At 30.7% G+C, this 64,357-nt stretch overlaps 5 protein-coding genes, 2 long non-coding RNA genes and 1 other non-coding gene across 10 annotated transcripts; 3 read left to right on the top strand and 5 right to left on the bottom strand.

Annotated features, from left to right (window-relative positions):
• Positions 1–10,212: 10,212 nt before the first annotated feature.
• On the top strand, positions 10,213–11,908 carry LOC149496126 (uncharacterized). The gene is made up of 4 exons (XR_016320983.1): positions 10,213–10,346; positions 10,711–10,832; positions 11,460–11,519; positions 11,660–11,908. It is a non-coding gene; the product is annotated as an uncharacterized LOC149496126 (long non-coding RNA).
• Positions 11,909–12,763: 855 nt separating this feature from the next.
• On the bottom strand, positions 12,764–14,342 carry LOC149496125 (UPF0481 protein At3g47200-like). Its single transcript, XM_089721282.1, has one exon. It carries the CDS (start codon positions 14,340–14,342, stop codon positions 13,065–13,067), a length of 1,278 nt encoding a protein of 425 aa, XP_089577408.1. The 3' UTR covers positions 12,764–13,064.
• Positions 14,343–24,613: 10,271 nt separating this feature from the next.
• On the top strand, positions 24,614–24,685 carry TRNAR-ACG (transfer RNA arginine (anticodon ACG)). Its single transcript has one exon. It is a non-coding gene; the product is annotated as a tRNA-Arg (tRNA).
• Positions 24,686–26,304: 1,619 nt separating this feature from the next.
• Positions 26,305–28,586, top strand: LOC105635953 (uncharacterized). Its single transcript, XM_089722161.1, has 2 exons — positions 26,305–26,535; positions 26,981–28,586. The coding sequence occupies exons 1-2, from the start codon at positions 26,507–26,509 to the stop codon at positions 28,539–28,541; spliced, it is 1,590 nt and encodes a 529-aa protein (XP_089578287.1). The 5' UTR covers positions 26,305–26,506; the 3' UTR covers positions 28,542–28,586.
• A 3,871-nt stretch (positions 28,587–32,457) lies between these two features.
• On the bottom strand, positions 32,458–34,224 carry LOC105635954 (cytochrome P450 CYP94D108). Of its 2 annotated transcripts, none has more exons than XM_037641080.2 (2): positions 33,749–34,224; positions 32,458–33,532 (listed from the first exon to the last, which is right to left on the bottom strand). In XM_037641080.2, the coding sequence occupies exons 1-2, from the start codon at positions 34,149–34,151 to the stop codon at positions 32,556–32,558; spliced, it is 1,380 nt and encodes a 459-aa protein (XP_037497008.1). In that variant the 5' UTR covers positions 34,152–34,224; the 3' UTR covers positions 32,458–32,555. The 2 variants fall into 2 exon arrangements, with proteins under 2 accessions (XP_037497008.1, XP_012074489.1); XM_012219099.4 differs by having other exon boundaries at positions 33,761–34,224.
• A 4,450-nt stretch (positions 34,225–38,674) lies between these two features.
• Positions 38,675–45,184, bottom strand: LOC149496123 (reactive oxygen species modulator-like protein). 2 transcript variants are annotated; one of them, XM_089721771.1, is made up of 3 exons: positions 44,987–45,184; positions 40,766–40,803; positions 38,675–39,035 (listed from the first exon to the last, which is right to left on the bottom strand). In XM_089721771.1, exons 1-3 carry the CDS (start codon positions 45,057–45,059, stop codon positions 38,922–38,924), a joined length of 225 nt encoding a protein of 74 aa, XP_089577897.1. In that variant the 5' UTR covers positions 45,060–45,184; the 3' UTR covers positions 38,675–38,921. The 2 variants fall into 2 exon arrangements, with proteins under 2 accessions (XP_089577897.1, XP_089577896.1); XM_089721770.1 differs by lacking the exon at positions 44,987–45,184 and adding an exon at positions 41,748–41,888.
• On the bottom strand, positions 42,033–43,586 carry EMB2739 (embryo defective 2739; the record flags this gene model as incomplete). The annotated part of the gene is made up of 1 exon (XM_089721769.1): positions 42,033–43,586. A coding segment is annotated over one exon (1,554 nt), but the record flags the coding sequence as incomplete, so codon positions are not given.
• Positions 45,185–47,960: 2,776 nt separating the features above from the next.
• LOC149496122 (uncharacterized) lies at positions 47,961–63,862 on the bottom strand. Its single transcript, XR_016320819.1, has 5 exons — positions 63,731–63,862; positions 62,915–62,980; positions 62,003–62,061; positions 49,133–49,198; positions 47,961–48,279 (listed from the first exon to the last, which is right to left on the bottom strand). It is a non-coding gene; the product is annotated as an uncharacterized LOC149496122 (long non-coding RNA).
• Between the last annotated feature and the right edge of the window lie 495 nt (positions 63,863–64,357).

Genomic DNA, 64,357 nt, shown 5'->3' with positions numbered 1-64,357 from the left:
TTTTCAACCCAAGTCTACTGGCTCGCTAGGTAGGCCCACGAAAGGGAGCAAAGGTGCTCCCTCTCGAGTATTTAAAAGGATTCGGAAAATGAATCTTTGCAATCTCATTTCACCCATCAAAAGGTAAAATAATTCATAATATAAAAGAGAAGAGATAACACAATAAAATCTCATTATAATGCTCCGTTTGTTTCTGTAAAACAATTTGCAGGAAAATAACTTGCTAAAAAATATTTTTCATGAAAAATATTTTTCTTGGAAAATATTTTTCAAATAACTTATTTTTCATTCTTTAGTTGAAATACTGAGAATTAGTTAAAAATATTAAAGTTTTTATCTCATAAGATCATAAAAATATTATTAATAGTAGAAATTTTATAATTTATAAATTTTATTGTTAAACATGAGAATATATATATATATATGAAAGTACCGGTGGCCGTTGGTGGTGGTAGCTAGTGGTGGTCGTCAGTGGTAGATGGTAACTGATGGTAGTGACTACGATATTTAATAATTAAAAAAATATGGATATATAAGGTTTTTTAATGTCTAGAAAATGCATTACTCTCTCGAAAATGGAAAGTTATTTTTCTTAAAAAATGACTTAATTTTCTTTTGACCAGGAAAAAATAATCATTGACTTATTTTTTTGAACGCCCCAAACAACGAAAAATTGTAAAAAATATTTTCCTGCTAATTATTTTACAGAAACAAACGGAGCCTAAAAATATAAAAAACACTCAAGAACTATCAATCAGGATAAATCTGAGAGATTAAATAAAATATTGGTTCCAAGTCTATTAGTTATTATAAATAAATAAACTAAATAAATATCAATTATGAATACTCTGGATTATCATAAGTTTTGATTGATTTAAAATATATACTAAATTATTTTTTTTTTCTTTAAAAAAAAAAAAAGGAAATTTTGTCATTTTCTCAACGGCATTAACTAGGTCTTCGAGTCTTTGCGGGTAGAATAAGTTGATGTAGGATTTTAAATTTTTCATTAGACAAGTAAGAGTCTTGGTATTTACAATAACTTCTATAACTCCTCTATTATTTGGACTGACTGTGAAGTGAATTTGGATAGGTATTTCTTGTTTCTTTTCACAATGATACATTAATTGTTCTATCTACGGAGATTCCTCAAGGTATTTTTTATTTATTTTTTATATATTTGGTTTAAATTTATAAAACATAATAAAAAGATACTAAATAATTAATTTTTTTGACAAAAAAAAATTATATATTTTAACAAACAAAGAGAATTTTTTTTGTTAGGATTTAGGTTCGATTTGTTTTCAAAAAATAATTAATTTGTGTTTGAAAAATATTTTTCAAAAAAAAATATTGCTTGAAAAATATTTCCATATAATTCATTTTCTATCGTTTGGTTATAATATTGCTAGTTAAAAAATATTGAAGTTTTTAACTTATAAAACCATAAATATATTTATAATTATAGAAATTTTGTATCTTAAAATTTTATTGTTAATGTACAATAAAATGTGCAATAAATGATAAATCGTCATAGTTGCTAGTGACAGACATGGCTACTTATAGTGGTTGGTGGTTGATAGTCACCGGTGACTGGTTGTCACGACCCGTTTCCGTGGGCCGGACCGGCACTAGGACCCAGATAAGCTTAAGGCTTCCGAGGCCCGTAATAAGCCTGAAACACAAAAAAATTTACTATCTCAATATAATATTAAACATTCAGCCCATGTTTATAGGAAAATAAATCTCAAGATTTTATTAAATCTCGGCCCAAATTTATCAGCTACAACATTCCACAGTTTGGGCCCAATTAACAATACACCACATTTTTAATATGGGCTCACATAATTATATTGTCTATGTTAATACATGACTAATTGTATACAAATTCTACAACTGCGGAGTCACTAACTAATAGATATACATAGATTTTTATACATCTAGATACATAACAAAATATTTATTGGTCTAGGAAAATTTTCTTTCTAGCTCTACGACGAAGGAACATAGCTTAACCGAATTAAAGAGAAACTTACTTCCTGAAAAATTAAACAAAATATGTGAGCTTTCTAAGGAATAACTATTATTGCACAACACACACATTCACACAAATGTGTAAATATATATCAATCTAGCCATCCGACTAGTTATATGCTCACGCAGCCAGTCACACAAATGGTATGTCACCAGCACTCACAAACAATATCACCTTCAAATAATCACATCACGTGGAAATTAGTCAGTGGAGTCACCGAACCCCGGATGAGCCGTCCTCCCACATGGCTCATCCTCTCACAAGTTCACCAGGGAGCCGATCCCCCATACTGGCCGACCGGTCTAATCCTCACTTGACCAGCCCTCTCATTGTTTTTCTATCCTCTCTTTTCTTTTTCATACCAACAGGAGGCAACCCGGTGGTCTCCATCCAATCTAGATCATCAAGCGCTCACAACAGGAGGCCACCCTGCGGGCTGCGATCAAATCTAGACTGTCTGGTGCGCAACGACGAGAAGCCAACCCGTGGTTAACGGTAACGGTAACGGTAGGTGCACACGGGGGCGCCGATCTCCCATTTACCTGGCTAACAGAAACAGAATCGGGATCCATATAACAGAATCAGAATATAACAGAAATCAGAATCAGGATCCGTATAACAGAAACAGTCTGACAAACCCATGGTGACCCACTTCATCCCAATTCCACACAAGCAAAGCACAGCAATACCACAACACAATTAATCAAACATTGCAATCTAATGCAGACATATTAATTAATTAAACATCGTAATGTAATGCACAATTAAACATCCAAAATCAATGCAAATAAATAAATAAATAAATAGTATTAACGATAAACAACAATAATAAAATAAATAACAATATTAACAATAATAATGGAAATAAATAAATAAATATGTAAATAATTAAATGAATAATAAAGATAATAAATAAATAATTAGAGCACTCTATTTATTATGCATTAGGTTATAGAATTAATCTAAATAAACTTTTTAATTATGTTATTAATTAAAACTAGTTTAAGTTCTAACGAAATTTCGGCAGCACCTCCCCTCTAATTTGGACTATCCACCTGTTTCGATAACACAGTATTATTATATTTATCAATCAATACACACAACCCATCCGTCGGGCAATCGATCAAATCAAATACCCATCCGCCTCCAATAATATATCACTAATCAACCATAATTTACAAATTAAAATACCTTCAACTAATCTAGGAATGTTATCAATAATTCTTTGCTTAAGTTATATAAAATATCATTAAACATTTATTAAAGTTCTAGACTAACTATTAAGAACTGACATTTCAATTAAATTACAATTTAATAAATACTTCTACTAGATAACCCAGCTCGAAACTTAAATATATAACTAAAGCTTCATAAATTTCTCTGTCTTGACATAAAGATACCACTTCTAGATATAGCTAAAGAGTTTTACAATTGATTTGTTAAATTTGCAAGAATATTGCTATCAAGCAGTAACCAACACTAACCAACATAAGAGTATTGAAAATATAAATATATATACATACATCTGTTTCCATACCAATTATTTAAAATGGTACAAAGTACCTGAAATAGCTACTGCGCCCAAGAAAAATATATTTTTCCTTAAACTTGAGCTCATATCGCATTAAGAACTTGGTTTATGACTTCGCATATTCATCTCAAATACTATAATTCAAGAAATCAACTAAATAATTACTGCTAGCTCAAGGAATTCAAGATTTCCTATTTAGTACCCATAATATATCCCCTGGTTTTGCACATTTTTTTTTTTATAAAAATTCATTTTATAACTCATTCAAATTGGAAACAATTCAATTCCTCCTTCCTAGGATATCGAGAACTTGACCATATAGCTAACTAGTTATTTTTAACCTAAAGAATGCTTAATTCTTCACAAGGATTTATAATAAACGCAATAATCTAACCATCCCAATATAGGAATCATTTATATACCGATTTCAAGAGCAAAAATTCAAAATTTCTATTCACATTCACCTAAACAGTAGCTAAATTTATAAATTCCTGTAATAGATCAAGTACTAGCGATAATGTTGCTGTCACAATCATGCTATATCTATTCTTAACTAAAATTCCCTTGTTCATGCTAAACTTATCCATTAACTTAGCTAATAATTTAAACTAAATTAGAGAATCAAATTTTTCCTAAAAAAATGTATGACAGTAGGAGCTAGGGTCTAGATTTATGCAATAGTTTTATTCACAATTCAAAACCTCCATCTTTGATCAAGGAATTCATAAATTAAACTGATGAATGTTGGGGATTGACTTACTCAGCTGGAAAATGTCGGAAACTTGAAGGTGAAAGCAGATGACGTCTCGAGTGAAACGGAATCGCGACTCGCTCATGATTCCCATGCTTCGCCAGAATCGGAGACGAAGAAAGAGAGGGAGAAGCTCGTCGTCGATGAAGGGGAGGACTGGAACCGTTCGGGGTGACAAGGTCGCCGGAAAGTCAGTGGAGGGAGGAAGAAGAGAGGAGGGTCGCGTGCGCTTGCCCAGGGAAGGAAAAGAAAAGAGGGGAAAAAAAAAAGAAAAAGGAAAGAAAGAAAGTATGTCAGTTTTCTAGATCATTCCGGTTCGATTCGAACCGATTTGATCTGATTCAATGATTTGGCTCAATTTGCTTGGTTTTTGAGTTTTTCGCTTGGTTTTTGAAAAATCAAATTGGTTTACGGGTCCAGTTTAGCAATAATAAAATACTAGCTGGTATAATCTCATTGGTTGAAATAAAAAATTTAGTTTTTAAATGAAAATTCTACGAAATTAAATTTTCGGGTCGTTTCACTGGTGGTGGCGACTAAAATGTATATTCACCGGGTCATAATAAGTTTATTACTTTCTGAAAAATATTTTCCTCTCTTGAAAATGGAAATTCATTTTCCTTGAAAATGTTTTAGTTTCCTTTGACTAGGAAAATATTTTTCATTCACTGATTTTCATAAGTACCCCAAACATCAAAAAATCAAAAAGAAATTTTGATGACAAGTTATTTTCCAAAATAAACAGAGCCTGATATTCACAATATTTTATATTAATTGGATTTTCCACCGAGTATTCTCATATGTTTTGGATATGAGACTAATATGAGGTTTGTGGTTACTATATCCTATAAGTGCCTTTTCCACTATTGAACTCTTGATTTTTCAAAAGTCATCCGCTAAATTTAAGCATATCTTACCACTTAAGTTGCTCTTTATGAATTTTTTTTCAATCTTTTAAATTATAAATTGAAACTAAATATGAAAAGATAATACCAATGAAGGAAAAATTAATGATAATCTAAATTGGCCAATTAGAAATATCAATATTTTTTTATCTAAAGAAACATTTTAAATGTCTCAAAAAAATTTGACAGTAAGTCTGATCAAATTTGGTAACAAAAGAAGTTAAATATATTTATACTCTGATTTTTTAGTCTTAATGTGCCTTATTTTGATATCACCTTGGAGCACTTTTTCTCTTAATTATGTGATGATAACATGCCTCTACATGCGTCGTTTTTACATGAAATACAGGATTCTCAAGTAGTTGGATTGCAGATTGATTATTATAATATATCTGTACTACAAAATATCTAGATTGAAGTAGAGCTTTCAATAATAATATCAACCTTGAATATCCTTGACTTGCCATTATCACTGCTCAATATTTTGCTTCTATACTAAAAAGTCTGCAATAAGAAACTACTCTTAAACCTATACTAAACGCATATTCTATAGTAGAGTGTCTTGTATCATAATATAATCGGCATCACAATGATCAACTACATCACATGATATATTTTTCACATACCTTAAACTCTTTGTGCCCCTTCTAATAAGTGAGTCTTCTTAAGATTCTAATAAATTGACTAACCATTATGACTACATATGATATATCAGGTCGAGTTATGGTGAGATAAATCAAACCTCCAACCAGCTTCCTATACATTATGGCAACTTTGAGATCATTGCCTTGAGCTGAGCATATCCTTGCGTTAACTTCCATCAAATAGTTATGGTCTTGCATTCAAGCATTTCAAACTTTTAGGAGATCTATTGCATACTTGTGTCCGGATAAATAAGCGTTCCTTAATTAATGGACTTAATCTGTTATCCAAGAAAATGCTTAATTCACTAAGTTCCTTCATTTGTGATGGCACTTCATTTGATGAATCTCTTGTACCTCATCCCTTATGAGGATGATACTATGGACATAAATAAGTATGATTGAAAGAGTGTGTGTGTGTGTATGTATGTATATATATCCATGCAGAACAACATTCTTAATATCCATTTGCAATAACGTCCATGAATTACTAGTTGCAAATGCTAACAAAACATGTATAGTGGTAATGTTAGCCGTTGGATTGAAAGTCTCATCAATATTTAATCCATACTATTGGGAAAATCAATAAGCTCTTGAATAAGCTTTATATCTTTTAATTGATCATAACTATAGTCTTCATTTTGTACACTCATTTACATGAAATACGTTGTATGTTTTAGGATTTGGTACTAGCTTCCACGTTCGTTTCCTTCAATATGATTGAAACTCTTATAACTTTTCTCTATTCAACTTTTGGACCACTTTGTCAAAGTTTATTGATTCATTTTCTTCAACAAGAATAACATTGGCAAATCTTGGATTTACTTTTAATATTCTTTTTCAAGCCTTAATTCTTGTTGTGTTTCATATTTATCATCAATCTCTTATTGACTTAGTCATAAATCTTTAGTGGTTCTTTAATACATTCCAGTTTGCCATAGACTTGCATCTCTTTTATGATGCTTCATTTTCTTCTTAGTCAATTGACACCATGTCTTCACGATATGAATTCGCCACCTTTCAAAACTAGCTTTTGTTATGACTTTTCATCTTTTTTTTTTGTTTTAAGTCTTGAAGAGCTACTTCTTATGGAGGCCACAAAGAAGATGCTTCATCATGCATATACGATATTCCTTGATGTATATCATAGACAGTCTATGGTTACAACATTTTCATACTTTTCTTTGACTATTATAACTCACAAAGATACACCTTATTGCTTTCTTATTAAACTTCCTACATAACTCTCCTGGTACTAACATGTAGCAAATACTACCAAAGACTTGGAAGTGACTTACAATGAATTTCATATAATATAATATTTGAAAATGTGATATATAATTGGGTCTTGCTTGAGGCAATCAATTGATAGCGCGAGCTACTATTCTCATACACTCAGCCAAAACTTCTGGACATGATAACATATAAAAATATTTATATATTTATTAGTCATTTATATTTTAACAGCAACATTTATTAAAATTTCCAGTCAACCAACATTTATTAGCTAACAATCATCAATCAGGACCATCACAAACTACCTGCTATCATAAACAGTTAAATCAATAAATCTGAATTGTGAAATTGGCAATACTCATTATTATCATATAAATTTTGATTGATTTAATATTAATGCTGTATTGCAATTTTTTAAAAATAAAGAATAAATTGCCATTTTTCAATGACTTTGATTAACTAGATTTGTGAATAGTTACTTGTTGATTAAGTAGGAATTCTTTTTATTGGAAGTTAATTTTTTTTTTTCATAATACAATTAAGAGAGATTGCCTAACTTTTGATTGAAAATTTTTCTTTAGAATCTTGACCTCTAAGCACAAATAAACAAATAAAAAGTTCTTTCCATAACTTATTAGAGAGTCTTTAGAATATATAATATATATTTTTAAAATTTGTATTGATTGTAATGTGAAAGTTGTTTTGGATAGATATTTCTTTGTCTTTCCAGAATAATAAATTGTTTGGGGTTAAATCGTTAAAAAAACTCCAAACTTTACATGTAGTTTAAATTGTACCTTAAATTCAACTTTCTTTTTCTAGTGTCCTAAACTTCAATTTTAGTTATAATAGTATCTTAATTTCAAATTGTACCCAATTTAATAAATAAAATATTATTTCCATTTGACCTGCATGGCCAGGTAACAAAAAAAAAACTAAACATTTAACAACACCCTCACTAATATTGGTTTTAGAATTTTTTTTAAATTCATAAAAAGTCAAATAGAATAATAAATTTTAGTTAGTTATAAGCATAAAATATTAGTTTAGATTTTTATTTTGCCATTAGTTAGAGTTTATTGAAATTATCCTTAAATTAGATCTCTTACAAAAATAGATTTTATCCGTATAATTTTATTTTTAGGGAATCATCATTTGTTATCATTATTATATAAATAAATAAAAAGTATTTTGTTTTTAAGATGAATATATTTATTTTTTATTTTAATATTGAAAACAATTTGAAAATAATATTTTATTTATTAAAATTGTATCCAATTTAATGAATAAAATATTATTTTTTATGTTAATATTGGGTACAATTTGAAATTAAGGTGTCATTGTAACTAAAGTTGAAGTTTAGGGTATTAGGAGAAGAAAGTTGAATTTAGGGTATAATTAAAACAACCCGCAAAACATTGAGTTTTATTTTAATGATTTAGCCTTTGTTTTATGTTAGAAAATTCCACAAGATTTTTTTTTAATTTTATGAATTGAAAAATAATAGAAATAAAGGAAAAATAAATAATAAATTATAAGCTATTAGTTTCTCTCCATATATTGATTATGTTCTTCTATCAAATTAATTCATTTTTTACTGTTAAATTTACGGAAAAAGACTAATGCCCTTTTACTAATTTTCCTCTTTCTTCATTTCCCTTCTTGTTCATTTTCTCACTCTTCACTTTTTCCCCAAAAACCAGTAATATCTATGGTTAGTTTTTGAGATTTGACTTAATTTGTGAATAATATCTTTATTTTTCAAAGTCACAATATCCTGTCTACATTGAGTTTGACCAAATTCTGTTTCATTCTCTTGTGAGGAGTATATATCATACTACAATTATAAGGTTTTATGTCAAATAAATAAATATATGCTTTTGATAAAGGAACGAGATAGTGAATTAGTGAATTAAGCCAAACATCAAGGATTATTTATTAGATTTATCAAAATAAAGGGACGAAATAGTGAATTAACAAATCTCGGGGACTAAATAATACTTTACCCTTAAAAGAAGTTTTTTTTTTTTTTTTAAATAATCTTTAAATATGCATGTTTCTATTATTTGTATAAAAAATCAAATAATAAACAATTTGAGATAAATCTAAATATTAATTATCTTTATTTTTTAAAATTTCACATAAAATATTTCTAATTATTTTTATTCACATACGCACGAAACGCGGTAATACGACTAATTAATATATGTTTATGAACTCAAAATCATCGATCAATATAAGGAGGGATATAGTATAGTTCATGTATCATCTTTCTCTATACCATATTTAATTATTTTTTTAATAAATTATAGAACTCCATCCCAATTATAATTTTAATAAATATCTATGTAAGGATTATCATATTGCAAGTGAGTGAAGAATCATGGGCTAAATTGATCCAAAATGTTAAATATGCTCCTTTGAATTATTTTACAGAAGTTCAAGAATTAAATTGTCTAAAAAGCTAAATGTGATATTTTTAATTATTTTAAGTAAAAATTATAGTGCAATCCCTATAGTTTTGTAAAATACAAATATTTTGTCCTTGTTTTTTTTAAAAATATACTAATTTTTCCCTATATTTTGCTTACGTTATACTATTAGATTCTTCTATTCAATTTTCGTATTTTTTCCGTTAAATCAATAAGAAAACACAGAAAGCAAAGGAAATATACTAAAATATTATACCAAAAAAATTATAATGTAGTCTCTATGGTTTGAAAAATACAATTAATCCGTTTTTGTGATTTTAAAAATAAAATGGGTATTTTCATTATTTTATAAGGTTTTTAGCGAAAAAGATGAAAAAATTAGATGAAGTAAACTATAAGGACATTTTCCGCTTCTTAAAAAATAGGACGGACTAATTATATTTCATAAATTAATTGTATTGTAATTTTCCTTTATTTTAAAATAAATTCTGACGCTAAATTGAGAGGCCTTGAACTTTATTCGAAGAAGAAACAGCAAACCAAATAGCCAAACCACGGACATTTGTCAATTTCTTTTGACCCGCAACTGGATCCGGAATTGACCCGACTGGCCCGAAGTTTACCTGGTTTCAGTAAAGTTTTTTTTTATCAGGACCTGTCTGAAAGTATTCGCTAGTTGCTTTGGAAATACGAAAAAGAGAGAAACAGAACATACTGATACCATGGAAGTAAAGATAGGCAAATTCTTCGAGTCCGTTGCCGACTTCATCACCGGCACCGATCAGATCCCTTGGTGCGACCGGGACATCGTTGCTGTAAGTTGTTTGCTCGTTCTCCTCAATGTTTGAGAATTATCTCTTTTTTTGTCAAATTAAATTTCTCTGTTTGGTATGAAACATATATACAGAATATAAGGTTCCAACTTATATTCTGTGAACAAGCTGTTGTTATGTTTACATTCAAACTCATCTCTCCCCGTCCCCTCTCTCTCTCTCTCTCTCTTCTCTCTCGGCATGCAAACATACAATTTTTTTTCTTTCATTTACTAATTAAGGATGTGTTTTTCGCCAAATGCCGGTGAACTACTAATCTGTAAACTTGTGTACTCATCTGGATTCTCTATTATGGTTTTATCGCCATAAAGTGTTAACAGGACTTGCAACTGATTCATATTTGCAGCTTCTCTTGACAGCACTGGCAGCCCTCTGAAATTAAGAGAGAAGCTGTATCTTCTAGCTGTTGGCTATTATAGGAGCAGCAACTATACAAAGAGCAGGAGGCTGGTGGAAGAATGTTTCAGGGTATGGCGTCCTCATTCATTAATCTATTAACTTATCATTATCAGTGGCTGCCTCCTTATAATGCATATAATTGTTTTTTGTTTTATTCAGAAAACATATGTTCTGTTTCTAGTGATTTGTGGCTACTAGGTGTCTGTACTAAGAGAAATAGTTATGAACCTTGTAAACAATTCCCATGGGGTGGTGGAGGCCCAGTTGGTAAAAAGAAACCCGCAACCCCTTGAGGTTATCCTGTACTTGGAGGAAGAGGTAAAAGAATAATAACAAATTATAGTGAATGATAATGTTACATATGAATAATAATACTATATTGTATTCTTCTATTCTACAAATATATTAAAAAATATTATATAGAAATGACACTGATTTAACCCATAAAGAAGTGAGCTATGAGTTAAATTTGTTCGATGTTAAGGCTTCATAGTCTATGTAAGATGTAAGAAGTAGGACCAAGCTCATGGGCTTCCAATTGAGCAATGTGTTGTATGTTGATACATTTTATAAAATGTATTTGCTGCAAAACCATAATTTCCCTGAATTGAGAACTCAAACTTCTGAATATAATGTTCAACTCATGCCATCATCCCATATAGTTGTATCACCGTGGCGTGGTATTTTTTTTTTTAGGCTGAACCTGAGCGGAGGCACACTACCTGAAGAAAGCAATTGAAGGCCAGATTAGAAAAGGTAACAAACAACAATCAGTCACAAATTACCCCCTCCTCCCTACCCAAATAATTATGATGATGTGTTCTATTGAAGATGAAATGGTTTTTCCTCTGCATTTGTTGTTTTTGCGCATGGTTTGATTGGTATAATTGGTATAGGCATTGCTGCTACAGCTGTGGGACTGGTTGCTGGCGGACTTGCTGCAGCTTTGGCACGAAGGTAACTGACTATGCCTTTCATTTCCTCCAGTGTACAGAAGCAGTGCACTAAGCACATCCTTGTTCTTTTGTTCTTTTGTTCTTTGCATTGTGTATATATTAAACAATGTTGGAGAGGTTGCATTTTTGCTCACAGAATTAACAGATTTCTTCTTTAAATGGTTACGAGTGCCTACTGATTCCTCTTGAGATTTTCTCTACTTGTTTTTCTTCCTTACCTTATATATATATATATATATATATATATATATATATATATATATATATATATATATATATATATATATATATACACATATACATATATCTTTGGAGAGCCCTTTAAGATTGAATTCACATATGCATATGAAAACTATGCATGCAAAGTTTTAACAAGACAGAAGTTTTGTGATGGTTGAATATATAAATTTATTTTTGAATTTTGTTACTTATGACGTTCTCGACTTCTAATTTGATCTATCAAATACTTAAACTTATGAAGTATAATTTATTAAAAACTTCAACTTACAAAATCATTCCATGAATATGCAATTTATAAAATTAGATTAATTAAACACTTATTAAATAGTTGAAAAATGTAAATTTTATTGTTTCAAGAGTTAGTTTAGATACGTGTGTAATGTCATCAAAATTTACAAATTCAATACATGATAGGTCATTTACAAAGTTCGTTAAAGTTACAAAATTTATGTACAAGGATGAATTTATATATTCGGTGGAGCATAAGTTTCATTTAGATGGTAATTTTTCTATATCATTAACAATGGTTAGAAATTATTGCCTCAGCACCCAAATTTAACTGTGAACTGGGGAAACCATCTCTGGAGATGGTTCCAAATTTTTTTTTTTTTTTTTTTAATCTTTGGCTTGAAAAAATTATTTTTTTTATTTGGCCCTCTAAATTTTTGAAATTTTTTTTGCCCCCTATGTTTGATTCCTTCTCCCTGCTCCACCATACACCTTAAGCATATAGATCATCACTATCTCAAAATATGAGGTTAGAACAACTCACCACTCTAGGATTACAAAACATCACCATAAAGATTATGTGATACAACAAAGATATATAGAACTCAAAGATAAACCAAAAGGTTTAATTTTCAGTCATAATAATTTGATTCCCTTTTCAATACATGCATGCTAATTATATTACTCAGACAACTCCCCAAGTTTATACTTAACTTTATAAATACTACAACTGATATTCATGTCTTCTAATGTGTATTACTAACTCTGTTCAAACTAAAGAAGGATAAATATAGATAAGTCCAAACACATCCCAATTACTTATTAATTACTTACTCTTGTGCTTCATCTGGCTTTAGTTAATTTGCTCCTTTGTCACCTAAACCTGCAGTAAAGAACACACTGTTTGTATAACAGTAAGTAAAAGTAGAATAACAGCTCCAATAACAGAAACTCCAGCCCACGGAGTGTTGAAATACTTCTGTTTCAAATTTGCCTTCCATTTGTGCCAAGAGGTTTTGCAATAGACATTCAACTCGTCAATTAAAATAAGAAAATAGAACTTATTTGGGAAGATAATATTTTCTTCGTCAATTTTACGAAAAAGAATTGCCAAGGCTTCATTTCCCTGCAACCCATTTTCTGCAATTCCATTTTCGACAAGTAATTCCACATCCTTTGAACCATTCACAAGCTTAGCCATCAGTGCAATATAGTCACCAACATAATTATCTAAGCAATTACATTGCTCAAAAGCTTGTAGATTTCTCAATAAACTTTCTGTACGATCACCTATTCCAAATCGAGGAATTTCCAAAATCCCATTTCTAAATTTTATGTCAAATATATTTTTGCTTGAACTCGCTCGAAACTTAACTCCAGCTTGGTAGAGCTCTGTTATACTTGGTATCACTAGCATTTTTATGTCCTGATGATGTGGCTGCAATAACTCCATTGGCTTTTGACACTTTCTTATGAAATCAAGTATATGTTTTATCTCATTAGAAGAAGAATTACGAATCTCCAAAATATAATCCGTCACCCATAAATCCCATCTATTTTTGAATAATTCGTAGACGAGCTTTAAAATAGAAATTTCTCCAACATGCAGTATATTAGATAGCATAAATAAGCCTTCAAGAACGAAAAACGGAATTTGATTCTCAAGCAACAATAAATCAAAGCTTATATCCCGAATCATCCATGGTTTGTTATATACGCGATCACTTTTATTTCGCAACTCTACAAATGAAAACCTTAATAAAATCATAATAACAAAGATCGCATCTAGCAATATCATCTTCACAAAATCGTAACTATTCAGTTTGATATTTTCAGCATAACAATTTCGTAATCTATCTTCATTTTCCCTAATAAATTTAATACTGTCCTCTAAATTTATCTCGCTCAGTTGAAGAAAATCTTGCAAGTATCTAAACTTATGTTCTTCCATTGCTTCTAGATATTTTTGGGCATGGTGAAACGGCCCAATAGAGACTACACGAGGTGTGTACGCTTTGTCGTTTAATTGGCGCAGTCGATCAGGCACTCTGTAGATGCAACATTTATCTGATAAAGGATGCAAAATTTCCAATTTGTGTCTTATTTTTGTTGCTAACTCGTTAATATTAAGCAAAACGTGACTTCTGTTTTCCATCTGTTCGAAAATGAGAAAATTACAATAATGAATAATTAAAAGAATATTAAGCAATAATTGCTTATATATCCACCAATGTAAATTTACGAGTAGTGAATTTATGAGTTGCTAGTTTTAATATTGCAGTGAGAATATTATTTTAATTTCTGTTAGGATTTATTTAGCATATACTAATTCATTATTACTAAATTTTAATAAAATTCTTATTACTTTCATTCTCTGTAAATTTATATACTAATTTTTCGTAAATTATATTTTATTTCAATCCAGATATTGCTAGTTTTATGCTGTAGAGTTTATAAGGATTATAGTGTGTAATAAAATATTATTTTAATAAATCATCGATCAGTTAATGACGGAGTCAGGAATTAAAGTTAAAGAGGCTAAAAAAATTTCAAGAGTCAAGGGGGCGAAATTGAAAAATATTACTATTTTAATAGGTAAAATAAAAAGATTTTAATATTTTATGAGTATTTTTTTAAAAAAATATTTTGTTACAGGCCACCCCTGGACTCCCTAGCTCCATCAATGGACCCAGTAAAGACAGAGGGTGAAGGGTTAAAGAGTTGACAGTTGAACCAGTATTTAGTTAAATATATATTAAATATAAAATAAAATAATTTGAAATTAATAAATTTCATCAAAAATTATGTATGTAAATTAAAATAGATTGAAAATTTTAAAATTTCTTAATTATGATAATTAAATTTCACTATAGTAATAATTTTAGCAAATAGTTAAAAATAAATATTATATTAAAATAAAATAAATAGTAAAAAATTAAATAACTATATTTATTACCTTACTAGTAATATCTGAGTGTTCAATAATTATATATATATTGACTAAATAAATAGATAATATTTTAACCTCATAAAAAAAAAAGTTAATGTTGCATTTGTTATAAATGAATTTAAAATATGAAATTCATTTGTAAATGAATTTTCATGCTTGATAATCATGTATGAAATAAATTCACAATTAAATATTCATTTGTTTCTGTTTCCTAAAATATCCTTGAAATAATAATTTCATAAAAATAAATAATAAATACTAATTATATTCATGCTATGATATATAATTTTTTATATTTTTATTAAAATAAATATATAAAATAAAAATAATATTAATAAAATTATTACATTTAATTTAGTGATAAATATATATATTTAACTTGAATCCCTTCTGAGCATAACAAAAAATATTAAAATAAAAGATGAAAAATATTAAAATAAAAAACAAAATAATAAGAAAATGTTTTTCTAAAAATAATTTTTTTTAAATGGTTTTGGTCAAGTTTGATAAAATATATAAGTTTAATAATTGAAAAAATGACCTTGAAGAAAAGACCGTAGTTTTGTCATAAATGTTTGATGAATTGGTTTTGTAGAATTCATTTGAAAATTCCACCTATTTTTATGGATTTGATGTAGTTATGTTCAATTCCATATTATTGAATTGCTAGAATTGAAATCTACATTTTATTTTTCATTCCAAACACAAAAATATGATTTCTAAATGAATTCTATAAGATTTTGTGAAATTCATTTGTTCCAAACAAGGAGTAAGAGTATTATTAAATAAAATTATTTTTATAGATAAGAGAAAAATATATAATTTGAGAAAAATAAGATTCTATAAAATAAAAAAGAAACTTAACGATATGCAATTTAAAGATCGAATAAAAATGATATAATAATTGAGAGAAAATGTAATTAATTATAATAAATATTGAAAATATATAATTTTTTAAAGTAATTTAATACAACAATTACAAGACCTAGTGGTTAGCACTTTAGTACTCTTAGCATTAGGTCATGGGCCAATATCTATAAAAAGTATTTTGAAAAAAATATATATACCAGTTAAAACAGTCAATTTTGAATAAAAGAAAATTTGAGGGTAAAACTGACTCCTCTTAATTCTCGATAACCAGTCCCATTGGGCGTTAAAACCATGATTTAGACTTTTTTTTTTTTTTAGTATTGGAGACAGAAAATTCGAAATTGGATCTATTGCTAAATCTTATATGGACTTAATAGGCTATGCCTTGGTGTGCATGATTTAGACTAATTTGAACGAGTTTTTAAGTATTTGTTAAAGAATAAAAGCTACATTTTCAAGAGTTGAGAATATGAATGAAGGATGATTTTACCACAAATAATTAGAAGTAGTTTCTAGTTATAGTATCATTAATTGGGCACCATTGATGTGGAAGACTAGAATGGATATTAATGATAATAGAATGGGTGAGTCTATGACATTCAGCATCTAAAGTTAAAGCACTTGTTTGGCTTGTAGGTTGAATAGTGACTTGCAGAAATGATGAACCACGTGATAGCTTAATATTGGTCAATGGTTCATTACTAAACTCCTTAGACCAGAAATGACAAGGTCATCCCCTATATAGGTGATCATGGGAAAATTTGTACCATAGAAGTTATTCATATGGGAAAATGTTTTTGGCCCAACTTAGGTATGGAAAATACTTACCTAGACTGGATCCATAGCCTCGTTTATAGACCAAACCAATGAAATTAAAGACTTTTATTAAAAGGGAGGTATTTCTGACCTTGCATTTGAAAAAAAAGATAAAGTCAAAAAACTTTTTAAAAAATTTTTAGTTTCATTTGTTTGGTCTATGATTGATACTTGTAAACAAAGTCTATGCAAGTTTTTTTCATTAGTTATACAGAAATGCTGAGTATGAGAGAGAATGAAAATTTGTAAAGTTATATTATTACTTTCCTTTATGGAGTTTAAATTTGTGTCTAGCACAAGTTGTGCCATTTAGAAAGACCCTAAACATGTTTATTTTATACCATAGTCTACATTTTAATTATATGAAGAAATCTAAAGTAATAAAAAAAAGTTTGTGAGAATTAAATTAATCATCAAGTTTCTTTTCGCTTTTGTTATGCATAATCTAACTAACATGTTCTTAAAGATAATAAAATGTTTGAGCTTAAAGATAATAAGTTTATATACAAGTGTGGAAGCTTCTAGCTGTAGTTTGTTGTTATTGCTACTAACAATCTAACAAATTACCCAGCTAAGCACTAACAAACAAAAAGCTCAGTATTAGCATAAATAGCTGTATAACTAAAACTCTGCGTTTCATTTGATGACATCTACTGTGTGAGATGTGCTGTCGTTTTGTTCATTCCACACCGTTTCATTAAAGCAGGTTTTATCTTCTAATAGTGGCTGAAGCTAACTTATCATTACAAATATCTTTAATCCTTAACTATTACATATAATAAACATATAAATAATTAAATTTCATTCCATAAATTAATGCATGAACTTTATAAGAAAAACCTAACTATACTCTTAATTTATAAATTGACTCAACGGATCTTCAATTTGTAAAATTATAATTATTGAATATTTCAACTTATAAAATAACATATATTGAACTCAAATTATATGGTATTCAATTATCAAAGTAAAGTATTATATTCAGCGAGTGGTTATATATCTTTTAATATATATTATCTTACTAAAATACCCTTACAAGATTATAAGATTTCCCTATTCACATATACCAAGATTTATCGTTCATGACTAATTAAATATAGAGTTGAATTTGATTATTTATTTTGAAACTAATTAACTCACCAATTTTATATTCATTCTACGTATGTAGCTTGTTAATTTAAATTTTTTGTCCTTTAGTGTTAATTTAATTTAATTGTGTTAATTAAATAACATCATTACTAAAATTCAAGATTTGAAATCTCCAACTAAAAAGTAAAAATAATTCATATTATATTTTTTATTTTTAAACATCCGGTTTGCTAGGTAGGCCCACAAAAGAGAGCAAAGCGCTCACTCTTGAGTATTTAAAGGGACTTCATAGCAGGGTTCGAACTCGAAATTTCTAGTTAAGAGAGAAGAGATCTTTGCAATCTCATTTCACCCATCAAGGGTAAAATAATTCATAATATATAAGAGAAGAGATAGCACAATAAAATCTCACTATAATGCTTTATTTGTTTCTGTAAAATAACTTGCAGGAAAATAACTTGCTAAAAAATATTTTCCATGAAAAATATTTTCCAAATGACTTATTTTTCGTTATTTAGTGGTAATATTAATAATTAGTTAAAAATATTAAAGTTTTTATCTTATAAGACCATAAAAAATATTAATAATAATAGAAATTTTATAATTTATAAATTTTATTGTTAAATATGATAAGAATATAAAAAATATATATATAAATTATGAAAGTCGCCGGTGGCCCGTGGTGGTGGCCACTAGTGGCTGGTGGTGGCAGCTAGTGGTGGTAAATGATGAATGGTGGTAGTGACTATGATGATTAATAAATTAAAAAAATTTGGATCTATAAGGTTTTTCAATTTCCACAAAATATTTTACTCTCTTGAAAATAGGAAGTTATTTTCTTTAAAAAATGACTTAATTTTTCTTTAAATAAAAAAATTGACTTATTTTCCTTAACGCCCCAAATAACGGAAAATTATGAAAAATATTTTTTACAAATTATTTTAAGGAAACAAATGGAGCCTAAAAGTATCAAAAACACTCGAGAACTATTAATCAGGATAAATCTGAAAGATTAAATCAAATATTGGTTCTAAATCTATTAGTTATTATAAATAAATAAACTAAATAAATCTCAAGTATGAATACTCTGTATTATTATAAGTTTTGATTGATTTAAAATATATACTAAATTATATTTTTTTTCTTAAAAAAAAAAAAGAAAAATTTGTCATTTTCTCAATGGCATTTACTAGGTCTTCGAGTCTTTGCGGTAGAATAAGTTGGATGTTGGATTTTAAAATTTTCATTAGACAAGTAAGAGTCTATGACTTCTCTATTATTTGGATTGATTGTGATGTGAATTTGTATAGATAGTTCTTGTTTCTTTTCACAATGATACATTAATTGTTCTATCTACGGAGATTCCTCAAGGTATTTTTTTATTTTTTTAATATATTTGGTTTAAATTTATAAAACATAATAAAAAGATACTAAATAATTAATTTTTTTGACAAAAAAAATTATATGTTTTACAAACACAGAATTTTTTTTTTTTAGGATTTAGGTTCCATTTGTTTTCGAAAAATAATTAATTTGTCTTTGAAAAACATTTTTCATGAAAAATATCTCCCTTGAAAAATATTTTCCAAATAATTCATTGTCTATCGTTTGGTTGTAATATTGAAAATTAGTTAAAAAATATTAAAGTTTTTAACTTATAAAACCATAAATATATTTATAATTATCGAAATTTCGTAACTTAATATTTTATTGTTAATATACAATAAAATGTGCAATAAATGATAAATAGTCATAGTTGCTGGTGACAAGTATGGGTACCTATAGTGGTTGGCGGTCAATAGTCAGCGGTGATTGGTGGTGGCAACTAACGGTGATCAATACATTAAAAATATATATTCATCAGGTCATAATAAGTTGATTAATTTTTGAAAATATTTTCCTCTCTTGAAAATGAAAATTCATTTTCCTTGAAAATGGTTTAGTTTCCTTTGACCAGGAAAATACGTTTCATTCACTGATTTTCTTAAGTACCCAAACATCAAAAAATCTAGAAAAAATTTTGCTGACAAGTTATTTTCCAAAATAAACAGAGCCTTATATTCACAATATTTTATATTAATTAGTTTTTCTATGAGTATTGTCACACTTTTTGGATACGAGACTAATATCATTCGAGGTTTGTGGTTACTATTTCCTATAAGTGTCTTTTTCCACTATTGAACTCTTGATTTTACAAAAGTCATCCGCTGAATTTCAGTATATCTTACCACTTGTGTCACTCTTTGTGAATTTTTTTTTCAACCTTTTAAATTATAAATTGAAACTAAATATGAAAAAATAATACCAATGAAGGAAAACAAATAATAATCTAAATTGGCCAATTAGAAATATCAATATTTTTTATCTAAAGAAACATTTTAGATATCTCAAATAATTTTGACAGTAAGTCTGATCAAATTTGGTAATAGAAGAAGTTAAATATATTTATACTCTGATTGTTTAGTCTTGATGTGCCTTATTTTGATATCACCTTGGAGCACTTTTTCTCTTAATTATGTGATGATAACATGCCTTTACATGTGTCGTTTTTGCATGAAATACAGGATTCTCAAATAGTTGGATTGCAGACTGATTATTATAATATATCTGTACTACATAATATCTAGATTGATGTAGAGTTTTCAATAATAATATCAACCATGAAAATCCTTGAGTTGTTATTATCACTGCTCAATATTGTACTTCCATACTAGAAAGTCTGCAGTAAGAAACTACTCTTAAACCTATACTAAACACATATCCTATAGTGGAGCGTCTCGTATCATAATATAATCGACATCGCAATGACCAACTACATCACATGATATATTTTTCACATACCTTAAATTCTTTTTACCTCTTCTAATAAGTGAGTCCTCTGAAGACTCTAATAAATTGACCAACCATTATGACTACATATGATATATCAGGTCTAGTTATGGTGAGATAAATTAAACCTCCAACCAGCTTCCTATACATTATGGCAACTTTGAGATCATTGCCTTGAGCTGAGCATATCCTTGCATTGACTTCCATCGAGTAGTTATGGTCTTGCATTCAAGCATTTCAAACTTTTAGAAAATCTATTGCATACTTGTATCGGGATAAAAATAAGCCTTCTTTAATTAATGGACTTAATCTATTATCCAAGAAAATGCTTAATTCACTAAGTTTCTTCATTTGTGATTGCACTTCATTTGATGAGTCTCTTATACCTCATCCCTAATGAGGATGATACTATGGACATAAATAAGTATGATTGAATGTGTGTATGTGTGTGTGTGTGTGTGTATCAATGCAGAACAACATTAATATCCATTTGCAATAACGTCCATAAATTACTAGTTGCAAATGCTAACAAACATGTACAGTGGTAATGTTTGCCGATGGATTGAAAGTCTAATCAATATTTAATCCATACTGTTCGAAAAATCAATAAGATATTGAATAAGCTTTATATCTTTTAATTAATCATCAACTACAATCTTCATTTTGTATACCCCAACTTTTGGACCACTTTGTCAAAGTTTATTGATTCCTTTTCTTCAACAAGAGTAGCATTGGCAAATCTTGGATTTACTTTTAATATTCTTTTTTAAGCCTTAATTGTTGTTATGTTCCATATTTATCATCAATCTCTTGTTGACTTAGTCATACATCTTTAGTAGTTCTTTAATACACTCTAGTTTGTCATGGGCTTACATCTCTTTTACGATGCTTCGTTTTCTTCTTGGTCAATACACACCATGTCTCCACGATATGAATTCACCTCCTTTCAAAACTAGCTTTTGTTATGACCTTTCATCCTTTTTTTTTTTTTTTTAGTCTTGAAGAGCTACTTCTTATGGACAAAGAAGATGCTTCATCATGCATATATGATATTCCTTGATGTATAACATGGACCGTCTATGGTTACAACATTTTCATACTTTTCTTTTACTATTATAACTCACAAAGATACACCTTATTTCTTTCTTATTAAGCTTGCTATATAACTCTCCTGGTACTAACATGTAGCAAATACAACCAAAGACTTGGAAGTGACTTACAATGGATTTCATATAACATAATATTTGAAAAGGTGAAATAAAATTGGGTCTTGCTTGAGGCACTCAATTGACAGCGTGAGCTACTATTCTCATACACTCAGCCAAAACTTTTGGACATGATAACATATAAAAATATTTATATCTTTATTAGTCATTTATATTTTAACAGCAACAGTTATTAAAATTTCCAATCAACCAACATTTATTAGCTAACAATCATCAATCAAGACCATCACAAACTACCTGCTATCATAAACAGTTAAATTAAATAAATCTCAAGTGTGAAATCGGCAACACTCATTATTATCATATAAATTTTGATTGATTTAATATTAACGCTATATTGCAACTTTTTAAAAATAAAGAATAAATTGCCATTTTTCAATGACTTTGATTAACTAGATTTGTGAATAGTTACTTGTTGATTAAGTAGGAATTCTTTTTATTGGAAGTTAATTTTTTTTTTCATAATACAATTAAGAGAGATTGCCTAACTTTTGATTGAAAATTTTTCTTTAGAGTCTTGACCTCTAAGAACAAATAAACAGATAAAAAGTTCTTTTCATAATGATAGAGTCTTTAGAATGTTTAATTTTTTTTTTAAATTTATATTGATTGTGATGTGAAAGTCGTTTTGGATAGATTTTTTTTTTTCTTTCCACAATAATAGATCGTTTGGGGTTAAATCGTTTAAAAAACTCCAAACTTTACAGGTAGTTTTAATTGTACCTTAAATTCAGCTTTCTTTTTTTAGTACCCTAAACTTCAATTTTAGTTACAATAGCGCCCTAATTTCAAAATATAACCAATTTAATAAATAAAATATTATTTTCATTTGACCTACATGGTCAGGTTAACAAAAACAACTAAACGTTTAACAACACCCTCACTAATATTGGTTAGAATTTTTTTTCTTTAAATTCATAAAAAGTCAAGTAAAATAATAGATTTTAGTTAGTTATAAGCATAAAATATTAGTTTAAATTTTTATTTTGCCATTTTTTAAGTATGAAATTTTAGTTAGAGTTTATTGAAATTATACTAAGTTAGATCTCTTATAAAAATATATTTTATTCACATAATTTTATTTTTAGGGAATTATTTCTCATTGTCATTATATATAAATAAATAACAAGTATTTTATTTTTAAGACGTATATATTTATTTTTATTTTTTTATTTTTATTTTAATATTGAAAACAATTTGAAAATAATATTTTATTTATTAAAATTGTACCCAATTTAACGAATAAAATATTATTTTTTATTTTAATATTGGGTACAATTTGAAATTAAGACGCTGTTATAATTAAAGTTGAAGTTCAGGGTACTAAGAGAAAAAAGTTAAATTTAAAGTATAATTAAAACAACCTGCAAAAGTTTGGAGTTTTATTTTAATGATTTAGCCTTTGTTTTATGTTAGAAAGTTCCACAAGAATTTTTTTTTTTTTTATTTTATAGATTGAAAAATAATAGAAATAAAGGAAAAATAAATAATAAATCATAAGCTATTAGTCAATCAGAAACTAATATTTTTTTATCAAAAGAAAATCTTCTAAATATCTCAATTATATTGGCAATAAGTTTAATTAATCAATTTTCATTTTTTTTAGTATTAAAAAATTTTTGCTAGAAAGAATTGTAAATTTGTGTTAGTTGCATAGACTTGGAGACTTTTCTAAGTCTTCAGTATGCCGTAACTTATAGGATCAAGACTTTTTCAATCAGCTAATTACAACTTTTTAACCAAAAATTTACTAACTCAACCCAACTCATTATATTTTTAAACGTTAAATTGAAATGAAAAGGTTTTCTATGGACCGAGTATAGGTACTTAAAACGATTTTGAAATGAATACATGTAATTAAGTTCTAAACAGGTTTGAGTTTGAGTAGCTGAAATTAAGGGTACCCATTATGTTTCTTTCTCCATGTATAAGTAGGTATTCACCAGTCATGAGCAAGCAAAATTTGTAATTTTTTTTTTTTAAATTGCAGTGTTAAAGATGTAGGACCTAAAGCTGCATGAGAGAAGGCACGGTTTGCGTAATAGTAAGGGAAAATTATAAACTTATTCTCATATTATGTCAAAATAACTATTTAGTGTTACGTTTTTAAAAAATACACTAGTTTCTCTCCATATATTAATTACGCTCTTCTGTCAAATTTATTCATTTTTTACTGTTAAATTTATAGAAAAAGACTAATGCCCTTTTACTAATTTTCCTCTTTCTTCATTTCCCTTCTTGTTCATTCTCTCACTCTTCACTTTTTTTCCCCAAAAACCAGTAATATGTATGGTTAGTTTTTGAGATTTGACTTAATTTGTGAATAATATCTTTATTTTCAAAGTCACAATATCCTGTCTATTGTTTAATCATTTAAATTGATGATTAAGCTAATGAGAAAAATTAAATAATTAACAAAAATGAAGGTTATGTTTCTCCAATACCACTCTAAATATGAGCTATAATTCATTTCTTAGTAACGTATATATTAGCTTATAAGCAAAAGTAATACATTACTCTGTGGCCCAATGGATAAGGGCTGGTCAACAGAACCAGTTCATATAAAGGTTATATGAGCAAAAATATTCATTTCTTAAAATATATATATGTTATATAACCAACAATAATTAACAAAAAAATATAAATGACTCTGTGGCCCAATGGATAAGGCGCTGGTCTACGGAACCAGAGATTCTGGTTCGATCCCCAGCAGAGTCGTATAATTTAATATTTTTTATCTTTATAATTATTATTCAGACCTTTGAATAAAAGGGAGCGCAAAAAAGACAGTTTTTCATCTAAATATTTTCTTAAAATTGAACTGCATGTGTCAAACTTTGAATAAGCAAATTTTGAAATCACAAAGCTATCAATTTCATTGGTTTTTTTTTTTTTTAAAAAAAAAGAGCAATGTAGATATTGTTAACAATGATTAATACAAATGTAAATCAAATGTTGAAATTTTGCATTCTTTAACAAAAAAAAAAAAAAAAAAAAAAAAAAAAAAAAAGAAAAGAAAAGAAGAACTAACCAAGCTCAGAAATATGAGCATGAATAAGTGCTGCAAAGGAACCAAAAAGAAGAAACAGAAAGAAACTCCAATTGCAAGTTCCCATTCGTCATGTTGAAATTTTAACTTGAAGGACCTTTGTTATATGTATACACTCCAAATTGAAAATTAGTGTAATTGACCCGGTAACTGATTTAGGATTATGGTTTTAAATAAAATACAAACTCTGGGAACTACTTCCAGAAAGTTTAATTTACATGTATTTGGCATGTCAAAAACTTCCTGCAAAATGTATTAATCTCAAGTTAGAAAGAAACAGGGTAGCCATAATATAATCTTGTGTAACTTTCTCATGGATGGCTAAAGAAGTCCCTGGGTAAGTGTTAATGAATTTTTCAATTTATTTTATTATTTAAATCATTTAAAATTTATGTTACAAACATATCGTAGTTTGTAATTTGGGAGTAGTTTACTCACTGCAGATTGATTTTCATACCAAACACATCTAAATTATATTTTTTGGTAAATAATTCTTTAGAAGTGTATTTCTTGAAAAATAGACTATTTTCAACCAAAGGAGATCTATTTTTTAAAAAGTAAAATTGATAATGGAAACCAAACAAAAAACACAGGATGTGTTCACTTGTAGAAAACTGGAATAGTTTTCTAAAATAGTTTTTCATTTCAAAAAGTAAAAACAGTTTTTTAAAATTTAACTAAGGTTTGGAAAATAGCTTTAATTATTTTCCATGATTTTCTTTTATAATAAAACATATGTTTTTCACTATTTTATATTTTTATGAAATGATATTTTCGTAATTAAAGTTATAATATCTAGAAATAATATTTTATTGAATAAATAAAATATTTAAATAATATAAAAAATTATATTTATGCTTAATATATAATTAATTTTATTATTACAAATATATAATATCATTTATTTTTAAAAAGTTTTTAAAAATGATAAAAGTTGAAAGTTATAAAAGTTATGCATAATGTTTGTGAAGTTTTTAAATTAAAATATAATTTTTATATTGTTACTGAGTGAACACATTTTCTATTTTCTGTTTTTAATTTTCATTTTATAATAAACTTTTTTTAAACAGAAAATAAAAAATAAAAAACTGTTTTTATAAATAAATACACCCTTTATATTTTATATTTTACGCAATTTAATCCCAACAAGACATCGTCTAATTTAAGTAGTGAGACGCACATAAAAAAGCCCGGATTAAATTAAACTCAGCTTTTTTTGGAAAAAAAATTAAACTCAGCATGAGACACACCGTTTCATAGCAATTACAAAAACAAGAAATCTAAAACAGATCCTTTAAATGGGTTTACTCCACTTCATTTCACCTCCTCTTTCTCTCTGTAATTGATGGACCACCCTCTCGCGTCCCTCTATTGCTGTCCCCTTTCTCCCTTTCTCCATCTCGCTGCAGCCTTCTACCATGACATATCTGTTCAACGAAAGTGTGATCTGAGAGAAGAAGACGGGAGATTATATTATCAACTGCCACAAAATGGGAAGAGCTAAGAAAGATGTGGAATGGTACGTATGAAGAACTCATAAGCTAGCTATATTGTGCAATGATATGACAATTTATGCTTGCAGAAAGTTACTGTGCATCCTAACACTAACAAGGGTATATATGTGCTGCAATTTTTTATTAATAAAAACATAGGGCTTTTATTATCTGAAATCTTTTTATATATAAATGAGGAGTGTTACAATAGTTTAATCATTTCCTAATTCACATACAGTGGAGTAAAAAATTGTTTGAAGAAATATTCTATGAATGTACAATTGTTTTTTTTTTTTTTTCTTGTATTTGGCTACATCTACACACTAAAGAAGTGTTTTTTAATTTTTCAATTTACCGAGTAAATGATGCTATTCTATGATTATAATCTTCCCTTTGAATAAGGAATGAATTATTCTTATTAGAACAGACTTGAGTTGTTATGAAAACTTTGTTCATATTTTGTTTGGAAAGGTATCCCCTTGAGGTCTGGGTTGGTGGTGTGATGAGAACCAGCAAGAGTGGAAGAACTAACTATATGGGTGGAAAGAGGATAAGGGATTGGGATACACAAACTGGGACCATCACCTACCATGAGCTATGTCAAAAGATTAGATATCATGGGTTTGGTGAAGTCCAAAGAGTGGGATATTTCAAACCAAAAATAAAATGGATGTCTTTGCAAATTGCTTCAACTGATGAGGAAGTTAAATTGATGTTTCAAAGAGGGAAGGAGCACAATTGGCTGAAAGTGTATATCGAAACAGATGTCCATGTAACTGAAAACATGGATTATGACCACAGCAATTATATATCAGAGGATGATTGTCCTGATGCTGATATGGAAGAATCTGTTGTGCAAGAAAGGCCTAAGGAATATACTCTTAATTTGTATGGTTGTGAGAATGAAGCTGAAGAAGAAATGGGTGGAAAGAATCCGGTTTTTCAACAAAAGCTTGATGAGGTTCCAGCTGAAACCCATTTGCATCATGACCATGCTAACTTCTGCGATACAAATGCCATTGATTCAACAATTCTAGATGGTACATTGGAAATAGATATTGGTGTTGATGGGTACTTTAGTCCATTTCTCAATGAAGATAGCAAAGACAGTGATGGAACTTCATTGGGTGAGCATGAACTGTATAATGAGGAGCTTATGATTGCAAGGGAAAATAAGATCAAAATGATAAATACCACAGTGGATCATGGTTCTGGTTTAGGTCTTGATGTTCCCATTGCTAATAGCCATCCTACACAACATGGTGCTGATCAATTCAAGGAAGAGAATGATGAAATGACAGCTGGGACTGGTCCTATGATTGTGAGTGAGTATGAGGCAACAAATGAAGAGTTCTCCTCAACATGCAGTAGTGAGGAGGGAGTGTTAGAGAGTAAGAAGAGAAAAAGTAAAGTAAACAATGTTTATGATCCTTCTTGTGACTATAAGAAGCTGCAATTTAATGTTGGTATGATTTTCTGTAGCAAACAACAATTAATGTTTGCTGTTCGGAAGTATGAACTCTATAATGGTTTCAATGTGGAATGGAAAAGGAGTGAGGCCACAAAAGTTGACTGTAGGTGTAGAGAAAATTGTCGTTGGAGGTTGTATGCCTGTACTAGAGGTAGTGATAACTCGTGGGTAATTAGGACATACCAGGAGGATCATGTTTGTTTTAGAATCGTACCAAATAGGCAAGCAAATTCTGATTTCTTGGTAACAGAATCCCTCAGTCAGTTAAGGGAGGATCCTGATTATGGTGTTGATAAGATGATCAAGGAAATGAATGAGAAGGATGACATAACAGTTGAGAAGCATGTTTATTATAGAGCTAGAAATAAAGCCATGACAGGTCTTAATGGGTCACTTGAGTCACAACATGCAAAGATGAGCAGGCATGGAGTTGGTATGCAATGCCAGCTTTGCTTGGATTATGGTCATAATAAGCGAGGGTGTCCGAGGAAATATAACCTGCCTGCTCCTAGAAACCAGAAAGCTGTAGGATATGCAGAAATTTATTCAAGTGTTATCTGATACTTGCCTTAACACATATATCTTAAATTCTCTTTTTCTGCCCTACTATCTATATTATTATGGTTGCAATTATTTGTTGTTAACTGTTTATGCTGAAAGTTTGTTAAGATTGGATATGATAGACAAACCTACAATTAGAAACAAAAGAAAACTGAGAAGCTTTAATTAATATGATTTGCTTTTCTGTGCATTTGTTAAGTAAGCTGTTTTTCAGAATGTTTGGAGGTACTGTTTTGTTGAGCAGCCATTGAGGATCAGCATTTCTTTGGTTAAACTGATATAATGACCACACTTTGACTTTATTCTACAATAATCAATGTTTTGTTTTGTTAAATGGTTCTTTTTTCTTTTCTTTTTTTTTTTTGGTAAATCACTCGGCATTCGGCAAAGCCGACTAATCCAGATTCGGGTTCTGTGGAGGCCCATTATTGGGTTGACCCTCCCCATCCAGTTTTTTCTATTCACAATGCTAAGGTTTAAATTCTGGACGTTGTTTAAGGGATCTAGCGCCTCTTCCCATTGGATCAACTGGTAGTTGGTTGTTAAATGGTTCTTTAATAGTAGTTGATTTGATTGTTGCAACACTAGTATTATGTTTCATCAGTAATTATCATAAATGATTTAGCAGAATATATATCTTAATTCTTGAAATTCGAGGTGTATATTCTAAGCTAGCTTTATGGTAATTATCATAAATTTGTCACATCATCACCTGGTGGATGGGACTTAGACTACTGTGGTTGGGCCGAATGGAATTCATCCCATGTCTATGTACTCTACAACTTCTTAAATAATCAGTTGCAATGGTCGATTTCCTAGCCTAATTGGATTGCTATTGTATTTTCAAATTAAAAAAAAAAAAATTATGTTGGCTTAAGTTATAACTCATTTCTTGTTTTAATAATCCATTATGAACTAAAGTTGTTGAGAGATGATCTTAAGGTAACTATGGGAGCTTGTTGTGCAATATTAAATGAAGGAAACCATCAAGTCGAACTTAGGTCTGTTTTGTTGTTATGCTTGTCTAAATGCTTGAGGTTCTATTTTCTGATTTCTTCGTATACTACTTCCTCCGTTCTGTTAATTTGACCATTTTTGACTTTTTTTTTTTTTTGTTCCCTTTAGACGACACTTTTAGAAAATTAAAGTAATGTTAATTATTTTATTCTAATTTTGTCCTTATTTAGATATTTGCACTAAACTTTATTTCCATTAAATGAACTTTAACTAAAAATTAATTTAGTAACCTTTTTATTTTCTAGAATTGAAATAATTCAATTATTTTTTTAATTCCTATGTAAAGTCAAAAACTCTCAAATTTAACGGCACAGAGAGAGTACTCAGTAAGCATGTTTTTAGCGCGTGGTTTGCATGTATAACGTCATTTGCATGTATGACATGACCATCTACGTTAAGGTTCCTTTATAACCTTATGTTTATAGACATTACTAACAGCAGTTATCATGAACTTTGGATGAGCTTTCCAAAAAGTTCTTGGTAAATTAAATATATTTTATTCTTCTATTTTTTTATTATAGAATCTCACAGGTATTGAAAAATGGACTTGGAAAAGATGAAAGTTTCGGAAGCATGTTTTTTATCCTCTGTTTGACAACTTGATTATTTAAACTCATTGCTAGTGTTGTATGATCATAGAGAAAGGGTCCAAGACTGTGGAGAGATCTGATACGAACAATTCAGCAGCAGATGCTTCTGGCAAGACGGCTGTGGCCTTAACCTTTGTTAAAAGAAACGCGACCAAACAGGTTAAGGTTGCAGTTGAAAGAATTATTCCTACATTTATTCATTTAATGCATTTGCATACACTACTTCTATTCAAAGTGATAGACAGTCCTACACCACTTGACTATATTCTCATCTTTGTGAAATTTGCTTTTAACATACATTTGCATACATCTACTTCTATAATTCCACAGGTAAAGCAAGGTTATGCACGGGTAAGATTTATTGCATTTATTGCTTCCACTCTCTACAATTATATTTAAGGAAATCAACGTATTCATGATCTACTGTTCATTAATATTCATAATGAATTTTTAAAGATGCCTGGAGAAACTAGAGTGGAATATGTAACTAGGAAAAGAGCCATTGTAGAGGCAACTAGGAAGAAACTCAAGTCAATCAAAAAGTGAAAGGAGAGCTATGTTGGGGAACAGCCATGGGCAAGGAAGCAACTCTGCTGGAAATTCTGGTACTCAGCCTCATACCATTGAAAACCCATTTTAAACAACATTGAATTGAAGCCAGCTCAGTCAATATAAAGCTCATGTGGGTTGTCAAAACTAGGAAGACGTGGCTTTCTTCTTTTTGATTTAGGTTACAGATACTGCTAGCTGTTCTATGTAACTAATTATCATTATATGCTAAAACAATTGGGCAGATGATCTTTTTGCAGTGCTTGGCTATTCAGGTTAGGAATGTTTATAAAATTAGGTGTTGTTGATATAGGAAGGGGAAACTCTGCAACTAGCTTTTTTTGGGTGATGCAAATGTAGATGATGCACTTTTTTGGTATACACAAATGTTTAGCTATTAGATTATGGAATGTAGATATATGGGTGAACATAATTTGGATGCTATGTCATCAAGCAGGTGATTCAATCATTTGTAACTAATTGAATCATCTCTTGGAAGATTAATCTCAAATTTTTCTTATATCTCTTGTTGGACTTTAAAAGCACAAGTAACAAATAGGGCACAGGTTCTCTTCCAGCAAGATTTGCAAAAATTACAATGTTATTTAGCACAATTGTTCAATGTTCAGGTTTAATCAAATTATTCAGAGTTTGTAAACTAACGCCATCAAAATTACTTGTGCTTGTATGAATTAACAAATCCAGCTGTCCGCAGCTAAAATTACACATCAATGGCAGATACATCAAGCTGCCCTTTTGAAATAGGAATAAAGTCCAATCAGGCTACTAAACTTGTTTAACAAGATCAAAAAGGTCAATTTATTCTAATTTCCTCTCTAAACTTGTTTAGCAAGATTAAAAATATCATATTTGACCTTTTAGGCTAATTTAGCTTTTTAACTTGTATAAAATGATTAAAAAGATTCAATTTCAATTTTTAAAACAATTTAACTTTTGAATTTATTTAAAATGATTTAAAAAATTATATTTAACATTTTGAGTTAATTTAACCTCTAATTTTTTATTATACTTACAATGTGAAAATCATTATATAGATATTTATTAAAACTGTAATTGAGATTGAGTTAACTAATTTATTAAAAAATTAATTAATTATAAAATATAAGAAAATGATATATGAAGTATATTATTTTGCTCTTTATCTTGATTAATGATTTTGATTTTATAAATATATATTAATTTGAATATTTTAAAATTAACCTCTATTACTAGGTTATCGCTTATGAAATCAATGCATTTTTTAGGTTGAATAATTTAAATTTATAATGCATGTTTATAAATTTATTATATTATAAGAAATGATGTTTTTTTGAATTTTACATTTATATTTGTAGAAAAAGTTTAATATGAGGGTCCTTAATGTAGGACAAAAATGAATAAAAAGTCAATAATGTTAAATTAAATCAATTATTAATTTATAAAAATAAAATAAGTTTAAGGGTTAAATTGATTTAAAAAGTGAAATCGGATCTTTTTAATCATTTTATACAAATTTAAAAGTTAAATTGGCCCAAAAGGTCAAATTGAAATTTTTTTATCCCGACCAAACCCCTGTTCCTTTTGAAACAAGACACTTTACGTCCATATCATGGTAGTAATTACATGATTCTTAAATATTTTGATCACTTATAACACTGGTGTTATTAATCCCAGTGGACATTTATTTGACATTGAATTGAATTGGGTGGATGGGTAACCCGTTGATCAATGGGTTAATGGTTCATAAAATATTGAAAATGTATACTAATTAAATATTTTTATAAATATTTTCCCAAATTTACAAAATTAAGTAGTAAGTAAAAGGGCAAAAAAAAAAGCCAAAAGTCAAAGATGGTAATTAACTCTTGATGCTGACTTTACTATTTTTAATTCGTTTCTCTCTTCTCTTTAGCCTAACAGGTAAGCCACCTCTTTTCTTAAGAAGCATTGTTATGACGTAAGGCGGGTCCATCATCCTCTCTACATTTGCACCTTCGTCAATAGCCAAGATTTCAAACTCATACATGACAGCCGCTGCAATTGCTTTCATTTGTATGTAAGCCAAATCCTTTCCCAGACAAGTCCTAGGCCCACAATGAAACACAGGAAATCTAAATTGATCGGACGGCTGATATTTCCCCTCTTTATCCAACCACCTCTCAGGCTTGAACTCCCTACAATCAGGGCCCCACACTTTCTCCATCCTGCCCATTGCATAAGCAGAATAATCAACAGACGACCCTTTTCCTACGTGGGTCCCATCCGGTAAAACATCATCATCCACCGCTAATCTCGAATTGATTGCTATGGGTGGAAACAACCGCATCGTCTCCGATAGACACGCATGCAAATAATGAAGCTTCTTCAACTCATCATAGCTAAAAATCCTTGCCCTGATTTCCTCCACCGACACCGCCTCTGATTCCGGCGGCGTTCCTACTTCAGTCAGTTCTTGGTAAATCAAATATCCACAACGAGGGTTGCCGGCGACTAGCCAGAAAAACCATGTTAAGACCGTTGAAGTAGTGTCTTTGCCAGCAAGTACAAAACTTATAACAATATCTCTCAAGAACTTAATCTTATGTTCTTGATCTTGAAATTCAATATTAGAGCTCAAAAACATAAATCTTGATAACAAGTCTTGATTCTTGCCTGCACTTTCACTATTCTCTTCTTGTTTTGACTTGATAATCTCCAAAGCAAACTCGTTGATTATTTTAATGGCTTCTTTGAATCTCTTCTCTGATCCAATATCGAAAAATCTTTTAAGCTTCCATATGAATGGAAATGGAGATAAGAACCTTGAAAAGCAAATCTCCTCAGCATCATCAAAAGCTGCAGCAAAAGAACAATTTACTATATGTTCAATTTCTACTCCAAAAGCAACTTTGCATATAGTGTTGAAAGTGAACTTCCCTAACACTTGCTGAAAGTCAATGACAGAATTCTCATCACTTGCTTTGCATAGATATGGCATTAGGGTTTTGGACATTTCAGATCTGACTATATTTGATATAAAATGTTTGAGAGATTTAGTATTGAATTCGTAACTTGCAATCTTACGTTGCATAGTCCAAAGATGACCATCGACATTGAAGATTCCATCACCTAAGAGTTCATAAAGGTAATTGAGAAAGCGAGAGCCTTTGGTGTAATTAGAGAAGTTGGTGACAAGAAGGTGCTCCACATTCAGAGGGTCTGCAGTGCAAATGCCATAGAAGAAGGGGGAACTGACTTTGATAGTTGATGATGGGGTCTGGGAAAGCATGTCAGTGACCCACTCGTGGAACCGGTGGCGATTGCGGAGGAAACCAGGGAGGTTTCCGATGATAGGGTATGACTCTGGACATGGAGTTTTGTCTGGAGGCTGAGAAGTAGTTGCGATGAAGAAGATTATGGAGATAAGAACAGAAATGAAGGAGAGGAATAAGGTGAAGAAGGTGAGATCCAACATTTTGTGTGGATAAGGTGAAAGAATCGTCAAATGCGGTACTAATGTTTGTATGTTTATCGAATGTGGATAAATTGCAGCTTTGTCTGCTACTTAAACATTTTGAAGCTTCTACGTGTCATTTTTTAATCAACAATTTCGTCACGCTAATAACAAAGAAAGGGGGTAATTATTTACTCAGTCTAAAAAGATAGTCAATTTTATATTTTTATATAAATTAAAGAAATAATTATTATTATAGTGAAAAGACAATTTAATTTAATTTAATTTAATCATATAAATTTTTAAGTATTTAAGCCACAATCATATTGTGTTAGCGTTTGGTTTTTCCTAAATTTCTTATAGGCAAGTAAGGTTAAATGAAAAAGAAAAATTTTTATAAAAAAAGGCCAAACATTGACTAAACCAAACAAACCTCGGTTAGGGGATTTTTAACAGTTCAATTGATTTTTGCAATTAAAGTAATTCGATTAATTGAATGATTAAAATCTTTATAGTAAAAAACAAACCAAAGGCAAAAGGATGCTCATTGAATGACAATAATGAACTACTAATCACATTAATGTCCGCCACAATACCCATCAAAATTCACAAGCCTAAAATAGTTGTTATCCAATTGTTTCTGAGACAATATAATAAACAACGAAGACATGAAATCTTGCTTTTGAAGAAACAACTGGCCATGCCAAGATTTTATCCACACTATTCAAGGCAAGTAAACAAGCAGATCCTTGTAAACAGAAAATTAAATCTGGTTTTGATGCACCAAATGTTGATCAATACGACTTCCCGCAGTGTATCAAGCTCCCAGCACCCAAGAAAAGACCGAAAATGGCAGCGCTGCCTAGTGTTTCGGGAATCGGAACCGTCGGTTCGAACCGGTCTCGAACCGCAACCGGAACTAGTGAGAACCGAAACCAGGCCGAACCAATTCGGTTCCGGTTCCAAATTTTCTGGAACCAAAGCCGCGGTTCCAGAAAACCGGCCGGAACCGGATTGGAACCGCTGGTTCCAGTCCGGTTAGAACTGCCAGTTCAAACCGGTGGTTCTAGCCATTGTAACTGTCAGACCAGTTTTTTTTTTTTAAATTTTGTTGTGAAATCTCTTAATTACCCCTCCCAACAGCCATAAACGACTACATAACGGCTAGTTTCAAGGGTACTTTTAGAAAAATGATTTTTTGGATTTATTATAAATACCTCATTTCATTTACAAATTCATTACAAAAAAATCTCAACTCTCTCTACTTACTCTCTCTACAATATACTACACTTTACTTACTCTCTCTACAATAGATTACTCTCTACTCTATATTATTCATTTATTCTTTTCTACTCTACAATCTCTCTTATTAAGTTATTATTCTCTCTAATTTTTTTTATTCAATTTTTCAAATTATATCTTATTATCATATAATAGCAAGTGGAGGAAACTCAAATTCGGGTAAGGGCAAGGAAAAGATTGGAGAAACACAATATTCATCTATCCCCACAAACGACATCTATGATCTCACTCCCAACCAATTTAATTTTGAAGGATATCCAAATAAAAATTTGGAAATTCCAACTCAAGAATCTGAATTTAATGAGCAATTACAAGAAGAGGAAGATCAAGAGCAAGAGCAACGAGCACAAATTGTTGGAAGAGCAAGACAAAGTTCCGACATATTCGCCATTCATTTCACGAAAAAATTCAAAGGTGAGAAAATGTACGATTTAATTTGTAATTATTGTGGAAAATCTTATAAATTTAAACAAACGGGCGGCTATAGATCATTTTGAAAGCATTTGGAGACAAAACATCCAACAAAAATAGGAGTTGATCAGTCTCAAACACAAATTTCCGGGTACGCATCTTCTAACCTTTCTTTATTTCATTATTCTAAAAAAATACAAAAAGAAGAATTAGCAAAAATGATTTCTATGGAACATTTAGCTTTTAGTTTTGGTGAAAAAGTAGGTTTTAATAATTATTGTCAAAAAGCTTTAAATCCTTCTGCTAAAAGAGTGCCAAGAAATACTGTAAAATGAACTATTATTTCTTTATATAATAAAGGAAAAAAAGAGCTAGAGTTTTTATTTTCTCAAATGAAAATTCGTGTTTCAATTTGTTGTGATATTTGGAGTGATCATTGGCAAATGCATTCTTATATGGGTATTACATGTCATTGGATTGATGATGATTGGAAAATTCAAAAAAGAATTATTGTTTTTCGTGTTTTTGATGATAAACATACTGCAAATAATATTTATAGAATAATTGTTTCAATTTTAGATGAATATAAGTTGACAAAAAAAAAATTTCAATTTCATTTGATAATGCTTCTGCTAATACTAAATCAATTATTGAACTTAAAAAAATTTGTGAACCAAATATTGGTGGAAAATTTTTTCATATAAGATGTGCATGCCATGTTTTAAATTTATGTGTACAAGATGGTTTAAAAATTCTTGAATCTTTTATTTCTCTAATTAAAAAAGCTATTTCATATTTATGGGGACATCCCCAAGTGATAAAAAGTTGGGCTAAATTTTGTAAAGAAAATAATAAAAGACCAAAACGTTTTTCAAGGGATGTCCCAACTCGTTGGAATTCAACATATGAATTATTAAACGAGTCTTTTTCTTATAAAGAATTATTACGCTTTTTTGTTACTAATAATATTGAAGATATTAATTTATATCCACAAAATTGGGATATTTGTGCAAAAATTTTAGATATTTTAAAAAATTTTAATGATGCTACATATAAATTTAGTGGGGTTTATTATCCCACATCTCATTTATTTTTACCTATGTGTATTAATATTGTTAGTGCACTCCAAGAATTTCAAAATGATGATGTATTAAAAGATTGTATTTTTTCAATTAAAAAAATGGTTATCTTATTTTAAAAATATACCACCCATTTATCTTGTTGCTATTGTATTTGATCCTAGATGTAAAATTGATGTTTTATTTGATTATTTAACTATTTATTATGATGTATTAAATCTTGATGTAGAAGATAATGTTAATATAAATATAGTATTGCATGAAGTTAAACAAAATATTGTGCAATTATATAATGAATTTGTTCAAGTTTCTAGTTCATCTACTTCTACTTCTTCTCAATCTAATATTCAACAATTTCCAACATAAAGGGTAAGTGGTGTTGGTGTTGCTCAATAAGTTTTATTACAAAGACAAAAAAGAACAAGGGAATCTAGTTCTTTATCTGAATTTGATAATTATCTAACCACTTCTTTTGAGTTTGGTGATGATTATGCAGATACTGATTTTCCAATTTTAGATTGGTGGAATCGTCACGCAAATACTTTTCCAATTCTTTCTTTAATTGCAAAACAAGTTTTAGCAACTCCGGTCTCCACTGTTGTGGTTGAACAAGCTTTTAGTCAAGTAGGAAACATACTTGATGAAACATGATCTCGTATGACACTCGATTCATTAGAAGCACAATTATGCGTAGATGATTGGAGCAAAGCTGAACTAAGAGCATAAGAAAATTTAAAAGAAAATGAAGATTTATATGATTTATACAATAGGTCCTCAACGAGAATATCAACCGGTAGTGCAAATAGCGATTAAGGTAAAATGGGTGAAATTGGTATAAGATAAGTAAGAACTACGTGGGCTTTGATTCCTCTAAACCCCAAGGATACGTAAGCAACTTATTTTTTTTTTTTTTTAAAAAAAAATTAAGTTTAAGCCCTTTTTTTTTTAATTATGTTCAAACTTTTTTAAACAAAAAATAAATTCAGTTAAAATTTTTTTTAAAAAAAAAATCATGTTCAAGTCTTTAAAAAAATAAATTTAATTGAAGTATTTTTTTTATTTTTTAGGTGTATTTTTTAATTTTTTATGTTCAAGTATTTTTTTTTAAAAAAATCGGTTCTCATTTCATTTAAAATTTAAAATTATGCGATTCGCTGGAAAACCGATCGGAACCGTCGGTTTAATCACCTTACCGGAACCGGAACCGTTCGGTTCCAAACCAGAATCGGAACTGAAACTTTTCGGTTCGATTCCGATTCCAGTTCTTTTGAAACCGAAACCGCAGGTTCCGGAACTTTGGTCAAGCCTAGTCTGCTACTTAAACAATTTGAAGGTTCTACGTGTCATTTTTTAATCAACAATTTCGTCACGCTATTAACAAAGAAAGGGGTAATTATTTACTCGATCTAAAAAGATAGTCAATTTTATATTTTTATATAAATTAAGAAATAATTATTATTATAGTGAAAAGAGAATTTAATTTAATTTAATTTAATCATTTAAATTTTTAAGTATTTAAGCCGCAATCATATTGTGTTAGCGTTTGGTTTTTCCTAAATTTATTATAGGCAAATAAGGTTAAATGAAAAAGAAAAAATTTTATAAAAAAAGGCCAAAAATTGACTAAACCAAACAAACCTCGGTTAGGGGATTTTTAACAGTTCAATTGATTTTTGCAATTAAAGTAATTCGATTAATTGAATGATTAAAATCTTTATAGTAAAAAACAAACCAAAGGCAAAAGGATGCTCATTGAATGACAATAATGAACTACTAATCACATTAATGTCCGCCACAATACCCATCAAAATTCACAAGCCTAAAATAGTTGTTATCCAATTGTTTCTGAGACAATATAATAAACAACGAAGACATGAAATCTTGCTTTTGAAGAAACAACTGGCCATGCCAAGATTTTATCCACACTATTCAAGGCAAGTAAACAAGCAGATCCTTGTAAACAGAAAATTAAATCTGGTTTTGATGCACCAAATGTTGATCAATACGACTTCCCGCAGTGTATCAAGCTCCCAGCACCCAAGAAAAGACCGAAAATGGCAGCGCTGCCTAGTGTTGTTTGTCCAATATGCCTGATCTTCAAAAGTCCCGGCACCTGCATGTTATCAAAAAATTAATGAACTACAGAAAATATTTAGAAAATATGAATAATTGATTGATGTTTACATTCATGTCGTGATACGTATGTTAATCGAGATGACAGATAGCAACAACAGTAATAATAAGAGCTTAAAAAGATGCAACAGCTTGCTGGTGGATTGCAATAACAAATCAAAGCATCCTAGCATATTTTAATGCCTTTTCAACACCTGATTTGAGGAAAAACGAAATTTTAGGGAAGATATAAGCATGCAATTCAAGGTTCCAGAAGATCCAGCACAAGAAGATAATAAGTTGAGAAGCCTAGATTCTGTATCACTGATCTAACATATTCCAGACTGAAGAAGTGCAGCTGTAACCAAAAACTATCTACAAACATAATTTCATCTTATTGGCACAAAAAATCACAATTCTCTAACTTTGCTGATCAACCATGAGAAACAACAGCATGGCTGACCACAAAACGCATTCACTACTGTATCACACATTAACACTTTATTGAATGTGCCTATTCAATGTTTGAAAATAACCAAATAATGTGCTCCTGCTCTGAATAGGTCCACTTATTTGTGTGCCTCAAATATTGGGCCTTAAGCAAATTTTAGGTTAGTCAAAGTATTCAGACCTTTTAAACTTTCGACCATTTGATCATATGGCTTAACCATTAACAGTCGATAAAACAAATGACAATAAACTTAATAAGAAACATCCATATGCTAAAAGGAAGCAGGATAACAAAGGCTTGCTGCTTTATCTTGATGAAGGAAAATAAAAAGAACTGTTCATTCAAGGAATTGTAATATTAATGATGTTTGGTCAACAGTGGAGATTGGAGACATTACCCAATGCAAGCATGCATTTTGAGCTTTTGAATCATATTAAACAAAAACCAGTTAGAAATGGAATTGGGGATACATGAAGAAATATAGGCTCTCAAGTCTTCTTCATCCTACATGGCAATGTCCTGGCTAAACACCCCGCAAAAGCGTTATTAAGGAAATTATATAGATCAGGAATTGAAGTAGCTGATTTTTTCGACAAGTTGGAATATGATTATGAATAATTACCCAGTCAAAGATGATATTAATGCTGTGTAGAAAAGCCTTGATAGAAGATATCTTGATGAAGAGTGTTCGAGTTTTATCTCAGAAATAAGGTCAAAATGGAGTCTTCAATTAATATCAGAAGCAAAAATAACAAATAATAATAAAACAACAGTAGGACCTAGACTACGATTATCATGTTGTGGTATGTGTATGAGGTGGATTAAGTAGATGAACTGTATCCCAAATGGCGCAACCCAGTGATTAAGGGCTCAAGTATAAATTACTAGGATGAAGTACAAATTATTAAGAGGTGGTGGTGGGAATCAGTTGGTTGAAAAAAGTGGGGATAAAAACAATGTTTTGCCTAATGTTTAATGGACCTCTAAACGTGTTGCCTAAAGCACAATTGGCCTCTAACTTACAGATAATTCTCTATTCTTCCCTCTTTCAGGCCTTTAGTGAATTCTTACAATTATTTAAGATCTGCAAAAAACCCTCAATTATTTACATTAGCACATTAAGCTCTTTCTAGTATCGAACAATAAATAAATAAATAAATAAAAGGAGAGCATAAAGCAGAAACTTTTTAGTTCGCTAATGAAATGGTAAAGGAGAAGAGTAAGGTCACTGCAACTTTCAACAATCTAACATGTAAATAGCATCGGCCCAGATAACATACCTTATACCTCACTGCCTCATATGTCCCATACACAGCCCCTAAATAGAAACCAAACAATTAGCTATAATCAATAGGCATAGAGTGCCACACTTCAGCAAATAACCAAAAATAAATATATAAACAGAATGCATACAAGTTGGAATGTATTTCCCCCTGGAAACTTATTCTTTTCCTGCATTTAAATCTAGAATTGTTATGCATGACTGACAAAATCATCAGAAATCTCGCAGATGTAAATGGTATGGTTTGAAACAATAAATATCAAACAGAATCTCCACTAACCATTATACAACCACAAAAGTATACGTTTAAACATGCAGCATAAGATGTTAAAGCGGGTCTTTCAAATGATCCAATATGGTAAGTAATGTGTCAGAATCAAGAAACACAGTTTACCATTTTCAACATGCTTTCTCTTCATGAACCGAATATTAAGTTTTAACATCTTAATATCATGTACATGTCAAGAAGTATAGCTATAAGTAGAGACAGAGCAGAAATTGAGTACTGCATTGCCGTTTAGCAGCAATTGTGGGAATCATGTTCATGTCTTTTATCCAGCAAAAAACAGGTAAATAAATATGAATCCACTGCATGCTGGAAAAGTTTGCTGCAAAATTTTAGATTATCTATTGAAATTTCTGCATATCCCCTGGGGATGGGGAATGTTTATATAAAATGTTCGTTCAATCTCATAACAAAAAAAAAAAAAAAAAAAAAAAAAAAAAAAAAAAAAAAAGAACCTACACTGGAATAAGGTTAATACTAAAATCAGAAGGGTCAAATATGCATAATGCAAATACTGATCAGATGATAATATACAAAATAGATGCAATTCTGAAATTATACCAAACAGCCATAATGTGAAATTCAATTGAATTCTGCACTTTTCATGTATCAAAACAAACACTGGAATTCATTCAGAAATGAATTCTTCCACAAGCCACATAGAATTGAACCAAAGACTATGTCAATCACCTACCTAAACAACACATGTTCAAAACTGAAGCCTTCTCAATCACAACTTCTAATGTATTTTCAAAGTAAAACTTTGTATTTTCCTTAAAACCCATGTCTTGGACACCGCATCAGCACTTCCAATATTAGCCCAAAGAACTGCTCCTAATAAGATGGTTTCCCAAGAGAAAATTACATAATTCATGAGACTTGTGTGCCCATATTCAACAATCAGCTCCTTAGCCTTTCCCTTGGAAAACGAAATGGAAGTCTTACCATATAATAATTCCTATTTCTGCTTTAAACTAATTCACTGAAGCAAGACTTCAGTGCTAAGCATAACTTCCACCTCATCAGCAGGCTGTCGTTCTGGAGACGGTGTTGGAGTTCCCAGACAAGTAAAATTTTGCAAAATCGAAGGTGATACAAGGTAACAAGGGAGATGGAGTGGCTGCAATTTGTTAAGAACTCCCAATTTTGAACTTGACAAGAACCTCCCTAGTCTCTCTTTCAGAAAAGGAGAAAGTGCATCACATGAGGTCAAAACATCCAGTGAGCGAACCACTCCTTTTTGAACTAGTGCAGTGAAAGCTGCTGAGATTCCCCTAGTAATAACATGAGCACGATCAACATCATAGTTTTCCCCAAGAAGCAACAAAAACTCAAGAAGAGAGTGGGTCATATTTATATATTTGGGTATTGAGCACACCATTAATAGCATTCCTGGCTCAATATTCATTATATTATCAATTCTTTCATCAAAAAAAAGCCAGTCATAAAACAAGGCCAATTTCACATTTGCCTGAACATAATTTTTTCTACATATATTCAGCAACCAGCCTAATACAGCCCATCTTGGTATGATTTCTGACTGAATAGTTTCATTAGATGGGTGGTGTGCACAACATATAAATCGAACAATATCAACTATAAGAGTCTCCTTTTCTGGTCCAAGAAGAAACTTCTTGGCAAACCATGACTGATGACGCTTTTGACTCCCAAACTTCACATGCATAAGCAAAAACCTCAACTGGGTTTCCATTTCTGGAGTGATCCGAAGCAAAAAATACCGACTCGATGTCCTAGAGCAGTACAATTGAGATACATCTGAAAATTCTGCAGTCCTAAACTCGCCTGGGTTCAACACCAAATCCTTCCATATAGCTCGGAATACAGGGACATGAACCAAATCTTGCAGTAATCTAATAAGGTCTCTCCCAATTTTCATACACAAATGAAATTGCTCCCTCAACATCTTAACACAAAACTCAATCTCCAATAATTTCAGTGACTCAATTTTTTCATTGCTTGATAACCTACAATGATCAGCTAACAACCTAAGAAATGCATACAATGCACTAGTCAGAACCAATGGCTCTTCCTCTAATAAACAATTCCATTTACTCAAGAAAAGATTCACCAATTCAAAACATAACCACAAATTTCCATCACTAAAATCCCCACCGATAATTTGCCTCAACAAAGACACCAATAAACCATCAAAACCAATTCCTAAAACATCAACCATTTCTTTAGCAACCCAGATCAATAGATCCTTAACTGAAGCAAGAAGCTTTGGATACAACTCATTAACGATTTTGATAATCAAACTAATAAAAAATGCATACCCATCAGTAACAATGGCATGCAAATACTTAATATGGGTTTTAGCCAACTGAGGTTCAGTTAAAACCCCATAAAGAATGGCATGGTTGAGCTGTAAGTATTCTTGCAGGCTTGGGATAGAAAGGGGAAAAGGGGGCCTTAGTTTAGCTTCAAGCTCTTCAAATGCTACTCTTAACGAGACCTCTAGTTGGTTTTTTGCCTCATAAGAACCAAATGTCCCATACAGAGCCCCTAAATGGAAACCAAACAATTAGCTATAATCAATAAGCATAGAGTACCACACTTCAGCATCTAACCAAAAATAACTATATAAACAGAATGCACACAAGTTGGAATATATTACCACCTAGAAACTTATTCCTTTCCAGCATTTAAATCTAAAATTGTTATGCATGACTGAAAAAATTATCAGAAATCTCACAGATGTAAATGATATGGTTTGAAAAAAATAAATATCAAACAGAATATCGACTAGCCATTATACTAACCACAAAAGTATACGTTAAACATGCAGCATAAGATGTTAAAACGGGTCTTTCACATGATCCAATGTGGTAACTAAAGTATCAAAATCAAGAAACACAGTTTAACATTTTCAACATGCTTTCTCTTCATCAAAGCGAATATTGAGTTCTAACATCTCAATATCATGGACATCTCAAGAAGTACAGCTATAAGTAGAGATAAAGCCGAAATTGAGCACTGCATTGTCGTTTAGCAGAAATTGTGGGAATCATGTTCATGTCTTTTATCCAGCAAAAAACAGGAAAATAAATATGAATCCACCATAGGCTGGAAAAGTTTGCCGCAAATTATCTATTGAAATTTCTGCATTTCCCCTAGTGAAGGGGAAAGTTTATAAAACGTTTGTCGAATCTTATAACGAAAAAAAAAAAAATTTCTACATTGAAATAAGGTAAATATTAAAATCAGAAGGGTCAAGCATGCATAACGCAAATATTGATCAGTTGATAATACAAAATAGATTCACTTCTGGAATTATACCAAACAGCCATAATGTGAAATTCAATTGAACTCTGCATTTTTAATTTATATCAAACCAAACACTGGAATTCATTCAGAAATGAATTCTTCCACAAGCCAAATAGAATTGAACCAAAGATTGTGTCAATCACCTAGTTAAACAACACATGTTCAAAACTGAAGCCTTCTGGATCGCAACTTCTAATGTATTTTCAAAGTAAAAAATTTTGAATTTTCCTTAAACCCATATCTTGGACACCGCATCAGCACTTCCAATATTAGACCAAAGCACTTATCCTAATAAGATGGTTTCCCAAGGGAAAATTACATAATTCATGAGACATGTGTGCCCATATTCAACAATCAGCTCCTTAGCCCTTCCCTTGGAAAATGAAATGGAAGTCTTACCACATAATAATTCCTATTTCTGCTTTAAACTAATTCACTGAAGCAATAGCCCACCCCCCCATTTATGCACAATTCCAGAACCCAACAAAAGCAATAGCAGAAAAATACAAATTCATACCCAAATAGAATTGGAGTAAACGAGAAAAGAAAACCACCCAAAGAAAACCAATTACAAGACGAAGCACAAATCAAGCAAACTATCGGACGTAGAAGTTGTTTAGATGCTTTAGGGTTTAAAAGAGTTACCGACAGCGCCACCAACAGCGCCTCCCACTGCGACGCCGGCGGTCACACGAGCCAGACAACTATCCCTCGCCATGAGATGCTTATCAGAGTTTTGGAGGATTGATATTAATTCCGTTGGCTCCTTGCTGTTCGACTACTAACTGCTATGTTACGGACTCATAGGCGGCGACTTTATTATGAGTGTGGATTGTTTGCTTGCAGTCTAAAGGCTTCAATTGTTTCAGTAAAAATATTTTTATGAAAAAAAAAATTTTTTTTAATTTTTTAAATAATTTATTTTCTGTTATTTAATTATGATATTGAAAATTAGTCAAAATATTAAAAGCTTTATCTAATAAGATTATAAAAAAATATTAATAATAATATAAATTTTATAATTTAAAAATTTTATTGTTAAATATAAAAAGAATGCAAAAGAAAAATATAAATTATGAAAAGTGTTGGTGGCTGTGTTAAATATAAAAAGAATGCAAAAGAAAAATATAAATTATGAAAAGCGCCAGTGGCCGGTGGTGGTAATCGGTGATAAATGGTGACTAGTGGTAGTGACTATGATGATTAATAAATTAAAAAATATCAATTATAAAGTTTTCCAATATCTGAAAAATATTTTACTCTCTCGAAAATGGAAAGTTGTTTTCCTTTAACAATGACTTAATTTTCCTTTCACTAAGAAAATATTTTCCGTTGACTTATTTTATCAAAATTAAAAATTCCATCCTTCTCTTTAATTTATTTACCTATCTATAATCTATATTCTATTCTTAATTTAATTAATCTATCTATTTATCTATACTAAATATAAAAATGGGAATGAGTGCGGGAATAATAAGATTTTCTACATTGTCCTTATAAAATTTTAGATACTCTAAAATAACCTTGGTCATGGTCAATTAAAAAATTTTAATATATATATATATATATATAATATCTCTATAATTTGATTGGATGTTTTTTTTTAATTTTTCTTTAGTAGATAAATATAAATAGATAATTAAGCATTTGAAAATTTAAAATTTTACTATTATTATCCTATTACGTCTAATTATGTTTCATTCTATTAATATATAAATTATTAATAATAATTTAATAAATTTTTATTTTTATTTTTATTTACTATTATTGTAATTTATCTACAACATTATATGAGACCCTAAAATAAAACGTAAAATAAAACATTTATGATGATTATAAATCAATTTGGTATTTAAACAAAACATAAAAACAATTAGCATATAGTAAAAAATATATGAACCAGTATGTTGAAGATAATATAAATGATAGATTTTATATTTAAAATTGCTATTTTAAAAGAAGAAACAAATATATCAATTATTTGTTCAATGAGATATTACAGTGCAAGATATATAATTAAAAAAATTATTTTACTGTATATATTAAAATTATTATATTTATTTATTGCAATCCAAAATCTTATTTGGACTTTAATTATATAAATAAAAAAGTCAAATGAGTATAAAAAATGAGCATACAATGAGTATAGTCAGCGTGCATCATACGTTATAAAAAGAATTAGTACTCTATATAAATGTGGGAAAAGGAAAAATAATTGGATTTTCTATAATAGTCTTAGATTAATTTACAATTTCTAATATATCTATTTAATTGTTATAAAATAATAGAAAAATAGGGAGAGAAGTAAAGAGAGAGTAGAGAGAAAATACGAGAGTGCCAGTATTATTAATGAGAAGCTACATATATATAGTTATACCAATATTATTAATGAGAGGCCATATATATATAATTATATAAGTGGAACCCTAATAGAGTCATATATAAATCAGGAAGATAGAGTTCACAATAATTAAAAATACAGACTTGTAGCACATATAACGCTCCCCTTGAATGTCCATTCTTCAAAGAATATGTTTCGTTAAAATCTTCCTAAGAAAAAATCCTGTGAAAAAAAATCTTAGTGAAGGAAAAAGAGTATATTATTTTTTTTTTCTTAAATACGTGTTGAAATACTGGTTCATTAAAAACATCTACTAGGAAAATCTAGTGGGAAAAAACCATGGTCAAAGGAAAAAAGAATATAGTGCAGTCCAATTTTGTTTGTCAATTCTTTAAAACTTGTGGTAGAAAATTTATAGTAAAAGTAGAAAGTATGTTTATGAGCAAATCGACGATATCGTTGCTTGACCTGTTGAACTTCAATATCTTTGGAGATCATGAATGATGAAAAGCTTTGGTGAAATATATTTTTCTTATCTCCTTCAACATGTCCTTTTTTGAACTAACACATTCTCTTTCTTCATGAGTTTGCTAAAATTTCTGTATGACTAAAAGAAGTAGTAATGATACTTCATCCCTTGAATGTCATGAAATAATTGTATTTCAACATGTGAATGAATGACTTGTTTATTATCTAACATAATGTGGTTAGACAAATAACCTGTATTTTCATATTCAATTAAAAATGATTTTGACAGGTTAATTGTAATATAATCCCAAATCTATCATTCCGTGGAGATATCAAAATATATATTTTAACTTCATTCAATTTCTTCATATTCAATAAGAACTAATCTTACAAATAAAATTTATAAAAATACAAGATATATTAGTGTCTTTATTGCACTAAAATATGATACTTTAGGACCAATAAGTTCTTCATAATTGCTCAAAGTTGAAAATTGGTCATTTTCTTATCAAGTGACCTCAAAAAAGCCATTCAAATTCACATAAGATCGTTTTAATAACTTAGTTATCTATTTTGGATTTATTGACAGAATTTCATTTATGAAATGAAATGCTCGAACTTTAGGCCGAAATAAAATTTTATATTCCAATATCTTTCATCTCTGTCACGATCCGTTTCCGTGGGCCGGACCGGCACTAGGGCCCAGGTAAGCATAAGGCCCCCGAGGCCCGTAGTAAGCCTAATTACTTAACTATACATTCCCTACCATTTAATAGAAACAGTAAGCTCATACAAGTTAAGATATAAACGTAAATAAATGTTATACAACCCGGCCCAATTTTAATTATCTCCAATAAAATTTAGTTTGGGCCTAGTCATTATCAATCACGTTCATAATATGGGCATACTGATTCTCCCGTGTCTAATAATACAACCAACCGTTTATAAAACAACGCATACAGCAAGGCCCAATTGGAAATACACGACCCTATAACTGCGGAGTTCAATAATATTCTAATAATAGAATAATTTATACATCTAAAATTAAATAACAGAAATATAAAGTTTACATTTATAACTCTGCGGAGAAGATTGCAGAGCTTCAGTTGAATCCGCTGCTTCCTAGTACCTGAGAGGTTTATTGGGGGGGTGAGTTTTGCAACTCAGTGAATAATAATAAATAATACACACCACATACATCAAGCAAAATGCACCCTAGTATACTGAATGAACACACAACAGTCAATCATATGGCATCACATCAGCACCCACAAACAATATCACCTTCAAATAATCACATCACGTGGAAATTAGTCAGTGGAGTCACCGAACCCCCGATGAGCCGTCCTCCCACATGGCTCATCCTCTCACATGTGCACCAGGGAGCCGATCCCCCATACTGGCCGACCGGTCTAATCCTCACTTGACCAGCCCTCTCATTGTTTTTCCATTCTCTCTTTTCTTTTCCATACCAACAGGAGGTAACCCGGTCGTCTCCATCAAATCTAGATCATCAGGCGCTCACAACAGGAGGCCACCCTGCGGGCTGCGATCAAATCTAGATTATCAGGTGCGCCCAATAAAGAAACTAACCTGTGGTTTTTCATATCACACAGATCATAGCAGTAGGTGCACACGGGGGCGCCGATCTCCCATTTACCCGGCCAAATTTCATATCATATTCAGGATCCATATCACATATATCATTCTCACAAACCCATGGTGACCCACTTCATCCCAATTCCACACAAACAAATCACAGTATAGTCACATCACAAATAATCAGACATTTCATTCATCATAATACACCAATTTCATCCAAATGCACAATTATATATTAGTATAATTATAGTGATCGTAACATAACATATATGATAAAATACTTATAATATATTGTAAATATGTAAATAAAAAAAATATAATGTTTATAAATAAATGATATGCAAATGCAGTATTGATATGCATTATTTATTATTACTCACTGTGATGGAGAGCGAAATTCTAACTTTGATGTTGTCCTGGAGGAGCACTAGATGGACCCGGGCGATCTAAGAAATTCAGAGAATGACATCAGAAAATAATTATATCAGATAAAATATTTATTTACCTCTAATAATTTTTATTTTATATTCTTACTTTCTATACTTAATTTATTCTCTATATTAAATTTCTTTTCTAACATAACTCTTATTATTATTATTTTATTTATTTATTATTATTATTTATTTTTTATTTTTTATTTTTTTATCTAACTCTATTTTATTTATTTCCTTCTACCGAAATTTATTTTATTTTTTTATACCGAATTTGTTTTTATTTTTCTACCAAAACTTATTTTATTTCTACCGAAATTTCGGCAGCAGCTCCCCTAAAAATTGGACTATCCACCTGTTAAAATATCCACAATTTATCTAAAAATTCCAAATCACACAGCCCATCCATCGGGCAATCAATCAATCAAAATTTTCCATCCTCCATCAAACTCAACATCACCACACATTCAAAATTATACATTACAATAACGTTATATCGAAACTTCATTAAATCAACAATAAAATTATAAATCTAGTAACTACTCACAATTACTAAATTAAATTAACTAAATTAATTCACTACAACCAATAAATTTAATTTAATTAACTACTATTACTAACATTAACTTAACTAAATTAATTGACTACTAATAATAAAAATTAGCTAATATTACTAACATTAATTTAACTAAATTAATTAACTACCAATAATAAAATTAATTTAATTAAATAATATTATTAAAATGAAATTATACCCAATATATTGTTGCCGGACTTTTTGGTTAACCGGAAATGGAGGTTGGTGGCCGGAGAGGAGGGTGGCGATGGCGGATTGACTGCGACAGCAAGGTGCGGCGGTGGCGCACGGTGGCTGGGTGGCGCGATCAGCTGCTGTCTCGCCAGAAATGAAGACGTAGGCGCAGTGAAGGGAAAAAGGAAAGAAAGAAAGAAAAGAAAGAAGACGAAGAAGAAGAAGAAGAAGAAGAAGAAGAAGAAGAAGAAGAAGAAGAAGAAGAAGAAGAAGAAGAAGAAGAAGAAGAAGAAGAAGAAGAAAAAGAAAAATAGAAGAGAGGGAGGAGGAGGCGCTGCTGTGATGGTGAGGAGTAGAGAGGTGCAGCGCTGGAGATAAAAAAAAACAAAAAGAAAGGGAGTTTTCTAGATGGTTTGGGTTGAACCGGTTCGATTCGGTTCAATTCGGCCCAAATCATCGATTTTCAACTGGTTTTCGACTTTTTCAATCGGTTTTTGGTTCGATTTCTCATAGTAGTTGCACTAAAATATTAATATTAATTTTCAGGCTGTCGGTTCATTAAATTTAATTGGAAAAATTTTGAATATAAAAATTCGGGTTATTTCAGTCTTCCCCCCTTAAAAAAATTCGTCCTCGAATTTTAAAAATAACAAGAACTAGGATGCAACAATTGTTTACGACAATGGTGGCTGTACTTCTCACATAATGCTGTTGAGCAGATAGAAGGATGAATCAAGAATATGAGATAAATATTTTTGAGTTCGTTAGTCAAACCGGTGGAAGAAATTTTTAATAAATTTATGAAGACAAACCAATGGGAAGAAACTTTAATTCATATGGAGGATAGGATGATTATGAGATGAATCTAGCCCCAAAGTTACCTACCATATTACCATAGTTAATTTAAACTTGAGTTGTACTATATCTACAAGTCGTCAATTCAAGTCAAATATTCATAACCTAAAGCACAGATTCGACACTAATATTCACCTTTATACGTAAGAATTTTATTCACTTATAACATCTGCTCAAGTAAGGGTTATTGATCTCATTAGCTCTATATCATGTGTCCTTACATTGATGTATCGTCATTTATTCTCTCACTAGCTATCATAGGCAATGATCGTCACTCCATAAGAAACTCATACACCAACCCAGTATGTAATCTTACTGATATAAGAATCCACATATTCAATCAAATTTATTACTATTCCAATTTGGACTCCTTATTTTAAAATTCAAAACCTACATGCCGACTCAATCCATTTTTCATCAATTCCAATTCCATATATTTGCCCTCATAATCATTGAAGTTGTTCATAACTAAATAAGATGATTGCTGCCAACTCAAGAAAGTTTTCGATTATTATCAAATTCTGCCAGTAAGTGCTATTTGAATCATTTCCAATTAAAGAGAACAAATTCTTGCCACTACTACAAGCTTATTTCAAATAGAATCAAGACATTTCTCTAGCTAAGTGCTATCAACTGATAGGATATACTTGGCTTCTATCCCAATCACATCACCTCTTTAACAGCTTAACCATTTTCTAACGAAAGATAGATATACAATCTCTTTAAAAATCCTACTAATGAGAATCCATAAAAACAAGTAGTACATCGATTATATAGAGAATTTTAAATTCACAATCAAGTCCCTCTTTTAGTTATTAACTTCTCTGTTCCTTTTTCCAGTTGTCATACCATACCATTTCTTAATTAATTATGACCAGAACTTATGCAACTAGCCATGTTAACTATTGCCATGTCGGTTAATTCTTAAGTTATTTTCTAAAATTCGCAAACACAGTTCTATTATACTCCATTCCATAATGAAATCCAGTTTACATTTTTTTTTTACAAGCTTAATCAAGATGTAAAATTCTCCAAACCGTAATTTATATCCAATTTACCTAGGTCTACGTATCCGTAAATCCTAAACAAGTAATGCCTTTTGCTCTAGCTAAGTAAGAGATTAAGGATGTTAAACCTATAATCCAACTCCTGATTGAACTATGTCCTTTGTTTTATTTTTTCTTAACCCCTTGAATGCCTATGAATATTCAGATAATAATATAATTGGGTTATTCCTCTTCTCCCAGTCTATCTTAATGTCTATCATCTGTAAAATTTATACCTAACACGATCTAGGAATATCCTCAACCTCAAGTATGTTCTCTCTATATTCTTTACTCTAAACAAGTTAATACCTCATTGAATTCCTCAACATCTGAGTTTTAATGTACCAGTCCTCCAATGGACCTAACTAATTAAGTATTCACTTAAACCATAAGATATGTCACAAACTGACATTTATAACACAATTCTATTCATTCAATCATAATTGCTACCAATTACTAAGAATTTCGAAATAGATTTACATCGACTCCAAATCATGTCTTAATGATTCTCATCCTAATTGGCATCTCAATCATTCCATGAGCAATTTTCATTGATTAATGATATGATCGACACCCATGAGTTGGCATTCCAGTACAATTAAGATGAAAGCTTAAACCATCCCATTATCATATCCAATAATCCTATAGTTTATATTTTCAGTATTTAAATACTAGCATGTATTCTCCTCGCTAAAATCGTTAAACTATCCCAAATTCACCTATTTATTCTTATACCAAGTTTCATTGTTCCAAACAAATAGTAAATTCAAACTTAGCTAGCTCACTAATGAAATAAAATACTCTAATTACATCCATGTTCTACTAAGGACATAAATATAACTAACCTTCTTTATCCAATAAAACAAGTATCTTTCACAAATTGCACTAATTAATAGAAAGTCCTTATGTTTATATACTTTCCACCAACAAGTTACATGTATTCACATTCATTGTCATCTTAAGCTAAGTCCCATGATCTTTTATCAACTCTTATTCCGAGTTATTACTATTAATAACACATATCACTTGTACATGATACATTTATAAGCTCAATATATGGGTTCAATTAATATAACTCATAAAACATAATACACTTATCAAATCACAGAAGTCAAAATTTTCTTATCTCTATCTTTCATGTAGAAAATCTATCTTTCTTTTTGAATGTATATATATATATATATATACATACTAAGTTCTTTCGTCATCGGGATTACAATCCTTGAACCATTATCTATTTGTTTATCACAAGACATTCAATAGTTTCCTACATTTGATCTCTTTTTAGATTCTAAATATACTATTTATAAACCACTAAATTCTCGAAACTCACCTCGCAAAGACCGATTAACTCACTCATAAGTTTGGTTATAACATTATCAATTATTTGTTTAATATTTTATTAGAGTTAGCACCGATAGTGATAAATTATTTTAAACCTCAAAGCCATTTTCCTACCTTCAATAGTGTACATGTTCCATCATTCTACCTTTAATAATATTTCACTTCTTTTTGTCTAACTACATATTCTTAATTACTTGTTCTAAAGCTTTTTTTTTATTATTTAATTACATCATAAAATTACTATTCATGATCATTTAATTTTCTTAACATTCACTTTCTCTCTATACTCCAAGAGATAACAAGAACTTGTTTAATTATACAAACATTATTCTCCTCTATTCTTTATATTCAAATTATGTTCAAATTAATTCAAATTATATTCAAGCTATAATTTTCCTAATATAATTATCATCGAATATAATAGCATTTCAATCTCAAAACCACTAATTTCCTTTGCTATCTTTTACTTTTATTTTATTATACTTGGTCCATAAGCTTAGTCTGGCTTATTAAACATCCTACGTGTACTAGGATCTTAATTATATTACACACGAATCCATAACTCTTTCATGACTTGTAAACCACAATTTTTCTACTCTCATGAAATCCCAAAATATAGAAGTCTTTATCTTAAATCCGCTGATGTATCATTATTCCTATTTTCATCGAATCTTGTTACCCATAAGCCCTAATTTATTAAACCTCTAAATACTGACTATCCTCATTTAAATCATATTAATTTATACTCTTCACGTTTCTATAATTGATTCTTTTCTTAATATCCATACAATAACATGACTAGATCCAACCTTACTTATCTAATTTAGTATAACATCAATTCAATAATTGGACAATTATCTCTCCATGTCCGATGTCATTCATCAATACCCTTAATCATCATAGTCCACTATTTACATAATTCCCTACATTCATACACTTGAAACGAAATAGCTGAAGAATGCTACAATACACTTTGTCCCACCAAGTAGTAATTACTCATAAATAAAACTCTCTCTTCATATAATAATTCCACCAATATTGTTTCTTATGAAATATACTCATCACCATTTATTATAGCAAATCACACCAAATCCTTCAATATTTAAACCTTATAAAAATCATTTATATACTTACACCAATTAATATATCTATTCCATCCAGAAAAATATTTATCACAATAAGTATAATAAATTCCACCAACCAACATCAGGTAAATTTCATCAAATACATATACTGATTCAACAGTCTAATTAAATAGATTCTAATGTCCTCGAATCCGAATCATTTAGTTCTCTTGTTAAATAATTAGCAACTCATTCTCAATTCCGCAAGCACACCTATACACACATTCATGCATTCTTAAATATGTATTCCACATTCAACACATATTAAATAAAAATAGCACACTTTCATCATCTAACTTCAACTTATTAATCCTATATAACTTATCTTCTTACCTACTTAAATTATATATGAATATTATTTATTCCATAGAAGGATTCTAGTTTAAGTTTAAACCATCCCCTTAGCATCATTAGCTAAATCACATCTCTAAAGGACAAGGATACAAATTTTAATCATTAAACAACTTGACTTTAACATGACCGCGAACAATGCTGAAGAGGAAAGCAAGGAAGACTATGTCAAGACATGACAGGAATTACTCCGCAGTTACATCTAGACTTATGAACTTTTGCTCTGATACCACCTTTGTCACGACCCGTTTCCGTGGGCCGGACCGGCACTAGGGCCCAGGTAAGCATAAGGCCCCCGAGGCCCGTAGTAAGCCTAATTACTTAACTATACATTCCGTACCATTTAATAGAAACAGTAAGCTCATACAAGTTAAGATATAAATGTAAATAAATGTTATACAACCCGGCCCAATTTTAATTATCTCCAATAAAATTTAGTTTGGGCCTAGTCATTATCAATCACGTTCATAATATGGGCATACTGATTCCCCCGTGTCTAATAATACTGTTGGATTTAATTTTCTATTGTGGGCTTAATATGTAAAATTAAATATGTACAGCAGTCCAATTGTAAAGTCAATTTCAAATGTGGTCTTGATTGTGAATAATTGACTATTGAGGTATCAACTAATTATAGATATTAAGTGTAGAGACCATTATATAATTCCTATTTCGTTAAAGGACCGAAATAGGAATTGTACTAACCCTACAGGTATATAAAGGTCGTGGTCCCCAGAGGAGTTGAATACGATTCAGTTTTACGTTCCTTTCGTATTGCTTCCGCTAAATCGATTCTTCAATTCTCTGGAAGGCTGCAAACCTAATTTTATACATCAAGATCGACGAACAACGATGTCAGGTACGCAACCTTTTCTTATTCAATCTATTTTGTTGAATCTAGTGGTTTGCACGATCTAGGTTATTATTGAATTATTTGAGATTAATTCTTAACAAGTGGTATCAGAGCCTTGTGCATAATTGCTAGATTTTAGATTGATTTTCGTATGTTTTTATTTGTTTACCCTACTATTTACGAATTGAGGGTTTTGTTTAATAAAAAAAAAAAAAAAAATTTTGTTCTCACTGTTCTTCGGATTCTCCAAGAACAGGTAAGAGGTTTTGAACTAACGCCATTGACGATTAATTGTTCGTTTGGTATTTTGTTGTTTTTTTGGTGGCCGGATCTTGTTTAAAAAAAAAAAAAAAAAAAAAAAAAAACAAAAAAAAAAAAACAAAAAAAAAAAACAAAACAAAACAGTATAGGTTTCTTTGAAGAGAGTCGGCGGAAAGGAGTTTCCGTCTCTTGTTGGTTTTAGGGTTAGGGATGAAAAATTACGGTTTGGTCCCTAGAAAATTTCGTATTAGGTCCCTAAATTTCTGTAACTTCAGATTAGGTCCATAATTTTCTGTAACTTCAGATTAGGCCCCTAAATTTTCTGTAACTTCAGATCAGGCCCCTAAATTTTCTGTAACTTCAGATTAGGCCCCTAAGTTTTTGTAACTTCAGATTAGATCCCTAAGTTTCTGTAACTTCAAATTAGGCCCCCTAATTTTCTGTTTTTTAGTATTAGGCCCCTAATTTTCTGTTTTCTTTCGTTTAGAACCCAAACTTTGTTTATTCAAATTTATTTAGTCCAATTTTATAACTTAGTCTCTAATTTAGTGACTTAAAGACTAGATTATAATTTTTTTTGGGCTAAATAATTTTAGATTATTAAATATTTAGACAATCAATTCATTTAATTGCAATTGTTTTATTTTAATTACAATTAAATGATTTAATTTGTCGACTTGAGATTAAATTTTGGAGTGATTAAGTCCCTATTGTGTTTGATATTTGTTAAAATAAATTGATTTGATCAATAAGTCACCAAAGTGACCTCTATTGCTTGAATTGATTTATTTTAGAATATTAGACAGGTGTATTAGAATTCGTTGCGGATAGTTAATCGGCCCAAAGGAAGGTTGCTATCTGGCTGAGTTTTGAATACATGTTTGGCAATAAATATGTGATAATTGTTTGATTATTTTCCATGACAATGATATATCGGCCCAAAGGAAGATTTATTATTTGTCAGGACTATGTTATCAATATTTGATTGCTGCGTTGAGATACTAATTACAAGTTAATGTTTTACATCCAAAGATGAGAATATTAATGTTGTGTCTGTATCTTATTTCCATTTTTTGATCTCTACTTATGTGAATTGTTTCATTTGTGGATTGTGAGCTTATACTTATCTATTTGTTTATTTTCTCCGATGTCAGCTAACATGTCATTTAATCCTGATTGTGTCCCTAAACTTGAGGGATCAAATTTTGAGTCTTGGAAATCAGACATTATGATCTTTCTGGGCTGTATGGATTTGGATCTTGCATTCAGGATGGACGAACCTGCTCCTCTTACTGATACGAGCACTGATGTTCAAAGGGTTCAGTATGAGAAGTGGGAGCGTTCTAATCGCTTAGGTCTGATGATCATGCAGAAAGGAGTCCCAGAACATGTTCGAGACTCTGTCTCAGCTGAAAAGAACAATGCTCAAAACTATCTTGCCGAGCTGGAGAGGGCTTATGTCAAGAATGACAAAGCCGAAGTGGGAACACTTTTAGGAAAATTAACCTCCATGAAGTTTGCTGGCAATGGTGGTGTTCGGGAGCATATTCTTAGCATGTCTCAGATTGCAAAGAGACTGAAGGCGCTGGGTATGGCTTTACCAGATGACCTTTTAGTCCATATGGTTATGAATTCTCTTCCTTCTCAGTATGGACAAATTAGGACTTCCTATAATTGTCAGCCGAATAAATGGACTCTTAACGAGCTCATTTCTCATTGTGTTGATGAGGAGGAAAAGATGAATTCTAACAAAAGAGAGAATGCTCATTTTGTTTCTTCAGCTGGGAAGGGCAAGAACAAGAAAAGAAAGAGGCCTTTTGCAAAGACTGTTGAAAAGGCTATTGAGAAACCTGCTGCTGCTACTGCTGTAGATCCAGTACAAAAGAAGCCTTATGTGCCAAAATGCTTCTTTTGTGGAAAGACGGATCACTTGAGAAAGGACTGTCCTAAATTTGCTATTTGGCTTGCAAAGAGGGGTAAGTACCTTGTTTTAGTCTGTTGTGAAGTTAATTTAACTTCAGCTCCTAAAAACACTTATTGGATGGATTCTGGTGCTACCGCTCATATAAGTGTTTCATTGCAAGGCTGCCTCAACTACAGAAAGCCAACTGACGGTGAAAGATACGTCTATGTAGGAAATGGCGATCGGGTTGAAGTAGAGGCAATTGGACATTTTAGATTATGTTTAAGTACTGGCTATTTTTTGGATCTTATAGATACTTTTGTTATTCCCTCTTTTAGAAGGAATTTGATTTCTGTTTCCTTTTTGGACAAATCTGGTTTTCATTGTTCTTTTGGAGACAGTGTATTTACTTTATCTATGAATTCAAAAGTTTTGGGTACTGGTTGCTTGAATGAATGTGATAATCTATATATGTTAGACATTGATACTAGTTATCATGAATCCCTGCATGTTACTACAAGAGGTACCAAAAGAAAGTTGAATATTGATAACTCAGCTGTACTTTGGCATAGACGTTTGGGTCATGTATCCAAATCGAGAATTGAGCGTCTTGTTTCTGATGGTATCTTAGATACACTTGATTACACAGGTTTGGATTCTTGTATTGAGTGTATTAAAGGAAAACAGACTAAACAAAAGAGACTAGGTGCCATTCGGTCATCCAATGTTTTAGAACTGATTCATACAGATATTTGCGGTCCATTCCATATTGCAGCTAGAAATGGCCAAAGATATTTTATATCATTCATTGATGACTATTCTCGTTATGGTTACTTATATCTCATTCATGAAAAATCTGAGTCTTTGGACGTGTTTAAATCTTATAAAGCCGAAGTTGAAAATCAACTAGGAAAGAAGATTAAATCTGTTCGATCTGACCGTGGTGGTGAATATTATGGTAAATATGACGGTTCAGGCGAACAACGTCCAGGACCTTTTGCGCTTTTCCTACAGGAATGTGGAATTGTCCCTCAATATACAATGCCTGGTACTCCCAGCATGAATGGTGTATCTGAGAGACGTAATAGGACTCTTATGGATATGGTAAGGAGTATGATTAGTCATTCTACTTTACCAGAGTCTCTGTGGGGTGAAGCGTTAAAGACAGCAGCTTATCTTCTCAATAGGATTCCATCTAAAGCAGTTGCTAAAACACCTTATGAACTTTGGACTGGACGTAAGCCTAGTCTAAAGCATCTTCATGTTTGGGGATGTCCAGCTGAAGCAAGGCCTTACAAGCCGAATGAAACAAAACTGGACTCCAAAACTATCAGCATCTACTTTGTTGGATATTCTGAGCGGTCTAGGGGTTACAAATTTTATAATCCTACTTCTAGAACCTTTTTTGAAACGAGAATTGCAACATTTTTTGAGGATGTTGATTTTGGAGGGAGAAATAAAGAAAGAAACATTGTCTTTGAAGAGGAACCAAGTCAAGATGATTCGGTTCTCATTCCTTTTGTTGTTTCTGATAGCGTACAGACTCCAGTTGCTCCTATCGCTATTCAAGATCCAATTCAAGACAATGCTATTCTTCCTCAAGAACAAATTCAACAACCTCAAGAATTAGAGTCTGTTCAAATGCTTTTGAGGAGATCTACTAGGGAGAGAAGAAGTGCTATTCCAGATGATTATATAGTGTTTCTTCAGGAACATGAGGATACTGTAGACATGATAGATGATGATCCAGTTAGTTTCTATCATGCCATGCAGAGTTCTGACTCTCATAAGTGGATTGAGGCAATGAACGAAGAGTATAAGTCTATGCAAGACAATCAAGTTTGGGATCTTGTTCAATTACCTGAAGGAAAGAAACCCATTGGTTGCAAATGGATATTTAAAACCAAAAGGGATTCTCAAGGTAATGTGGAAAGATATAAAGCACGTCTTGTAGCAAAAGGCTTTACTCAAAAGGAAGGGATTGACTATAAAGAAACCTTCTCTCCAGTTTCTTCGAAGGATTCTTTTAGGACAATCATGGCCTTAGTTGCAAATCTTGATCTTGAGCTTCATCAAATGGATGTTAAGACTGCGTTTCTCAATGGCGACATTGATGAAACAATATATATGGTGCAACCAGAAAATTTTGTAATTGGAGATCCAAAACATCTGGTATGCAAATTAAAGAAATCCATTTATGGACTCAAGCAAGCTTCTCGTCAATGGTACTTTAAGTTCAACCAAGTAATTGTCTCGTTTGGCTTTGAGGCAAATGCTGTTGAAAATTGTATGTACCATAAGTTCAGTGGGAGTAGGTTTATCTTTTTGGTCTTATATGTGGATGACATACTTCTTGCTACTAATTGTAAAGTCTTACTGCATGAAACCAAAGTTTTTCTTTCAAAGCATTTTGAGATGAAAGATTTAGGTGAAGCTTCTTTTGTTTTAGGGATTCAGATACATCGAGACCGTTCTCGAGGTATTCTTGGATTATCACAAAAGAGCTATATTGATAAAGTGCTCAAGAGATTTAGTATGCAGAATTCTAGACCATTGGATACCCCTATTGCAAAAGGTGATAAATTTAGTAATCAACAATGTCCAAAGAGTGAACTTGAAATTCAGGAAATGCAAAAGGTTCCTTATGCGTCAGCTGTAGGAAGTCTTATGTATGTTCAAGTTTGTACTCGTCCAGACATTTCTTTTATAGTTGGCATGTTAGGTAGATATCTCAGCAATCCAGGAATGGATCATTGGAAAGCAGCCAAAAGAGTCATGAGATATCTTCAGAGGACTAAGGGACATATGCTCACATATAGGAGATCAGATCAGCTTGAGATCATTGGGTATACTGATTCTGATTTCGCTGGATGCCAAGATAGTAGAAAATCCACATCTGGCTACGTTTTTCTATTGGCTGGCGGTGCTATTTCTTGGAAGAGTGTGAAACAAACTCTAGTGGCAACCTCCACCATGGAAGCTGAATTTGTAGCATCTTATGAGGCATCCAATCAAGCTATTTGGCTGAGAAACCTTGTCACTGGGCTGCGTGTAGTAGGTGGAATAGAAAGACCACTGAAGTTGTATTGTGACAGCAAGTCAGCCGTTTTATTCTCCAACAACAACAGGAGCTCTTCTCGATCAAAGCACATTGAGATTAAGTTCTTGGCTGTGAAAGAGAGGGTACAGAGTGGACAGATATCCTTAGAGCATATTGGAACAAACTCTATGATTGCGGATCCGCTTACAAAGGCAGTGATACCGAAAGTTTTCCATGAGCACACCGCTCATATGGGTATCGTTTTGTTTGAGACTGTCTAGTTTTAGTGGGAGTTTGCTCTTTATGCATACATTATGTTTTTGAATGCTCTATTTTATTTTGGATATGTTTTATTATGAAATTTTGTTGAGTACTCATTTTGGTTGATGGTTACACTCTGTATTATTATTATTGTTTTGCTTGATCTCACTTTTGTTGGTGACCAGTTGGAAACAGACATGATGATCACATTACATGTAGTTTTCATGCTACACTTCTATAATGAATCTATGTCATTTAGGGATATTGGTAATGTAGTTGATGATGAACTTAGTCATGAGATCTATGGCGAATGTTTCTTCAGCTCTTTATCAATATAACTAATGGACGAGATTGTTTTTGGATACCTTGTATGACTGCGTTTGTTGAGCTCATTTTGGTGTATGTATTTTATTTAACATATGTTCGCCCAAGTGGGAGATTGTTGGATTTAATTTTCTATTGTGGGCTTAATATGTAAAATTAAATATGTACAGCAGTCCAATTGTAAAGTCAATTTCAAATGTGGTCTTGATTGTGAATAATTGACTATTGAGGTATCAACTAATTATAGATATTAAGTGTAGAGACCATTATATAATTCCTATTTCGTTAAAGGACCGAAATAGGAATTGTACTAACCCTACAGGTATATAAAGGTCGTGGTCCCCAGAGGAGTTGAATACGATTCAGTTTTACGTTCCTTTCGTATTGCTTCCGCTAAATCGATTCTTCAATTCTCTGGAAGGCTGCAAACCTAATTTTATACATCAAGATCGACGAACAACGATGTCAGGTACGCAACCTTTTCTTATTCAATCTATTTTGTTGAATCTAGTGGTTTGCACGATCTAGGTTATTATTGAATTATTTGAGATTAATTCTTAACAAATACAACCAACCGTTTATAAAACAACGCATACAGCAAGGCCCAATTGGAAATACACGACCCTATAACTGCGGAGTTCAATAATATTCTAATAATAGAATAATTTATACATACAAAATTAAGTAACAGAAATATAAAGTTTACATTTATAACTTTGCGGAGAAGATTGCAGAGCTTCAGTTGAATCCGCTGCTTCCTAGTACCTGAGAGGTTTATTGGGGGGGTGAGTTTTGCAACTCAGTGAATAATAATAAATAATACACACCACATACATCAAGCAAAATGCACCCTAGTATACTGAATGAACACACAACAGTCAATCATATGGCATCACATCAGCACCCACAAACAATATCACCTTCAAATAATCACATCACGTGGAAATTAGTCAGTGGAGTCACCGAACCCCCGATGAGCCGTCCTCCCACATGGCTCATCCTCTCACATGTGCACCAGGGAGCCGATCCCCCATACTGGCCGACCGGTCTAATCCTCACTTGACCAGCCCTCTCATTGTTTTTCCATTCTCTCTTTTCTTTTCCATACCAACAGGAGGTAACCCGGTCGTCTCCATCAAATCTAGATCATCAGGCGCTCACAACAGGAGGCCACCCTGCGGGCTGCGATCAAATCTAGATTATCAGGTGCGCCCAATAAAGAAACCAACCTGTGGTTTTCCATATCACACAGATCATAGCAGTAGGTGCACACGGGGGCGCCGATCTCCCATTTACCCGGCCAAATTTCATATCATATTCAGGATCCATATCACATATATCATTCTCACAAACCCATGGTGACCCACTTCATCCCAATTCCACACAAACAAATCACAGTATAGTCACAGCACAAATAATCAGACATTTCATTCATCATAATACACCAATTTCATCCAAATGCACAATTATATATTAGTATAATTATAGTGATCGTAACATAACATATATGATAAAATACTTATAATATATTGTAAATATGTAAATAAAAAAAATATAATGTTTATAAATAAATGATATGCAAATGCAGTGTTGATATGCATTATTTATTATTACTCACTGTGATGGAGAGCGAAATTCTAACTTTGATGTTGTCCTGGAGGAGCACTAGATGGACCCGGGCGATCTAAGAAATTCAGAGAATGACATCAGAAAATAATTATATCAGATAAAATATTTATTTACCTCTAATAATTTTTATTTTATATTCTTACTTTCTATACTTAATTTATTCTCTATATTAAATTTCTTTTCTAACATAACTCTTATTATTATTATTTTATTTATTTATTTATTTATTATTATTTTTTTTATTTATTTATTATTTATTTTTTATCTAACTCTATTTTATTTATTTCCTTCTACCGAAATTTATTTTATTTTTTTATACCGAATTTGTTTTTATTTTTCTACCGAAACTTATTTTATTTCTACCGAAATTTCGACAGCATCTCCCCTAAAAGTTGGACTAGCCACCTGTTAAAATATCCACAATTTATCTAAAAATTCCAAACCACACAGCCCATCCATCGGGCAATCAATCAATCAAATTTTTCCATCCTCCATCAAACTCAACATCACCACACATTCCAAATTATAGATTACAATAACGTTATATCGAAACTTCATTAAATCAACAATAAAATTATAAATCTAGTAACTACTCACAATTACTAAATTAAATTAACTAAATTAATTCACTACAACCAATAAATTTAATTTAATTAACTACTATTACTAACATTAACTTAACTAAATTAATTGACTACTAATAATAAAAATTAGCTAATATTACTAACATTAATTTAACTAAATTAATTAACTACCAATAATAAAATTAATTTAATTAAATAATATTATTAAAATGAAATTATACCCAATATATTGTTGCCGGACTTTTTGGTTAACCGGAAATGGAGGTTGGTGGCCGGAGAGGAGGGTGGCGATGGCGGATCGACTGCGACAGCAAGGTGCGGCGGTGGCGCACGGTGGCTGGGTGGCGCGATCAGTTGCTGTCTCGCCAGAAATGAAGACGTAGGTGCAGTGAAGGGAAAAAGGAAAGAAAGAAAGAAAAGAAAGAAGAAGAAGAAGAAGAAGAAGAAGAAGAAGAAGAAGAAGAAAAAGAAAAATAGAAGAGAGGGAGGAGGAGGCGCTGCTGTGATGGTGAGGAGTAGAGAGGTGCAGCGCTGGAGATAAAAAAAAACAAAAAGAAAGGGAATTTTCTAGATGGTTTGGGTTGAACCGGTTCGATTCGGCCCAAATCATCGATTTTCAATTGGTTTTCGACTTTTTCAATCGGTTTTTGGTTCGATTTCTCATAGTAGTTGCACTAAAATATTAATATTAATTTCCAGGCTGACGGTTCATTAAATTTAATTGGAAAAATTTTGAATATAAAAATTCGGGTTATTTCAATCTCAAACTCTTCCTTTAAGGAATCTATAATGTTTAGAAGCTCTTCAAGAGTTCTAATAATGTTCATAAACCAACTAATAACAAATTC

Source organism: Jatropha curcas, chromosome 5 (assembly GCF_041381405.1).
Source record: "Jatropha curcas cultivar XTBG-Jc1 chromosome 5, XTBG_Jcur_1.0, whole genome shotgun sequence".
Taxonomy (NCBI): Eukaryota; Viridiplantae; Streptophyta; class Magnoliopsida; order Malpighiales; family Euphorbiaceae; genus Jatropha; species Jatropha curcas.
The sequence above is the reverse complement of the archived record's forward strand: the minus strand, read 5'-3'. Positions and strand labels throughout refer to the sequence as shown.

Excerpts from the sequence above, each read along its gene's own strand:
- LOC149496125 (XM_089721282.1), bottom strand. The coding sequence starts at position 14,342 with ATGGAAAACAGAAGTCACGTTTTGCTTAATATTAACGAGTTAGCAACA.
- LOC105635953 (XM_089722161.1), top strand. The coding sequence starts at position 26,507 with ATGGGAAGAGCTAAGAAAGATGTGGAATG. Across the intron at positions 26,536-26,980 it reads GCTAAGAAAGATGTGGAATG|GTATCCCCTTGAGGTCTGGG; the intron begins GTACGTATGAAG and ends TTGTTTGGAAAG.
- LOC105635954 (XM_037641080.2), bottom strand. The coding sequence starts at position 34,151 with ATGTTGGATCTCACCTTCTTCACCTTATTCCTCTCCTTCATTTCTGTT. Across the intron at positions 33,533-33,748 it reads TATGCAACGTAAGATTGCAA|CTTTTGATGATGCTGAGGAG; the intron begins GTTACGAATTCA and ends CTTTTGCTGCAG.
- LOC149496123 (XM_089721770.1), bottom strand. The coding sequence starts at position 41,838 with ATGGGTTTTAAGGAAAATACAAAGTTTTACTTTGAAAATACATTAGAA. Across the intron at positions 40,804-41,747 it reads TTTGAACATGTGTTGTTTAG|GGGCTGTGTATGGGACATAT; the intron begins GTAGGTGATTGA and ends GTTTCTATTTAG. Across the intron at positions 39,036-40,765 it reads ATGAGGCAGTGAGGTATAAG|GTGCCGGGACTTTTGAAGAT; the intron begins GTATGTTATCTG and ends GATAACATGCAG.